Source organism: Paroedura picta, chromosome 10, assembly GCF_049243985.1.
Source record: "Paroedura picta isolate Pp20150507F chromosome 10, Ppicta_v3.0, whole genome shotgun sequence".
Taxonomy (NCBI): Eukaryota; Metazoa; Chordata; class Lepidosauria; order Squamata; family Gekkonidae; genus Paroedura; species Paroedura picta.
In genome coordinates, this window is record NC_135378.1 from 26,375,160 (window position 1) to 26,430,672 (window position 55,513).

Sequence of the window (55,513 nt, forward strand, 5' to 3'; positions counted from 1 at the left end):
ATGCATTTAATGAACTTTGGACCCTGTTGTGTCTATCTATCCACCCCTCCATCCCTCCATCCCTCCGTATAATGGCACAAGGCTGCTGATTGTGTTTGGCTGCTTTTTAAGGGTGCTGGCAATCCGACATCTGAAAAGGCTTCCCTCCCTTAAGCTTTTGAGAGGGCTGTTCTCGAAAAAGAGCTTTGGTTAGTCAGTTCTGCAGCAGAGTTGTATCTGCTCTCCCACAGAGACAAGGGATGGCTGGGGGTGGGGTGGGGGGTGGCAGTGAGAAAAGAACCAGTTTCAAGTAACACCTTCCCTCCCCCCCCCCCACACACACATTCTTTCTACAGGCTCCATATGCTCAGGTTGTCTCAGTCATAATGACACGCATACATCCCCCGAACCCACAGCAAAACCCACAGAGGCTGAGCTGAGCAACTCACAGGAAACTGAAAGAAGCAGAACGCGCTTGCTTATCTCGCTCTCCGCCTGCTGCCGCTTCTCTGCTCTGCCCATCAAGGCATCCCAGGCGGCTATACTCTCCAGTGGGGCTTATTTTGAAAACATTGCTTGGTTTGCTCTGCTCTTTAGGGAATTCAACCATCTTTTCTCCAGCACAGAACTACAGCTGGGAAGAGGATGTGCCGGTTCGCTTTCTGGATCTCCTTCCTGAAAAAATAGTCGCTCCGAACATGTTACTAGTGGTGTTGGTTCTTATTCTTTATTCGGTAAGTAGGGCCTTCTTCTTCTTTTTTTTGCTTTGCTTAAAAAAAGAAACAGTGGACCCCAGAGCATTTCTAAATCTCAGATGGGAAAGTGAAATCCTTGCTTAAACAAAGGCAATGGGGCTTGAAACTGCTAAACTTTGGGCTGTGTGTGCAAAGACTTCAAAAAGTGGCCTAATACGTTCCTTTTATGCGTGCCAAAAACGGCAGGAGAGAGAGAGAGAGAGAGAGGCAGTTCAGACTCGGACTGATTTCAGATCTGAATCCGGGGATCCCTGCACTATCCACAGGGGTGGCCAAACTGTGGCTCTCCAGATGTCTATGGACTACAATTACCATGAGCCCCTGCAAGGGGCTCATGGTAATTGTAGTCCATGGACATTTGGAGAGCCATAGTTTGGCCATCTCTGCACTACTGAAATAAAAGGATACAAAGTCACCTGACATCTCTGTCCACTTGGGATATGTTGCGAGCAAGAATCCACTGAGTACAATGCTTAAATAGAGGGTAGATTGCAGGACGGTCCTATTTCCCCTGCCCACCCAGTGGATCCTTGCTTGGATTCCTCTGTACTCTCCAGGCTGAATATGCATCATGTAAGAAGTGGTCTTGGTGGAATGGTTATAATGACATTAACATGCATGGGACTGTGCAGATTAGCAGGTTAAGAGACAAAATCCCCATGCAAATAAAGTTATAACCCAAACTTGCCATGAAAGACACAAAATATAAATATGAATGAGTGAATGCAATGAATGCAATGAATGAATGAATGAATGAATGAATGAATGAATGAATGAATGAATGAATGAATTTGGATGAGAGAAAAATGAAGGTGAAAGTAGGCTGCAGATTCAGGGAAGCAATATTTGCTACACATATTTTATGTTCCAGCATGAGATGAGAACAGTAAGATTGTGTTAGGGTTGCCAACCTCCAGGTGAATACTGGAGGTCGCCTGGAATTATTGCGAATGTCCATACTACACAGACCTGTTCCCATGGAGAAAATGGCTGGTTTCAGGTCCCTCTCCAAGCCCTATCATTCCCAGGCTCCACTCTCAAATCTCCAGGGATTTCCCAACCCAGAGCTTGGCAGCCCTAGGTTGTGTCCTTGGGTGCAAGAGAAATGTAGATTTTGAGCAGGGACTTGTGGGAAGTGATAGAGGTGGACGTGTCAAAGATATTCTGGAGTGGACTTCTAGAGCTAAAGAGTTGCAAGGCAGAAAGGATGGAATTGTTGAAGGGAACACTTTGGATCATTAGAGATTTTTATATTTATTGTATTTATATATTGCCCTCCCCTGAGGCTCAGGGTGGTTTAGATAAAACGTAGAAACAGTACATGGCAGAGCTGAAAGAGCAAAACTCTTGACCAGAATCAAAGGTAGGATAGTGCGGTGGCCTAAGATTCCATTTGCAAGTCCATACTCTGCCCTGACATTCCCCAGGGGAATGTAGGCCAGTCTCTCTCAGCATAACATGCCCCTCAGGATAAGGATAAAGGGTAAATGTAAGGATAAAATGGAGTGGGAAGGAATGGTGTACACTGCCGTGCTCTGAGCTCTCTGGAGGAGAAGCAGCATAAAACAAATAAAACTTACATAACTATTTTAAAATAAAATTAGAATGGTAGGCACGGATGGCCGTCTTTTGTAAGGCAGGGCCTTTCCCACCCTTTTGAACATTATTTGACTGTAGCGTTTCTTCAGCAGAAATTTGCCACAGAAGAATTGTGCCTGGGTATTCCCATTATTTGTTTATTTAACTGCTTCGATCCTACACTGAGGGCAACTTAACAATCGTCAGCATCAGATGCTCACGAAACTTCAATAAATACCCATCTGAAAAGTTCCATTGCTGTAGGATAAAAGCCATCCCGTGGTAAGGCCTCTAACAAGGTCCTGCAAACAAGGCCCCATTTGGAAAACTGTGGGCGAAGTTGCCCTCCAAGATCCCTCCAGCAGCCCATGGCCCATCTTCACTGCGGTGTGAAGAGGCACCCAAAGTCACTGCTCAGTTGAATAGTTGAAAATATTTAAAGGCACCATCCAGCCAGAAATTATTATCCTGTTGGTTTTAATGGCAGATATTTAAACATGCATTTACCGTATTTGCCAGCGTATAAGATGACGGTGTATAAGACGACCCCCCAACATTTCCGCTCAAAATATAGAGTTTGTTACATTACATTACAGTACTATGGGTCACTATGTCTATCCCAACTGAAGTGCACCCGGCATATAGGACGACCCCCCCACATGGAGGCATGTTTTTCAGGGGGGAAAAGAAGTCTTATACGCCAGCAAATACTGTAAGTCTCACTTTGAAAAGTGTTCCCAATCAGATTCCGCCCCCCCCCAATAACTTGTATTTAATTAGAAAACAAATACAAAACATGACCTTTGTGCACTTATAAAAAAAGAAAATGGAATGATGAAGGGGGAAATCTATCATGTATCCCATGTTCTTCAAGCAAGGCCGAAACCTTGTATGCTGAAATACTTAAGCTGTTCATCTCCTCTTAATGGCAAGACACCTGCCAAATGCCAGAAAATAGCACGGAAAGTATAAAACAAAATAATTTGGAATCAGAGAACCCAAGAGTTGGAAGGGGCCATCCAGGCCATCTAGTCCACCCCCCTGCTCAATGGAGCATCAGCCTAAAGCAGTGGTTCTCAACCTGGGGGGTCAGGACCCCTTTGGGAGTCGAATGACCCTTTCACGGGGGTTGCGGCAGCTTGGCGGGGGGGGGCACCACTGTCGCCGCTCCTCCTGTATGCGTCTGTCTGGAGCAGCAGAAAAAGGATCAGCATGGTGGGACAAGAGGCATAACTGAACTGAGAAACCCCGGAAAAAAACCAATTGATGTGCAATCATGAACAATGGATCTTTGTGCCATTGGTCAGTTTTGGTTTAATTTCTGTGAAAGAACACTTGCATAATTTTATGGTTGGAGGTCACCACAACATGAGGAACTGTATTAAAGGGTTGCAGCATTAGGAAGGTTGAGAACCGCTGGCCTAAAGCCACTGAAGGATCTGTCCAGCCACTGTTTGAAGACTGGCAAGAAAGAAAGAAAAGTCTTGAACTACAAACATTTAAGCACAGAGTTAGGTATTTTCAGTCCATTGATATTGATGTTCTTCAATATGCCTGACTCTATCTTGTAGTGATTCCTACAGAGTTTGCTTCATTTTGAGAAACCAAGTTTATGAATTTTGATTTTCTCCTCACAAATGAATTATTTCCTCTGAGAATCTCAGTGGCTGCCATCTTTTATGCTGAGCATATATATGTCTAAATTCTGGTCCAGTTCCCCTGTTTTCCACAGAAAAGCGTTAACGCTTGCTGCTTCGATTGAAATCAATGGAAATTAAATGAAGGGATTCCACCCTTACTTCACTGCTTTCCCAAATCATAGTACAGCCTGATCTTGAAGGCTAAGCAGGGTCAGAAGGCTCTGCAGAGGAAGGCAATGGCAAGCCACGCTTGCCATGAAAGCCCCTTGCTAGGGTCACCGTAAAGCTTCGGTTTACATGCGCACATTATACATGGCTGCTAGATTTACAACATGTGCCAGTTTAAGACCATGAAACAAAAAAGTCACGACAGGGAGTATAAAGGGGGGACAGGGTCCCCCCCTAGGAGATTTGCTTCCACACTGGTCTAGTGGCATGGTTAGGTGTCGCACTCCTCTCCAACCACCCTGGCTGTTAGTGGGGGCTGTTAGATAAAGTGTTATTATTTCTGCCTTATGATTTTTGTATTTTTCTCTAATTTTTATTTTTTTGAATTTTATTTATTTGGATTTTATACCACGCATTCTTCACAGCTCTGACCAGTTTTTATGGGGGTTTTAATGGGGGGGGGGTTAACTGGGGATTATATTACCGTTTGTATTTTTGTATGTAACCTACCACAAGCCAGCTTGTCTTGGAGTGGTGGGTAATAAATCCAATAATAATAATAAAAATGGCAAAATTTCATAGACAGATCTTCCTGTTGTAAGTGGCTATCGGCACCATTTTGGGTTTTTTCTCCTGTGCCATAATTCAGTCCCTATGCTTCATAAAACAAACACAAACCTGTCTGGGGAAGGACACTTTTTAAAGGACGGTTTACCTATTACTTTACTTTAAGATGAATCCACCAGACAGTTCTCCCTTCAATCCAGCTATAAACTTCAAACACAAAACCAGGTTCCAGACACGTGTCCTTAGCTGACAAATGTGGCTCCGTAGCCCTTTCTAGCAGATGAGGCTGTGCATGCATCTCTTTTTAAAAGCCTAGAATCCTTTTTTACTTTTAAAGCTAGAATTCCACCAATCAGTCGTTCGGGAAGGGGAGGAAGAGCTGGAATGAATTCCTCCATATGGCTTTTTACATGCCAAACAACTGATGGGCAAGATTCCAGCCTCTTTTACTGCAGCAACTATGTTCACACACCATTGGATCAGGACCACTGCATGGATACATCAAAATGTGTGTTTGTAGAAAATGTATGTTTTACATTCAGGAACATGCACTGGGCAGCAGGGATTGGTCACAGACGCCAGTTGTGTTGATCCATGCAGTAGATTTATGACCTCACAATACATCAGTTAAATAACTGAGAAGTTTGGCAGCTGTCCTACATGTGTGGGCTACAAAGTACAATTTTGAGGGTACTTCAAGTGTAGGTATTGATTGAGGCCAAAGATCATCTTCATCATCTGACTGATCCCTACTCTTGCCATCCCACCACTGGTTGATACTAAGATGCCAACTATTTGAACCCCAGGAACGATAGGGAAGATATTGACGGAGGGTATTTCGATTGCTTAAGATTTAGATTTCTGAATGCTTAACACTTACCAGATTATTTATTGTATGGGTTTTTAATTGTTATGTGTTGCTCTGAGGCCATTTGCAGAGGGGTGGCCTATAAGTCTAAAAATAAATAAAAGACATAAATAGGTTCCATAGGTTAAGAAATCACTGAAGCATCTTCAAAACTACTGACCTTTGGAGAAATGACCTGGATATTGAGGCTAGCTTGATCATATAATATCTTGGAAATTAATTGTGATTGGTTCTGGATAGCACTTAGATGGGAGACCTCCAAGGAGAGCCAGTTTGGTGTAGTGGTTAGGAGTGTGGACTTCTAATCTGGCATGCCAGGTTCGATTCTGCACTCCCCCACATGCAGCCATTTGGGTGACCTTGGGCTTGCCAGGGCACAGATAAAGCTGTTCTGACTGAGCAGTGTTATTAGGGCTCTCTCAGCCTTACCCACCCCACAGGGTGTCTGTTGTGGGGAGAGGAAAGGGAAAGGGATTGTAAACCACTTTGAGACTCCTGGTAGAGAAAAGTGGCATATAAGAACCAACTCTTCTTCTTCTTCTTCTTCTCCAACACCAAGAGTGTGACATGGAGGCAGGCAATTGCTTCTGAACAGTTTTTGCCTTGATAACCTTATGGCAGGGGTGGCCAAACGGTGGCTCTCCAGATGTCCATGGACTACAATTCCCATGAGCCCCTGTCAGCATCATGCCTTATGGTTTCACCATAACTTAGCTGAAACTTGACGGCACTTTCCTCCACCGCCACCACCTTCCAAATAGTATTGACTTTTGGGAAATCCATATCTGGTCACTCCACTTTACTTTGCACTGTGTGGCCACCATGTGAACTCTACATCCCCCTGTACAGCTCAAAGGAATGTGGAGTTGGTATTATAGGAGACTTCCTTCCTGACTATGGTGGTCCTGTGGATTCTCCTTCTCCCAGCAGGAGTACGAGAGTCCTGCAGTGTAGGCCTTTCTCCATTGCAGAGATCTATGAATACGACGCAAGAGGCAGCGTATTCTGCCAGTTGTGCATGGACCTCTTTGGAGTCTATCTGCATCATGGGGTTGGCCCTGAGATGCTGTTGGCCCTGGGGTTTTCATGGGGTTGGCCCTGAGATGCTGTATCTAGTTGCTGGAAGTTATCATCTCATGGTAAACTATGTTTTACTACTTCGCATACTGCTCACATTTAGGAGACACGTATTCTGTAGGTACCAATGGACCAGAAAGTGGCTTTGGATGCACATCTTCATCATATAGAAATGATTGATTTGTTTATATTCATTTACTTAATATTTGTATTTATTACCCTCTCCCTCATGGGGTCGCGATGGGTCGGACACGATTTCGCACATAACAACAACAACCCTCTCCCTCTCTGGGCAGGTTATGACAAAATTAAAAGCATATGTAGAATAAAACAGGGGTAGTCAACCTGTGGTCCTCCAGATGTGCATGGACTACAATTCCCATGAGACCCTGCCAGCATTTGCTGGCAGGGGCTCATGGGAATTGTAGTCCATGAACATCTGGAGGACCACAGGTTGACTATCCCTTTTTTATTCTACATATGCTTTTAATTTTGTCGTAACATGCCAGCGTTTGCTGGTAATTTTAATTTAGTCGTAATGTGCCAGCGTTTGCTGGTAATTTTGTCATAATGTGCCAGCGTTTGCTGGCAGGGGCTCATGGGAATTGTAGTCCATGAACATCTGGAGGACCACAGGTTGACTACCCCTGGCAATAAAATACAACACTAAATTTATATAATTAGCAAATTCCAATGCAACAACAACAGCGGCAGCAGCTTTATTGGCATACAAAACAGTATAAATGAATAATACAAGGACCAGACATATGTGCCAGATTAAATCTAGAATGCTCGTGTTCTTATTGGCCCTGGTTGAGGCCACCTTGATCTCCTTGGGGCTAGGAGCCCCTGAACATATTTTGGTCTGGTGATCATTGGGGGACATTCGGGGAGAGGCAGTCTCACAGGCATGATGGCCCCAGATCATTTAAGGCAGTGGTTCTCAACCTGGGGGTCGAACGACCCTGTCACATTGGTCACAGCAGGGCAAGCAGCTTGGCTGGAGGAGGCGCCATTCACACAACAGCCTTGCGGGGTAGATCGAGATAGAGCGTTTGTCTGTCTGGAGCAGCAGAAAAGAGCGAGATCTGCATGGTGGGACAAGAGGGAGAACTGAACTGAGAACCCCCCCCCCCCAATTTATATACGATCATGACCAATGGATCTTTTATGGTTGGGGGTCACAAAAACATGACGAACTGTATTAAAGGATCGCAGCATTAGGAAGGTTAAGAACCACTGATTTAGGGCTTTAAAGGTTATGACCAAAACCTTGAATATGATTTGGTCTTCAATCTGGAGACAGTGCGGGTCGAATAGGAGCCCTCCCAGTAAGGACCCATGCTGCTGCATTCTGGGCTAGTCTCTGGAGCAGTTCCCAAGGGTAGCCCTGCATAGAGCAAGTTGCAGTAATCCAATCTCGAGGTGACCGTTGCATGGATCACAGGGGCTAGGTCAGGTGTTGACAGATAGGATTCTGGTTGCCATGCCTGGCGAAGGTGATAAAAAATATGGTTTGCAACATTTGTGACCTGGGCCTTCATAGATAATGGAGGAACCTGGAATCACACCCAGATCCTTGACGGTTGCCTAAGTTGTTAAATGGACTCCCTCCAGAGTCAGGAGTTGTAGGAGCCCATCTGGGACATGCCAGCCTAGCCAGAGAACCTCCGTCTTGGCTGGATTCAACTTCACCTGACTCCGTTGGAGCCAGTCTGTCACAACCTCCAAGCATCTGGCCAGGGGTGTAGACAGATGGCTGTCCATCAGCAGATATAGCTGGGTGTCCTTGGCATATTGATGGCCCCCCAAGCTGAAACTCTGGATCAGTTGGGCAAGGGATTGCATGTGGTTATTAAACAACATTGGTGAGGGAATAGCTCCCTGTGGGACTCCATAGACTACGGTGTTCACTGGGAGGTTCTCTGTCCCCAACCCTGGAGAAAAGAGTGCAGTCATTTAAGATCTGAGGCTCACACGTGGCACATCTCCTGGGATCTTCTCTGTTGTTCACACGTCTTTGAATTGTAACTGATCAATTCACATATTGCAGTGGTATATCTTTCTGGCTTATTTTTCTGGCCTATTTCCTATTTTCAAAACACACGTAGTAGAGTTGCCACATTTTGATTGGCCCTGCTTCTGCATCTTTAAAACCATCTCCAAAAGCAGAAATTTATCTGATGAGCCTTATTGCACCACTGATCTTTCTAGAAAAAGCTTTTTATCAGTTACATTACTCAGTGTGGGGCAATTCTTAAACGCACAGGAGAAGTGCCAGAGAAAATGTTGGTAGTCTTACGCTGTTTTCAGATGAATGTGTTGCCTTCTCCTTGATTACAAACTGGAGTTCTTTTTTTTTGGGGGGGGGGAAGGAGTATTCACATGATGTCATCCTCTAATAATCCAATTTCCATTCACCCACCCCCCTCTGATCTTTCTCAAATCTGTTCTGCTACAATCTTTTCTTTAAAAAGAATTAATGCACACAAAATTAGGATAACCATATTTTGAAAAGCAAAAAAGAGGACATATTTCCCGACTGACTATTTCAAGCAAGTGCTTATTATGACACTGTGATAATTACTACTAACTAGGAAAATTCCTAACCTTCCAATCCAAAAAGAGGACATTTGCATCCGTTTCTTTAAAAAGGGCCCTAAAGAGGATAGGCATCAATAAAAGGAGAACATGTCCTTTAAAAAGAGAATATCTGGTAACCCTACTCTAAATGCACTTGCACACATCTGGATGGACAGGTGTGTGGTTTTAGAAAGTCCCCATCCGAAATGGAGATTTTCCTTCTGTCAGTTCCTTGCAGCTGCCATTTTACCTCCCGTGTCACTGGAGGGCTTTCTGAGTTTTTTAAATTTGTACTTTCTGTTCTGCCAGAACACGGTAACGTTATAACAATTTATTGCAGTGTTCTGCCAGGTCTTTCATTTTGTAAATATTTTAAATTTAAAATAAGACACTGTTGCTGTTTCATTACAGAGATATAAAGGGAGAGGTGTGGGCAGGTTTTGTCCAGATTGCCTGGAAAGGAACAGGATAGGGAAGGTGGAAGAAATGTGGAGCAGCATGGGGATTCATTGCTGAACTGAGGCCAATGCCAACACTTGATGACACTTTTAAATGGGCATCCCTGCCCATGCCTTACCCTTTCCACCAGAATTTGGGGGTGCAGGGAGCTACTTGACCCCAGGTTCATGGGTAGTTTCCATGATGGAACATTCTGTCTCATGTTTTAAAGTATTTTTTTAGGTAACTTGTAACTGGTTTTATATTATCTAGGAAAATCTGTATTGGATTTTTATAATGTTAGCCACCCTGAGACCATTGTCAGAGAGGGGCAGCCTAAAAGTCCTATAGATGCTTTGTTGACTGTGACAATGAAGGCACGAGATATTTGTCACAGTGTGGATGAAGTCTCGATCAGTAAAGAAGAGGGGGTGACTTCTTATAATCTAGAACAGAGTTTGAGTTTCAGTGGCACCTTTAAGACCAACAAAGTTCAATTCTGGTGGGTCTTAAAGTTTCCACAGGACTCAAACGTTGTCCTGTTACTTCAGACCAACACAGCTACCTACCTAAATCTATTCTCATTATCTACTGACTGCAAGCCAGAAATCCCCACTTTCATAAAGTGCCCCCAATTGAGCAAAGCGTAATAATATTTTTTTTTATAATGATTTTTTTTATTTTCATAAAGATAGAAATATAATAATCATTTGAGAATATACGACCCCACATTGACTCCACAGTGATATAAACTTTTGCCCAAAACTCTAAGAGCCATGAGTCTAAGAGCCGTCCACATTTCCACTACATTAAAAAAAAAAAAAAAAGGCCTGTTTAGATATACAAAAGAAAAGTTATTATTAGTCAACTTACTTGAGAGATCGTAGACCTCACATTAACTGCTTGATACAATCTAAGAGCTATCCTAGCAGATATTTCTAGGTTTGAGTTAGATGCTTAACATTAAACATTTCTTATAGCACAGTATGAGTTTTGGCCCTGTATCAATACCCTGATGAAGGGAGAGGAAAGTAGGGCTTTGCCTTAAAGATGTACAAAGAAAAAAAATTACAAAAGGATTTCATAATTTCTCCTTATCCTTAATACAGATACATCTACAAACCATTTATACTTGACCCATTCTAAGAGCCATCCTGACAGGTATAAGTTGAGAGCTTTGCATTTTCTACAGATCAATATGGGCTTTGGCCCTATAACAATACACCAATAAAAAAAAAATAATAAGGGGGGAAAGCCCCATTTTATATTTCCAACGCTAACGATTATATTACCTATATGCCTACTAAGAAAAAGAAACAAGAGAGAAAAAAGGCACTGCTTCCCCTTTTTCATAAAAATAGCAATGTAGAATACAGTATATGTTGTTAATACAGAGAATAATAAGATTTCCAGGTTTAGATTAAATGCTTAACATTAAACATAAAACAATATAAGCTTTCAGTCTTCTATAGCTTCTCCTTATCCTTGGTTCTGATACATCTACAAAACAATTTATGCTTGACCCATTCTAAGAACCATCCTAACAGATATATTTTCAGATTTAAGTTGAAAGCTTAACATTAAACATTTTCTACAAGTCAGTGTAGGCTTTAGTCCTAGGACAATACACTAATAGAAGAAAGAAAAAATAAGGGGGGAGAACCCCATTTTACATTTTCAGCACTAATGATTATATTACCTATATGCCTACAAAAGAAAAGAGACAAAAAAAAACAAGAGAGAAAGAGACACTGCTTCCCCTTTTTCATAAAAATGGAAATATAGAATACAGTATAACATTAAACATAAAACAATATGAGCTTTCGGTCTTCTTAAGGGGGTCTCATCTCGAGGCTTGCTACATCTTGTCGTTCCCGTAAAATTATATTCTGTCCCATTGGCCTTTGGCGTAGAAAGTGCAGTTGTACTCTTTCCCGCAGAGTATGCATCGATAAATCTTGAGGCCGTTGCACCTCCTGGACTCCAGTATCAATACAATTTTTTCCCCAGAGAGATCCTTTAAATCGGTTACTTTCACTGCAGATCCATATTTCTTTTGATTGATTTTTGTACACTGTTGCTTTGAGATGGCTGTATGTCTTTTTAAAAAGGGTGTCCTTATCTGGGCTGCAGAACTCCGGCATCCCATTTTCCGTCTCCAGAATTTCAGATTTCTCTTCTACTGTTGGTTTTCCACCTTGTTTAGAGCTGTCATCAGCCACTGTTATTGATCCATTATTCCTGTTAAAGACGTCTTCCTTGGCATCTTGGGTCTCCTTGAAGATATGAATTTCAGATTTCTCTTCTGCTGTTGGTTTTCCACCTTGTTTAAAGCTGTCATCAGTCACTGTTATTAATCCATCATTCCTATTGAAGACTTCTTCCTTGCCATCTTGGATCTCCTTGGAGATATTTTTGATCAATCCATCTAAGAATACTTTGTAATCTTGGGTTTGTATCTCTATTAGATGAGCCAATCTTTTTAACATAGACATGATTTTGACTTTAAAAAAAACCGGCCTCAAACAGTTTTACAAGTGGCCAGTAGAGGTCCTCTGTTTTATCCTCTGATGTTCCGGCACAGGCATGTGACGTATTGAAGTGAGTTAAGGCAGAGATTCTCGTACTGGCACAGAGTTCTCGTCGAGATTTTCCCATTCACAGCTCTTATCTTCTTATCTTCGAAAACCAAAACAATTACAATAAGAGCTTTTGTCAATTAATTCGAGTTGATTTGAGTCCTTCTTCTGCTTAGTTAGGAGAATTAGCCTGCCTCTTAACGAGGTGGCTTCAGGCACAGCAGAGTAAGAGGAGGGGGGAAACAAAGGGCTTTGATGCAGGAAGAAAGACGAAGAAAAAAAAAAACGAGAGATACTTGCAGTAAATGATGTTTTGGAACTCAGCCTATGTCCTCCCCTCAGTTCAAAGCGTTCATTTGTGGTAAATCATCATGTAGGGTTGAAGCAGATACTTTTAAGATTGAAGAAAGAAAAGAAAGTCCGAGGTAGAAAATGGCAGTCGTCCTCTGGACCTGGAACACTGACAGCCTATAATCCAGGGAGATATACTCCCTAAAGGATTGGAGACGGCCCCAAGAACTTCCTGGGTAGAAAGGTGAGGTGGGGTTTGCGTACCCCTCCTCTTTTCTGCCAATTGCTTGCACAATTGACCCCTGTCAGGCTTCAGAGATAGCAGAGCAGATGCCCTGCCACCCTCTCAGGACGACATCTTTAGCCACACCCCCGCGTAATAATATTTTTAATTTTCTTCCAGCATGTAGGGGTTCTTATTTCACAAAAGCAGTCTTGAACACGGACGGGCACCCAAAAAGATTGTTCTGGAAGAGAAAGGTAAGAAGAACTTCAGTAAATGATATTTGTCCAAGAAAGGTGATTGATTTTAGCTTTCTTGTATTCAAGAGTGATTATTCATTACCATTTAGTGATCATTTGAAACTAGTTAATTTGTTAAGGCTGTATTTCTGTGCACAATTACCTGCCAGTAAATCTCATTGGGACAAATGCTTCAAATCAAACATGTTATGCAAGCTAAAGCAATACGGAGTGCAAATTGAAGTACAAAAGACATAAAACTAAAAAAAAACATTTATGCTTATGGGGGCTCATGATTTAGCTGCAACTATTTTGCATGTACCCATATATGCTAGCATGTTCATATATCTCAGCACAGAGAAACTTGAGCAGTTTATTGTTTGAGGTGGAAGGACTATCTGGATGAGGGACTACTCATTAAATTTGCAAATGACACCGAATTGGGAGGAGTAGCAAACACCCTACACCACAACAATGATGATGCTAGCCATTCAGTTGAGTCCAACTCTCGGTGATCCTATGACTCAACTGTCACCACCATTTTGGATCTTGCACCACTTCTTCCATACTGCAATTGCCACTCTGATCAAGACATAAAGTTCAACAAGATCATAACATGCTGGAAAACTGGGCAAGTCAGAATAAGATGCAATTCAATAAGAAACAGTGCAGAGTTCTGGCTGGTGCCCATTTTGATCTTTGTCAGCCTGGTTTCCTTTTACCACTGACCAATCCTTGCATAATTGCTTTCTCCATTAAGTTGATATGGCCAAAATAAGTGAGCCAGAGTTTTGAGAGGTGGCTCCCAGTGATAGATCAGGTTTCATGCTCTGTAGTATTTCCTTGTTTGCGACTTTTGGTGACCGTGGAATCCGCAGAAACCTTCTCCAGCACCAGAGTTCAAACAAATTGATTCTCCTCTTGTTTTTCCATTGTCCAGCTTTCACAGCCATAAGTGGCTATTGGAAAGATGATAGATCTAACTAATCTACCAACATGTAGATTAGTTAGATCTATCATCTTTCGAATAGTCAGGCTTATGTTCTTGCATTTCTATGTTTGGTACAAGCTTGTCATTGCTGAGCGACCCAAAGCAATTTGATATTTTATTTCCATACTGCAATCGACACTCTGTTCAAGATACAGAGTTCAACAAGATCATAACATGCTGGGAAAGTGGGCAAGCCAGAATAAGATGCAATTCAATAAGAATGCAGAGTTCGACATATGGGTCACAAAATGAGAAGCATGCCACTAGATGGGAGATACACTTCTGTGAATGAGATCTTGAGGTACTTGTGGATCGTAAGCTAAATATGAGCAGACAGTGTGATGTGGTATTAAAGAAGGCAAGTACAGTCTTGGGCTGTAGTCCCACTGTATACCACGTTGGTCAGAACATACCTGGAGTATTGTGTGCAGTTTTGGAGGTCTCACTTCAAAAAGGACATGGACAAAATTAAGAGGGTGCTGAGGAGAGAAATGAGGATGATCTTATAATGAAAGGTTGAAGGACTTGGGAATGTTCAGCCTGGAGAAGAGGAAGTGGAGAGAGGACGATTGCCGTCTTTAAGTATATGAAAGGTTGTCACTTAGAGGAGAGCAGGGGAAGATTCCTGTTGGCAGCAGAGAGTAGTAGGACCCCCAATAATGGCTTTAAACTACATGCAGAATGGTACTGGCTAGATATCGGGGGGGGGGGATTCACAATCACAGTAGTTCAGCAGTGGAATGGGCTGCCTAAGAGGTGGTGAGTCTTTAAGTAGTCTTTAAGCAACAGCTGGACAGATACTTATCATGGATGCTTTAGGTTGATCCTGCATTGAACAGGGGGATGGACTAGATGGTCTATGTGACCCCTTCCAGCTCTAGGATTCTAAGACCGGATTATGCCTGAACTTCTCAGATAATTGCTTGTGGTAGCAATAGAGTCATCAGTGATGTGGCATAGAATTCAAGAAGTTCCCCCCAAGGTTTGTCCGGTAGTTTTGCAAAAAGTGTGAAGAGAACTGGACGCAAATTTGCTGCCTTCTAGGCCACACATGTGAACTTTTATTGAGACTTATCTTCAGTTTCCATGGAGCAGAGTTCCTGCTAAACTGTATGCATGAGCGGCCACTCATTAACTCCACCAAGTGGGAATCTGGAGCCACACAGGATCTTACAGTGCCCTTTGTCCATGTAGGATCCCATGGAGGTATAGCTCACCTCTAGGCAACAGAGATCAGTTCCCCTGGAGAACATGGCTGCCTAGGAGGTGGACTCCATAGCATTATACTCCACTGAAGCCCCGCCCACCCCCAAATCCCACCCAATCCTGGCTCCACCCCCAAAGTCTCCAGGTATTTCCCAACTCAGAGCTCGCAACCTTTTAATTTTAAGGTTAGAGCAGTTATATTCTGCTCCGGATGTGAACTGCTCTGCTGCGGAAAGGAAAAGAATTAGGGGGAACATTCCTATGTGGGTAGAATAAAACTACAATAATCCTTCAGCATGCTTTCATTTTTGTTGGCATTTTCATAAATGGATGAATACAAAAATATAAATTCAACACCCAGATTGATTGCCCAAGGTGTAAAAATTCAGAAACAGTTCTTGTGGCAAACTACTGTAGCACTAGTTTACAAAGGCAAAGACTTGCTTCAGACGCATGATGTGGGCATTGAAGGTTTCATACATTTTTATAAACGTGTATACGTTTGTAATGACACCACAGAGAGACACATCCTCTGAGTATGATGAATTGTGTCTTTTGCAAGATTAGCACACCCATTAGAGTAACAAAAGAGTCACTAAGTTGAAATGAAGCAAACACATATATGATTTTAGCAACAACCTGAAAATTAGTTTTCTAGACATTTGATCCAATATGCTTTAACCCTTGAGAATCAGCTTGGTGTAATGGTTACGAGCATCGGCCTCTAATCTGGAGAGTGGGTTTTGATTCCCCACTCTTCTTCCACATGCAGCCAGCTAGGTGACCTTGGGCCAATCACAGTTCTCTCAGAGCTCTCTCAGCCTCACTCACCTCACAGGTGTCTGTTGTGGGAAGAGGAAGGGAAGGTGATTGTAAGCTGCTTTGAGACTCCTTTGGTAGTAAAAAGTGGGGTCCAAAAAAACCAGCTCTTCTTCTTCTTCATGGATGTGATCCAGCCCCCCGACAGGCTCAAAGTTAGCCAGGCTCATGGTGATCGTTGTTCGTAAGAAGTTCTGCGTGAGCCAGTGTGAACACCTTGATTCTTGTAAGGGCAGCAGCAGTTTCTTTATAACTATTACAAAATCAGTTCCTCAAACTAGCATGTCCTGTCACACAGTCTTCGAGAGCCACACGGCAGCCCTTATGCCCCCACACTTATAAATCCTCTATAAATCCTTTGCCTTTGTGTAAAACTTTTGTAAATCCAAATTTAATTGGAAGAGAGTTAAAATCTCATTATTAACTCCCCTGTCAACAAGACTTAAGTACGCTCACTTGGCCAGGTTGTACTTTATCCTTTGTGTGGGGAAACGCCACACTTTGAAATGTGAACTCATGGTTTATGGCAGGGGTAGTCAAACTGCGGCCCTCCAGATGTCCATGGACTACAATTCCCAGGAGCCCCCTGCCAGCGAATGCTGGCAGGGGCTCCTGGGAATTGTAGTCCATGGACATCTGGAGGGCCGCAGTTTGACTATCCCTGGTTTATGGGCTCTCTTTATTTCTAGAGTGTTGAGAGGCCACTGGATGAACTACTTTGAGGTATGCTGGTCAGTGCAGATGGTGAGAATCTGCTCCCCGGTTTGGTGTCGCCTGCCTGGCATTGCCAACCACAGTTTGTACATTTTCCATCATAGTGCCTGGGCTACAGAACAGGACCCTCGTGAAGTGAAGGGGCCACAGTCTTTATAGATATTTAGGTGGTACAACAAGGCCACTGGGGGAGGGAAAGGGTTTTTTAATGGCAAGGATTTTAGCAACAGGTTTGCAAAAACATTTTTTTTTTTTGGGGGGGGGGTGTTATTTGGGAATTGTAGTTTATATTTTAAATCTGGATTTGTAGGCTCCCTGGAGCCATTAGGAGATTTAAACACTTTAATAAAAAGGTTTTTAAAGCTGCAGTGTAGTAGCGTTATAAGAGCAACTCTCTGATCTTTTTCATCCGTATCCCTTCTTTTATCTTTGCTGTATAATCTCTCTTTTGCAGACATTTTCTCTAGACTGGCAGACTGATCATGGAGACAGTTAGCCACTAATCATTTTGCACTTTCTCCTGTCCCCCATTTTATTTCTTCTCTGACACTCTCGCCGTTATTATCTCCCATTTCTCTGGGAACCATCTTTGACACACATCCCTCATCTCAATTGTTTTAACTCCCTGCTCTCCGGCTGCTCTGTGTTTTGCATCTCTTATCCTCAGGGAGAAAAAGTGCATTTAAAATTGGTTGCTGGAATCACAACCCTCTGAAATACAGGCTGTGGCAAATATCCTAGTAAGCCAGTGGCCAATCCACTCCATTTCCCCTTCTGTCAGCTTCCCATCTGCCCCACTTAATTTCCAGGGGGAAATTTAAAAACAAGAATATGAACTGGGTTCAAAGGGACAGGATCTTGGTCTGTCTATAACCCACCCAATCCCTGACTGATCACTGAGGTAAAACTGACAAACACAGGATAGTTTCTGTATAAAGGAACAAGAACTACGTTTACTAAGAAAAACATACACACACATAAGGTAGATATTCACCATCAATAAGGAGATGTGCATTATTAGCGTTTACTTTTTACATGCCTGAGAGAAACACACTTCCAGACAGGTTGAAATCATTTCACCTCAGCACTTTGCTGCTGTCCTACCACAACACTTCAGTACACTTAGGTCCATTCCGCACAGCGTAATGTTGCCAAAGTGTTACCATTGTGTAACGCTATTTATTTTTCATTATTCATGACGTCATACACAATCTGCAACGCTCCCACAAAAATCGCTTCGTTGTAGCAAAAAAAAACGCAAGACTCTTGAGAACAACCTGCAACACTTCCGAAAAAGACATGTGCATTCTCAATACGGTGGTAGCAAGCATGCCCCTCCCTAATCTCTCGCACCCGAGCTTCTGGCATTGCGATCGCCATTTTTTCCCTCTTAAACCGGCCAAAGCAATGAATAAGCGATGCTTCTTTAGCTGAAACCCCTCCGCAAGCAATTGTAAAGTTTCCAAGCACAATACAGCCCTCTGTTCAACACTGCCAGTAATTTCAGCCAGAAATAGCACTGGGGGGGGGTTTACTTTCAGAGCGTGTAAACGAGTAAGTGCCAGCTCCTAAGCCAGTGAAAAAGGTCTTTCTGATACATCAAATGAATGAATATGCGTTGCTACTGGTGTTTTCATGTTTTTTAAACAGTTGTTAAAGTTGTTTAAAAACAGTTGTTAAAGGGAAACACGAACACAACAGTTAATTGGCTGCTCTCTTTGATGGACTGCCAGGGGAGGGAGGAAGTATGGAAAAATATCGCCTCTTTTGTTTGAATTTCAGCAAGATCGGAAAGTTGTGTGTTACAAGAGCAGCGCTAGTGGGAGAGCCTTTTTTTTCGATCGAACCGGTTGTGTGCGTTACCTAGACCTGCCGCTTTTGCTTCCAGTGTTTTTCAATAGCACTCAGACTTAGCGAAATTGCCCATTGTGCAGAATTTCCCTTAGTTTATCTGAGGGACCTCCTCTTTTAATATGTCCCATGAAGACTGTTACACTCAGCTGGTTCCAACAGGCTGGTGGTCCCTGGCCCACGAGTGGTATCTTTGGCTTTGACCACAGCCAGGGCCTTTTTGGTCCTGGCCCCTATCTGGTAGAATTAGTTCCTGAAGGAGACATGGGACCTGTTGGAGCACACCCTGTTCCACAGGGCCAGCAAAATGGAGCTCTTCCACCAGGCATTTGGTTGAGGCCAGGCCACCAGTAATATCTAAGAACCCCCACTCCCCCCTTGAAATACTCTCCCTTGTAACATCTGGGTCTGGCAATCAAAATGGGAGACCAATGTGGGGGAGGCCTGGAAGCAAGGTAGCTGATGTTGTTTTAGATATTTTAGTAGATTGATTTTCATCATAGAGTTAGAGAAGGCCATACAGGCCATCTAGTCCAACTTACATTTTTATATTAATCCATTCATTAAAAATAAAGATAAGGAAGGGTGAAAGTACAGTAAATATATTAGTCTCCAAAAGTTCACCTAAACTAATAGATATCATAAGGCCAACTTAATAATATAGTCCACATAGAAATGCCAGTGATCTTGAAACTCATCCAGTGGCCTTCCGTTCACCAAGCTTGTGAGTTTGGCCATTTTGCAAAGTTCTCCAACTTTATTGAGCCAGTCTTTCATCTCAGCTAAGTCTGGTTGCTTCCAACACTGGGCAATCAACATTCTTGCTAGTCCAATTTATGTGATTGTATATTGATGTACTCTGCTCTGGGATGGCTGGGCTGAAAGTGGAGGTCTTATAAATCTATTATAATCCCAAACTGGCCAGGGATTCTGGTGTGTGTGTGAGGGGGGGACAAATCTTAAGGGACGGCTGTTCAGACTTTAATGGCTGCTTTTAACAAATAGCCTAGAGCTGCAGCCTGGTACCAACTGATCCACGAGCCGGTACCGGTCCACGGACCGTGGGTTGGGGATCGCTGGATGACCCTGGAGGTCTCTTCCAACTCTATGATTCTAAAATATAAATAAATACATGTGCATGGCTTTTTTTTTGCACTTAAAAATGTTGCAGGAGGGAAGACAGGAGTCCCTCATCCTCCAGTGCCATGCTTCCCAGAAGGATCATGCCCACGCAATGTTTTGAAAGGTAAAAGTCGAGGCTGCAAAATGCAGCCCGCGAGTGCTCCTTGCGTGGGATGCTTTTGCATGGTCCTTCCAAACCATGTCTTCCTCGTGGCTGGTTCAATTCCAGGTAAAGCAATACTGAGACGGAGGTTTCTTCCAGCATATTTAAATCCGTCAATGAGCTGTAGCTGAAGCACGTTTGGTCATTTCAAACTGGGCCGCTTCTTTCTCCAGGCTTCTTCATGGTATGTTCTTTAGATCTGTTAACGACTGGCTGCTAAAAGAGATTGCAAAGGTTATTTGAAAGGAACCCTGCAAGAGCATTCCTCTGACTTGTGTCTGAGCCTCTGGGACACATTTCTGTACTCTGGCTCCATTCTTTGGCTCCTCTCTTGAGAGGGCTGTTGGAAATAAGAGAAGACTATCTGAGGAGACCGGAGGAGTGCTGTGGCTCAGTGGCAGAGCATCTGTTTATCACACAGAAGGTCCCAGGTTCAAACTCCGGCAGCCGCAGGTAAAAGGTGGTAGGTGATGTGAGAGACCTTCGCCTGAGGCCCTGGAGAGCCACTGGCAGTCTGGCTAGAGCATACGAACCTTGATAAACCAGTATGAAGCAACTTCCTGCGTTCACATGAGGAAAAAATAGTCAGGTTGGGGGTATCGGTGTACCTGGAATAGTCAGACTTCTTCAGAACATTCTGAAACTCAGAATACCCCATGAAGCAAGAAGCACTAGGGAAAATGCCTTATGTTGCAATGATTACCTCATAAATACTGCTGAGCAGAAGTCAGCCAAAAGACAGTGGTGTGCTCTAGTCTAGAAGCTCTTCCAGAAGAGTTTTTGAGCCGCCGAAAAACACACTTTTCTGGTGATGCTTAGTGGCCCTCATGGTAGAGTTCTTCTAGACAGCCACCTACATCATCCGAAGCTTCTTCACTTGGTCTGTCTGTGTAACGGAGCAGGACGGGGGCTGTGTGCTCTGGGCAACAGCATGTAAGTCAGATTCAATCTTTTTGCAATGGGATCCTGCTCAACAGGGACATGTTAGTGTCAAGCCAGCCGAAAAATTAGGAAATTGGTTCGATGCTATAACATTCGAGAGATACAGGTGCCTTATTAATGAAGGACAAAGGCAGGGGGATAGAAATAAGAGGTATAATAAACTGGGCGTGATGATCTTAAAATAATATTGTGTGTGTTCCAAGAGGTATGAAATCCCACAGTGTGAGCTGAATGACAGTCCACTGGGGGACTTTATGTAATATTTGCTTGACTTGTAGATTTTAAATTAGCAGGAGACTTGCGGCACCTTAAGCAAATGCATCCCACATTGCTTTCCTGCTTTCTTCATCTTCACTGCCTTTCAAGCCTAGTTCTGTGGCATGTTTTTTGGCTTTTCATGCAGTCACAGAGTCACCAGCACATGCATGGACTCTCAAAGCAATTTGATCACATATCTAGTCCATAAGGGGCCGTCATCTCCCTGTTTCACTGCCATTACATGTTCTACAACGTTCCTGCAGACTTCTGTCTCTGCTATTCTCCTCCTCATCTTCTCCTCTTCTCAGGAAGAAAGGAGAGAGAACAGCCACTCTCTGAGGGAAACGGCTCTCTTTCTTTCCCCCACACACAAACGCATATTTTCTCTTTCTCTGAGCAAAAAAGAGTACAGGAGGGAGGAGGAACCAGGAAAACAAACTCAGTCTGGGAGAGAAGGGAAGGAGGCCTCTTTGTTAGTATCAAGGATGGACAAGCCTCATCTCCCTATAGATCAGCTGACTGTGGACATGTGCAAATATAAAATTACATTATAAAATAAATAATTTTAAAACAATTTTTAAAATATTTAACCAATTAAAATATTTTACCATTTTTTTCCCTGAGCAGAAATATCTTCTCCCTACTTACTATAAGATATATTACAAGGTTTTTTTTTAACTGTACTTTTATATATTACTTATTATTGTTAAATGCTACAGTGAGTAGGTAAGGGGGCAAAAATATATAATAATACTAAATATGTATTATATATGAAATGAGTATTAAATGTGAAATGCAAAACATATTAGTTTTGGAATTTGAAATTTAGAACACTGAATATAAATGTACTCTAATAGAAGTAAGTATTGTTGTATTTTATGGGTAGTGTTTTGAAAATGATGATGAAGGAAGGGGGTGTTCGGGAGAAATGCTCTGTTTCATACATCCTGTGTTACATAATTATTTTTTATATTCATAATTATGATATGCAACCCCTTTTTCATTTCTGTTATCTGTTTTACAACTTTATTTTGTTTTCCTAAAAGAATCTACAAAAAAAAATGCCATTTTTTTGAGAGAAATATTATTTTACATACTACTCTCGTTTGCCATTTTAAGGGACTTGTTATGCCGGGGACGAGTAACTAAATTTTACTAGACCATACCTCTGAAATCTTGCTAATATTTTGACAGGACTTTCTTTGTTGTGCCACTTATATATGTGGACCTGTACCCTGCTACTCTACTCTGCAAAGTGGAGCCTTTCTCTACCCTTTCTCCACCTTTTCCTGGGGGGAGAGCCACTTACCCTGGAGGAAGTCACCTTAGGATAAAGAAATGCTTTAAGCTTTGCTGAGCTAAGCGGTAGGATATATGCCACAACCAGGTTAACTAAAGCATGTCCAGATTTGAAGTTCATTTGTTACCTGCAAGCGAAGAATTCTTTTAGGAATCTATGTAACACAACAATGCCTGTGTTCTCTTCTTACTGTAGGAAGCTGGTTTGACTCCGTGAAGCATCAAGTACTTTTGGATCCTTGTATGAAACTCCTGAAAGACCTGCTAGAAACTACTCCAGATTCCTACTGTATGGAGTTCAGCATTTTTGAACGGTGTCCCTAGATCCCCTTCTAGAAACAGCAAACTTCAAGGAGGATGCTGGATTCGGTGAAGTGCGTTCTGGTGGGAGATGCTGCCATTGGGAAAACAGCGCTGCTGCTGCGTTTTACTTCTGAGACTTTTCCAGACAGTTACAAGCCGACTGTGTATGAAAACACGGGAGTTGAAGTTTTCCTGGACGGAATCCAGATTAGTTTAGGCCTTTGGGACACAGCGGGCAGTGATAACTTCAGACAGATTCGTCCTCTTTCTTACCAGCAAGCTGACGTGGTTCTGATGTGCTTCTCAGTGGCCAATCACAACTCCTTCCTGAGCCTGAAAAACAAATGGGTTATGGAGATCAGGACTCACTTGCCTCGGATCCCAATTTTAGTGGTGGCTACTCAGACTGACCAGAGAGAAGCTGGACCTTATAGTGAATCCTGCATCAGTGCTGTGCGTGGGAAGCGACTGGCCAAAGACATCCGGGCTAAGGGCTACGTGGAGTGTTCCTCTCTCAACAACAGAGGAGTGCAGCAGGTGTTTGAGTGCGCTGTCCGTACTGCGGTGAATCAAGAAAGAAAACGATCCAGGAGGAAGCTTTTCTCTGTCAATGAATGCAAGATCTTTTAAAAAACAGGGACAAAATTGTTTCCTTCTCGCGTCAATCTCAATGCATGAAAAAACTGGATCGCCTCCAATTTTGCTTTCTTAGTTGGGGGAACTTTGATGTAATAGGCACATCCCTAAAGCTCTTTGACTCCCACCAGCTCTCATTTGGAGAACGGAGCGATATCAGAGACTTACAAACTGTATTGCATCCTTTTATAATTGTTGGGTATTTTACAGTATATTTATTTAATATTGGAAGTCTGGTTGCTTTCACTAAACATCAGAGCTTGTCTTGAATTCTTGGAGATATCATTTAAGAGAAATTCTTATTTTGGCTTTCATGTTAATGGCTTTCCCAGCAAAATGACATAAGATATTCTTATTTGTCGAGGTGCTGAGGGATATAGCAACTGAAATTTAGCTTCTCCTTCCTCTTCTGCTCGCAGAACATAGTTTCCAGAGTTCTTGGGGGGGGGGGGAGAGGAATATTTCTTAAAACCAGTGTGAGATTGTAACAGTGGTCACCAACCTTGCTGAACTTGTGAGCATTTCTAGATTTTTGAGAACAGGTATTAGGCTCTGCCACAAAATTACCACCAGGTATACTGGGACCAGTTATGAAATGGGGAGGGAGGGGGGAAGCTCCACAAAACATTACAAGGTTCCAAACCAAGCATCCTTCTATGGTGGCAGCAGATGATTCCACTTGAATGTTCCTGAAGGCGCATTGGTGCTGATGCCTTCAGGTTTTTCTGAACTACATCCTCATCCAATGTGTTGCAGGAAAACCTGAGGCTCTGAGAACTTACAAAGCTGCTCTCAGTGCACGTGAGCAGAAAACTCTGAGAGGTCCTGCAGGGCTTAATCACAAAACGGAGTTTTGTGTTCTCAGTTCTGATATCAGTGATTATACCGCAAGATTAGCCATATTTAGTGATGCTGAGAATCTCTGATAACGGGTGGCTGCAAAGTGGTAGAAGCCTAACAGGCAGGACCGAAATAGCCTCCCACTTTGAGATAGTCTGTCAAAAGTATGTTTAAAGGGGTAGTCAAACTGCGGCCCTCCAGGTGTCCTTGGACTACAATTCTCATGAGCCCCTGCCAGCGAATGCTGGCAGGGGCTCGTGGGAATTGTAGTCCAAGGACACCTGGAGGGCCGCAGTCTGACTACCCCTGAAGCTTGCCAGTGAAAGAGGTTGATGCTATTCATAATGCAGTTTCCTATGCCGACAGGAAACATTAGTCCCTGTTGCCACATCACTTACGGGCTATCGGTAATCATTTCAGCAGGTCTGCTTCCGTGTAGGTGGCATGCAAATTGAACCTTTCTCTGCACCAATTCCAAGATCATTTAAATTAGCACTAAAACAAATGTCTGTGCTACATTTTAAGACTTTCTGAAGGCTAGTTTCCTAAGAACCAATGGTTTCATAATAAAAGTTGTTTTGTGACACATAAGCTTTGTTTGGGTACTTAAGAAGGCACTGTCAAAAAGACAGCAACCTGCTAAAAAAGACTGGTTTATTACACTCCGAAGCTAACAGCAATTTCCATCAACAGGGGAAGCTTTCCACAGCAAGGGGATCAGCGTGGTCACTGGCAAGGGCAGGATTTCCCAATGTGGGGCCTGCCGAACTTTTCAGAAAGTGGGTGGAGCTTATTACTCTTTTCCCTCATTCAAATGAAAGAGCTTTCTATTGGTGGATGAGGTGGATGAGGAAGACCGGGAAGCAACTGGGCTTTCCTTGGGGCATGGGTCCATCCCCTCCCCCTTGAGGATTTCCTTCCATTCTCCCTGGAGGTATGAGGCATTCTATTTAGCTCCACCACCTGGAGCAGCTATTTGAGTTTTGGCCCTGCCTTCTATGGAAGCAATCTTCATCTCACCCCAACCCTTCTCAAAATTCACACAGCTACAAAAAGCTTCGGAACTCCTGAGCTACAGTTTGCAGATCAAGAAATTATTAGACAGACAAACAAGGGCTAATACAAAAAGTTGGCAACCTAAGAATTACACGTAAAATGCTAGAGCTGGGCTTCCAAGAGTTCTTTCAGTCTTACTAAAGTGCTTGCACTCAAACAGTAGGAGTTTTTTTATTGTCTCTCAACGCCAAAGAATAAGAGTTGGTTTTTATATCCCTCTTGTCACTGCTTGAAGGAGTCTCAAAGCAGTTTATAATCCCCTTCCCTTCCCTCTCCCCACCACAGACACCCTGGGAGGTGGGTGAGGCTGAGAGAGCCCTGATATCACTGCTCTGTGAGAGCAGCACTATCAGGGTTATGATGAGTCCAAGGTCACCCAGCTGGCTGCGTGTGGAGGAGCAGGGAATCAAACTCAGCTCGCCAGATTAGAAGCTGCCCCTTTTAACCATCCACCATATTAATTAGGTTTGTAACCATAATTAGTCAATAGTTACAAACCCAAGGTCACTAAATCATTTTCCACCCATTTCTGTTTTATCTTTATGACCAGCATGTTAGGAAGACATAGGTTGATTTGCCCAAGGTCACCCAGTAAGTTTTCATGATGAGCAGTGACTTGTGTTAAATCCGTGGGTTCAGAGGTGGGCACAGACATTGGTAGAGATTTGAGCTCTTTGAGCTGAATCAACCGGCCCCCCCCCCCGAAAAGCCCCAACTTATATAACAGGCAAACACTAGATCAGGGGTAGTCAAACTGCGGCCCTCCAGATGTCCAGTTGGCAGGGGCTCATGGGAATTGTAGTCCATGGACATCTGGAGGGCCGCAGTTTGTCTATCTCTGCACCAGATCTTCCTGCCTATGCACAGTATTGTTCAATTTCAGTTTAAACTAACTGGATCTGGCCCACAGGTTCTATCTGCACCTTGGTCAATTACATTCTAGCTGTGCCTTGGTCCTTGGCAGGGTTACAGACACAACAATTTGACCTTGGATCTCCTCCCAGGCATAGTTTAGCACTTTAAACGTTGCATCACACTGACTCTACTATCTGTCCCCATGGCAAACTGACTATCCTCACGGTGAATTGCTTTTTAAAATTCAGGCAGGTAGCCCTGTTCGTCTGAAGCAGCAGAACAAAATTTGAGTCCAGTGGCACCTTTAGGACTTATACTTTGACTAAAACCTTGTTGGTCTGAAAGGTGCCACGGTATGCAAACTTTATTCTGCTTTTTTGTTTTGTTTTTCACCAGGAACCACAGGAAATACGCTTTTGATTGAGGTCTATAAAATAGAAGTAGATTTGGTCTTTATATCCCACTTTTCACTGTCCAAAGGAGTCTCAAAGCAGCTTACATTTGCCTGCCCTTTCCTCTCCCCACAACAGACATCCTGTGAGGTAGGTGAGGCTGAGAGAGCCCTGATATTCCTGCTCAGTCAGAACAGCTTTATCAGTGCTCTGACAGACCAAGGTCACCCAGCTGGCTGCATGTGGGGGGAGCATGGAATCAAACCCGGCTCACCATATTAGAAGTCCACACACCTAACCACAACACCAATTCAGTGTCCTATTTCTAATAATTGCAGGCCTTTACCAGTGGGCCATGACACTTGCGGCTAGCACAAAGTGAAAAGAATTTGCAGGTAAGTGCACAAAAGCCACATGCTCAGGGTTTCTTTACTAGTAACACCCACAATGACACAAAACAGTGGGCAAGCTTTTTGAGCTCCCACTTTTAAAGCCTCTAGCCCTAGGGAGAAGCCAGCTCTGAGTTGGGTGATTTGTGAGTTGAGCCTGGGGAGGGATTTCCACTGAGCACAATGACAGGGTCTACCCTCCAAAGCAGCTATCTTCTCCTGGGGACCTGATTGCTGTCATTTGGAGATCAGTTGTAATTCTGGGAGGTTTCCAGGTTCTCCCTACAGGGTGGAAACTCTACAAGGAAGGCATTTATTCTATTTTGATCAAGCCTAATAAAAACTAATGAGCTTCTTGTGACGCAGGGTGGCAGCCGGCATGCTGTCTGAAGCTCTGACCATGAGGCTGAGAGTACCCAGCTTGCTGGGGGGTAAAATGGTAATGACTGGGGAAGGCACTGGCAAACCACCCTGTATTGAGTCTGCCAAGAAAATGCTAGAGGGCATCACCCCAAGGGTCTGAAATGACTCGGTGCTTGCACAGGGGATGCCTTTACCTTTACCTTTAATAAAAACTATTATTAAGCCAACCTCTATGTAGAGTTCTTCTGGAATTACAGATTATCTGTAGAGTAGACTAGAGAGATCAGTACTCCAGAGGAAATGGCCACTTCAGAGGGTAGACTTCTTTGGAGTCACATAGATTTTGAGTTCGCTTCCTAGACTGACATCTCCCTGCAAACCTTCGGGAACGTCCCATGACAGAGCTGGCTGCGTGATTTTGGATGTTACACTGTTCAAACCATTGTGGGGTACTGTTGGGTGAAACAAATCGAGCACTGATAAAACCAGATCAAGGAGGAATCTCCAACTGTGCATGACATTACACATCCATTTCGATGATCAGTAAGAAGCAACATGAACGGAGGAATGTTCTCCAGGTATTTCAGGTGTTGGCAACCTACCTGTCCTTTGAATACTGGCTTATTGGGATATTATTTACCAGGTGATTTTATTTACCTCTACACCCCCCAAAAGGCAGCTTCCCATTTCTACACACAAAGCCTCTATTAAAGCGACAAGTTATTTCCCCCAAGCCTCTTGGCAACCATAGTTGAATCCAAAATCTCTCTTTTAAAAGGTAAATTGTAAAGATGCTGTCCCACATTTAGCTGTAAACCACGTGGGGAGGGGAAATTGTTTCTTTATCCTTCACGAAGCTAATAAGGGGTGTGCGAGAGGGAGGAATTCGGCCCGCATCCAGAGGGGGGCGAATCTGAAATTGAAATCCTAAAGCTATGTTCAGCGGATCCTTTTCTGGCCACATGGTCTTGTCCAGAATGGACTTAGGGTGGATGAGCATTCAGGGGGATTTAAATATTTAAAAATTTATATATATATAAATATATATAAATTATGTATAAATATATATAATCTCCCCTCAATGTGTGGCACTGACCTAGCTAGTTCCTTCCAGTCAGAAGGAGTAGTTCTAAGGTAGTTACTTTGTGCCTGGCCTGGGAAACAGGAAGGAAATGGCAGCCTCGGTTGCCATGGCTCCCAGTGAGGAACCCGCGTACAGAAAAAGAACGAAGACGGTTGGCTCTGCCTTGGTGAGGGAGGGAAGGGCACAGCACCAGCTGATGGATATCACTGGCGTGTTTCAAGCACGTCTTCTGTCAATAAGGAGAGTGCCCTAAATGGTAGCTGGCTTGTTGAGCAGGAAAGGGGATCTAAATAGCTTCCATGGATATCCAAAGGGCTGTGTGTGGGGGGGGGGGAGGACTTCGATACAGGCCAGCTGTCCTGAAAACCGTCATCATAAATCTTTTTCAGAGCTCCCAGCAGTCTTAAAAGTCAAGCATTTCGGATGAAGTGCGAAGTACACTTGGCTGCCTGACCGAATAAAAAGCTGACAGAGGGCTTTAAAAAGTGGAGGGTCATTCGCTTCAAGAGACTTGCTTGCAGAGCTTTTATCTCCTTGCAAGTGAAGGCAGTTGGACTGCCAACTTCCAGGTGGCAGCTGCAGATCTCTTGGGCTGTCAACTGATTTCCAGGAGAGATCAGAGGAAATGGCTGCTTTGGAAGGTCCTATATCCTAATACAGACCCCCACGCCCCTCTCCAAACCCTGTTGTCATCAGAGTGGGCAATACTAAATGCAACAGAGAGAAGATCTGGTTTTTGTACCCCACTTTTCATTGCCTGAAGAAGTCCCAAAGCAGCTTACAACCTGTCCCTTTCCCTTCCTCTCCCCACAACAGACACCCTTTTGTGATTGAGAAAGCCCTAAGGAACTGCTATGAGAGAACAGCCCTAAGAGAACTGTGACTAGCCCAAGGTCACCCAGCTGGCTGCACATGGAGGAGTGGGGAATCAAACCCAGTGCTTGAGATTAGAGTCCACTGCTCTTAATCACTACACTGCAGCTGGCACCAGACCAATGTAGAGGCAGTGCAGTGTAGTGGTTAGCGTATCAGATTAGGACCTGGCAGGTCTAGGCTCTATTCCACACTCTGCCATGCTAGCTTGCTGCATGACTTTGGGCCAGCTGCTCTTTCTCAATCTGGCCTACCTTACAGGGTTGTTGTGAAGCTAAAACATAAAAGGGGAGAATGATTTTGTAAGCTGCTTTGGTCTTCCCTGGGGAGAAGAGCAAGATAGAAATATCTAAATAAATAAAAATAGATCTTCAATCTCCAGAAACATCCCAACATCATGTTCCCCAAACCCCTGTTCTTCTTCCACCCCCATCCCAATCATGTTCTGCTCTTGGCGGTGGTGGCCGCTGCTATGTCAGGCTCCTTTTGGGGTTGAGGTGGCCACTGTAAACCCTGCCTAAATTTAGGTATCTGCTTTCAGTAATGTCTTTCCATGTACAGACATTACTTGTAAGGTTTCTGCAGATGTTAAAACAAATTAATTTTTTATGAATCACTTCCCCTCTCCCTGCAGTTTTTGTGCTCTGCATTTGAGTTGCAATTGGGCCTATTGTGTGGATTTTCTAATCCACATGGGGGCCAGCCATGAATGGTCCAGAGAGGTGGATGGAAGGGCCATTATTCCTTCAAGGCACACACTTCAAGAACATTTTCATAAAACGCCACTCTCCAACACTGGAATCAGTATCAGCAAATAAGTACAGGAAATAGTGGAATGGAAATAGTGGAATCATTTTTTCTAAATGTCAGTTTAGAAAACCTTATTAAAAGGCATCTTTGATGTGTGATATAATAAGCACAAACGATAGCTGAGGGGAGATTATCTACTAAAATCTTCATGGTACATACTTGCCCTTATCTACTAATCTTCCCTTTATCTACTAAACTTCGTGACATACAAATATGTATTTGTTTTCCAGATATGTGGTTCTCAACCTTCCTAATGCCGCAACCCTTTAATACAGTTCCTCATGTTGTGGTGACCCTCAACCATAAAATTAGGCAAGTGTTCTTCCACAGAAATTAAACCGGAACTGACCAATGGTGTGAAGATCCATTGTTCAGGATTGTATTTGGGTTTTTCCCCCGGGGTTTCTCAGTTCAGTTCTGCCTCTTGTCCCACCATGCCGATCTTGCTCTTTTCCGCTGCTCCAGACAGACGAACGCTTTATCTCAATCTACTCCGCAAGGCTGTTGTGTGGATGAAACTGAAGAGGACCGAAGTCAGCCACTTTGGGACCCCCTTGGAGAGAAGGGCTGGTTACGAACTGAGTAACAAAAAAACAATGATTTGGAAGAACAAAAATTGAGTCTAGGAGGAGAAGCGGCAACAGTGGCGGCGCCCCCTTGGCCAAGCTGTTCCCCCTGCCCTGACCCCTGTGAAAGGGTCATTCAACCCCCAAAGGGGTCCCAACCCCCAGGTTGAGAACCACTGTTCTAGGTGAACAGGGACTAGTGTATTTCTCCGTGTACAGCAAAATCTTTTGCAGACTTCTGAGCGGCTGAATTGGGCCTTGAGCAATTACTTAGCTGCTCCTTGGATTCTAGGGTTGGCTTATGATGAAGAGTTTGTGTTTTTGTTGTTGTTGTTTTTGCTTGGCCCAGCTTCTTTCTGCTAGCGAGACACAAATTTAGCAAGCGGTGAATCTTCTCCTACATAGGTTGCTCACAGCCTGGATAAAAATGCCTTGTCCCTTAATCCGAGGCTTAATGGGATGCTATTTACTTTATTTCTTCCCATACAGCTCGGGATGACCAGAGGATGCCGTTTACCTCCATGCCATGAAAACCTCCAGCTGCCTATTTCCATAACCCTCTATTAAAAGGACAGCACATTTTCTCCAGGACTGTTGGCAAGCTGGTTACCATCTATTATTTCTCTGCTAGGAGAGGTTCAACTGGATCATTTCTGAAACCAGAGAAGGTAGTATTTGCATTGGGCTGGTATGATAGAAATATGATGTGTTTTGAAATGATGATACTACGGTGTTGATATGTTCCTAAAGTCCTCACTAAACCAGCAACAGTATGTAGAGTAATAGCAGGGGCTCATGGTAATTGTAGTCCATGGACATCTGGACAGCCACAGCTTGGCCACCCCTGCTCTAAGCTCTGGATTCTTCATACATCATAGTTCTGTCTAGCATAAAAGCTGCTGGTTGGGTGAACATGATGGTGGATACACTAATGGAAACAGCCTAACCACAGAGCTGTTTTTCTTCCTGCACCGGAAACACCTGCCAAAAAATATTGTGTTCAGAATAATCCTCCTTCTTCAAAATTAGTTTTAAAACTAGTACATGGTTGATTTCAAGAAAATTCCCCAACTGATGTCTCATTACACGCCTGGAAAAAACAATCATTTTCTACAGCAAGCATGCAGCTGGTTTTGTGCGCCGCCAGACTTCATGCATATTTATTCAGGAGTAAGTCTCGGTAAGTTTAGTGAACTTTATTCTCAAATAAATGCATGTAAGGTGGAAGCAACCCAATGTGTACTTAGAAACAAGCCCCCATGGACTCCGTGCAACTTTGTGAACGACCTTGAAGCAGATCTACTTGGAAGTACCCTCCATTTTATTCAGTGGGGCTTAATAACAAGAAAGATTTCTTAAGACTGAGCCTTCATTCTGCATACTTATTGTTTAGGCATGCACTTTTAAATTCAGAAGAATATATTGTTCCCCATCTACTTCAAGACGGTTCTGGGCCTACTCTGATCCTAGTCCAAATAAAACATTCTGAAAATATCTGGTTGGAAGGTTCATGCATAGTCTTTAGGCTCCCTACCCAGGTATACCCAGTCAGCATGATCCTATGCACAAATAACTAGGAATTAGCCACACTGACTTCCATCGGATTTATTTCCTACCCGCGCGCACAGGATTGCAGTTCAATAAGATTATGCTATAATCTGCTGTTTCACTCAGTTCTAAGGGTTACAGGAAGCCATTAACAATTCACTTCACACTACAGTATTTCCTCTCATGATAACTTTGACCTGGTGGAATGAGCTCCCGGAAGAGCTGAGGGCCCTGCCGGAGTTACCAGCTTTCCTCAGGGCCTGCAAGACGGAGCTCTTCCGCCAGGCATACGGTTGAGGCCAGGGCAGAGTCCCGGGTTTCCAAGTCAGATCCCAGGGTCCATCGGACCAGCTCCCTCTCTCACTGGAGGGATGGTGTGGCCCCAAACTGAACAAGATGGGATTAGAATTGACTATAGAGGATGCCTACTGCAGCCTGTTGTATTGTTCTATCGTTTTATTGCCTAATTGGGTAAATTGGGGGTTTATTGTATTTTTAATGTTTTATCATGTGAACCGCCGTGAGACCTGTTGGGGAGCGGCAGTATATACATTTTAAAAATAAAAATAAAAAAATAATAAATATAATGAAGTTGGCACAGAGGTAACTGTGTTTATCAGTTGCGACAAAAATAAACAGGACTCTAGTGGCACCCTAAAGGCAAGCAAGATTTTATCGCAGCATAAACGTATGTGGACAAGAGCAGCCACCATCTGACGCAACAGAGCAGTCCCCTGGGAGGCTGAGGCAGTAAACCTCTGAAAATGAGCACAAGGAGGCAACTTCAGGGGGATACACATGGGCTGGGTGCTTTGCCAGCAAGAAGGTGCCACTGGTGAGGCTATGGCAAAAGCTGTGGCTTAGCCCACTGAGGTGATAATGACACGCAGATGCGGTGGCCCTGATGCTGGCACTATCTCCCTCAAAAGGAGCCAGCAGTCGAGGAGGAAGGGCCACCATCTGGGGAAATAGGCAAGGACACCACCATGCTGGGAACAGCCCTGGGGTCCTGTTGGACATTGAGGCTGGGGGTTCCCAAAGGCAGAAGAAGGGGCAGGGAGCTCAGTGCAGGAGAAATGTCATTTGTTTATATGTCTTTCTGCTGCTCTGCCCAAGTGAGCTTGATGGGGCTGCCCAATAATGTCTCACACAAACCTCAGCTTTGGGGAAGCACTCCTGAAAAAAGCCCAGTTCATGTATTATTTGTTTATATTTCTATACCGCCCATTTCTTTGCAGCTCTGGGTGGTTTACATAGACCATTATATGATACAAATTACATGGAATTATATATAGTACCAACAGTATGTAACACAACGTCCTAATATCTTCCTTCCAAAGTCTCATAGAGGTGTCTGGGGTGGGGTGGTGGAGATTCTGTTGCTGTAATCTGTAAAATATATCCATTTAAATGAGGGGTTTTTTTGAGCGATAATTCCTACATAAGTGTTTGCAGAAAGCAAGCCTCCTTGCAATCCAGTACATGGGGTGGGGTGGGGAGTTCATCTTAGGCTCCTGTTCTTGGCTGAGTCATCTCTTGTTTCTGAGTGAAGAGTGATAAAGCAGCTACAGAACCTCCTCTTGTTCTGCTGCACGGGTCTATATTAAATCATGTTGTTTGCAGTACCAGTTCCTTGGTAACAGGGTGAGATGTTAGTGGCCAGATCCTTTTTCACATTGGAGGAAGTTTGCTCACACACCCTTCTCCATCATCCCTTACACATTGGCTGAAATGGACAGATGGAGGTCAGTGGAATAAAAACTGACCCAATTGCCCTCTTCTCTCAAACAGGAAGGAACCTACATATACAAGACTCTTCAGATGAGATCTTTGTGGGCCTGCAAAGGCTCATTAACTACTGACTCACTCTCTCCACCCGAAATAACAATGCAAATCTGCAGGATAATACAACTTTTACAGGTGTTACTAATCCCATTTGTCCTACCTCCCCTTTTACCTGGCCGAGCAGTTAAGAAATCACAAAGTTTGTCCCACCTAGGTAGCTTCCTGTCCCTCATCAAGAAACCACTTACACTTCTAGTCTTCCTCAGGTAATGCAATCATGGCTTTATCTCTTTTCCTTGGAGATTTCATTAAGGATCCACCCATTGGGAAGATTGGGAACACCTATGGAATAAAACTGTAAAGGTAAAGGTAAAGGTATCCCCTGTGCAAGCACCGAGTCATGTCTGACCCTTGGGGTGACGCCCTCCAGCGTTTTCATGGCAGACTCAATACGGGGTGGTTTGCCAGTGCCTTCCCCAGTCATGACCGTTTACCCCCCAGCAAGCTGGGTACTCATTTTACCGACCTCGGAAGGATGGAAGGCTGAGTCCACCTTGAGCCGGCTGCTGGGATCGAACTCCCAGCCTCATGGGCAAAGCTTTCAGACAGCTGCCTTACCACTCTGCGCCACAAGAGGCTCTTCAATAAAACTGTAAAGTTAACTAAATGCCAGGCCCCACGAGAAAATTGGTATAAAATTTAGATGGTATCGAACACCTAATTTTTTGACTAGTTTACAATTCTGCCACCTGAAAAAAGGATCCAACTGTCTCATGAAATTTCCAACATTTTTTGTATGTGGTGGAATTGTAAACTAGTTAAAAATTTTTTGAATATTCATGAATTGCAAATCTTATTTAAATGTAAATTTCCATGTGTGCCAAAGATTATGTTGAGTGTTTTTCCAGCAGTATTCTTCTTCCACGCAACTACAGCAGCAAGACTCACTATATCCTGCAGATGGAAACAGCAATAAATGCCACAGATGGACTCATGTGAGAAACTTGGAGAAATTGCTGTGATGGCTAAATTAACAAATATGGTAACCCAAAGACCAATTGAAGAATTCCAAAGACACTGGGATGAATTTTTAAAATGTCTGTAAATTCTAGCAACTGCTTTTTTCTTTTCTGTACTCTTCATCTTCTAAGAAATGAAAATAATAAAATGGGGGGGGGAATCCAATTATTGTTTCCACTTTGGGAAATCTCTGGAGTTTCACTCAAGCTTTTGTCTAAAATTGGACAAGACCATCGCATCATGATATCCAGATTATTTTATCACAATGTAAAGTTGCTTTCTTGCCTCTTTCCATAAACTGGTGTAACTTGTTCTATTGCATGTATTTCTCACTGTGATTTCTCACTGGCCTTTTGATTCTTAGTCTTTGTAGAAGTCAAGCCAATAGACATTCTAGCCCTTGGAAGCACCGATTAGTGGAGCATTCAGCCCACTCCGGAGGTCTTGGAAAATGTACAGAAGAGTCTGAGTTGGTTTCTTGCTTTAGAGGCTTCTTTTTAGCTTTCGATTCCCAACATCTGTCTTCACCCAAAATACTGAAGTACTTGCCAGGACTTTCATATGCCGCCTGGATGTTTCATTTTTTAGATCCTGACCAGGACTTTGTCATTTCTCACATGGAAATCACCTTGCACAGGCATTCAAAGGAGACTAAACTCCACTCTCCATTGAGATGCTCTGATACCTGGTGGTTTGTAGCAATTAGGAGCCAATGGCTGGCTGGTGCTTCTCTCCATCCAGCATTCTTATGTATGAATTACTTTGAATGATCAGAGGACACCACTGACCTTCAGCAGCATGTATTAGGGATTGGCCCAGAGATTTGAATTTCATTTGACTGGGACAAATGAGCCCTGCTTGTTGTGTCTGGCCCTGCACATTTTATGGCACACCATGGCCCAGCCTGACAAAATAGCATTTATTTCAGATCTAGTCCTCGTAATAAATGAGTTCAAAACCTCTGAGTCATCAACCCATCTACTTAGGAATTTGAAGTTGTGTCCGACCCATCGCGACCCCATGGACAATGATCCTCCAGGCCTTCCTGTCCTCTACCATTCCTCTAAGTCCATTTAAATTTGCGCCGACTGCTTCAGTGACTCCATCCAGCCACCTCATTCTCTGTCGGCCCCTTCTTCTTTTGCCCTCAATTGCTCCCAGCATTAGGCTCTTCTCCAGGGAGTCCTTCCTTCTCATGAGGTGGCCAAAGTATTTGAGTTTCATCTTCAGGATCTAGCCTTTTAAGGAGCAGGCAGGGCTGATCTCCTCTAGGACAGACCGGTTTGTGCGTCTTGCAGTCCAAGTGACTCGCAAAAGTCTTCTCCAGCACCGGAGTTCAAAAGCCTCAATTCTTTGACCCTTGGCCTTCCTTATGGTCCAACTTTCGCAGCCATACATTGCAACTGGGAATACCATAGCCTTGACTAAACACACTTTTGTTGGCAGGGTGGTGTCTCTGCTTTTTAGGATGCTGTCTAGATTTGCCATAGCTTTCCTTCCCAGGAACAAGCGTCTTTTAATTTCTTTGCTGCAGTCCCCATCTGCAGTGATCGTGGAGCCCAGGAAAATAAAATCTGTCACTATCTCCATTTCTTCCCCATCTATTTGCCAGGAATTGAGAGGGCCGGATGCCATGATCTTTGTTTTCAATGTTCAATGTGCTAAAGAGTAATTGCAACTGTGACCATATTCCTTAACTGTCCAGAGGAGCTGATGTAAGGCTGCTATTGCATCTATGCACTCTTTAAAAACATCTTGACAAAAGTTGCCCATCACCAAAGTACTTGAAATGTAATTGGATCATTTGCCCCCTAAATGTCAGTTTATATAGCCCTTGTTTAAAAGGCATCTCTGAGGTGTAATTTAATCAGCACAAACAAAATCTTTCAGTGGGATTGCCTCAACAGCATTCAACTGTTTTTATTCACTGATGCTCCTCTTATCTTTTAACAGCTGTGTAATGTCTCAATAAAGTGGTTTACAACATTGCTCTCCCTTCCTCCAAATGGGGAGATCATGATGTCTCTTAGCTGGCTATTGAGGGCAGACTTACCTGGTATGTTTCTGCATTTAAGGCCTTCCAGAAAAATTACGGCCAATCTAGATAGGATTGCTACCTTTTCCACAAAAGATTGTGTCTTTAACTTCCACACAAAGACCTGGAAATCCATAGGTGAAAGCTACATGAATATGATGTGGGAAATGCTGTTTTGCTGATAGAACCTTTGTGTAGCAAACTGAAATCTTCGAAAATCTTAATAATAAAAATAACTTTTCCTAAAATGCACTTAACTTTGACCCAACTTATTAATAAAACGTGGATTCTGGGAACACAGTGATAAAGAGCCACTATTACCCCTTAACTAAGAGGTATTCTAAGAGTATTCACCAGAAGGCTCCACACTTGCCCTGAAACTTATTGGGTGACCTTGGCCATCCTCCCCCAGACTGGTCTACTTCACAAGATTGTTGTGACAATAAAATCAAGTAAAGGGGAATAATGTTGTAAGGGGGAAAACAGTGTTCTGAGCTTCTTGAGAGGAGGGTAGGGTAAGAATGTCCTATATATTCATTTCCTAAAACAGATTACTACCAAGGACAACAGTTTAGTTTTACAAGTACAGTAAAGATGCCATTATCTTTCAGACTTCTGAATGGCTGAATTGGCTCTTGAGCAATACTTATCTGATGGTTGGATTCTGGGATTGGCTCTCATACATCATGACAAGTAGTTTGTGATTTTATTCAAAAAAGAGCTGTTATTTTTATCGCCTTCTTTTCACTGGCCAAAGGAGTCCCAAAATGGCTTACAAACACCTTTCCATTCATCTTTTTGCAACAAATAACCTGTAAGATATATGGGACTGAGAAAGCTCTGAGAGAACTGTGACTTGCCCGAGGCCACCCAGCAGGCTGCATGTGGAAGAGATGGGAATCAAACCCTGTTCTCCAGATAGATACAAATGGGTAGCCGTGTTGGTCTGAAGTAGCACAATAAAATCACAGTCCAGTAGCACCTTTAATACCAAGAAAGATTTATTCAGGGCGTGAGCTTACAAGTGCAAGCACTCTTCATCATACTATGATCTTCTTACATGACAGGGAATATATAGCAGATGACAGTCTGCTGCTCTTAACCCCTACGCAGGTTCTTAAAGCTGAGTGAAACAGTTCACTGTCCCTGCTCCTGTTCCCCTCTTACAAGGTAGACATAAGTGGTGAACTGTCTCTTATGTAGGTGGCCAACAGCCTGGAGAAATACATTCTGTTCAAGGCTGAATGTAATGTTATTGGGCAGCTAATGCTGCTTACCTTCATGCCATGAAATTTCCAACTGCACAGTTCCACATGTTAAACTTCCATTAGAAGGATAGCACATTTTTCTCCAAGTCTGTTGACATGACTCCTATATTTTGTTTCCATGCCAGTTCAGTTACTATATTTCTGAGACACACTTGTCAGGCCAGGGAAAACAGTATTCATATTGGGCTGGTTCAATAGAAAAGTGATGTGCCTCGAACTGGGGGTGCTGTGGTTAGTGTGTTCTGAAAGTCCTCACTAGCAACAGTAAGTAGAATAATGTTACAGTCATGAACTATTACATTCCAGTGGGTAGCTGTGTTGGTCTGAAGGAGCACAACAGAAATAGAGTCCAATAGCACCTTTAAGACCAACAAAGATGTATTCAGGGTGTGAGCTTTCATGCACTCGAAAGCTCACACCTTGAATACATCTTTGCTGGTCTTAAAAGTGCCATTGGAGTCATGAACCACATAGTCTAATCTCTGGATTCTTCTTCATACATCATAATTCTGTGTACCACAAAAGTAGTGGTGAACGTGACTATGGATACACTGACGGAAATAGGCTAACCACATGGCTGTTTTTCTTTCAGCACTGGAAACACCTGCCAACAACATACAAAAAAAAAATGTGTTCACTAGAACTTCCTATAGCACTCAACTTCGGGAACACAAGTCTACTGGAAGCACGTCCTGTTGTGTTCATTGTGGTTTACTTCCATAAAAGGTTTCTTAAGACTGCAGCCCGAGTTCTGCATCCTTATGTTTAGGCCTCTGCACCTAAATTCAGAAGATGTTCTCTATCTACTTCAAGATGATTTGGGGTCCAGGATAAACTTGTAAGCGCTCTAATCCAGTGGTCCCCAACCTGCGGTCCGCGGCCCGGTGGCAGGCCGCAAAGGCCAGGGCGCTGGGCCGCAGTTCCCTCTCCCCGCCCCCCCCGCAGTAAAAAACTTCCCGGGCCGCAAGCTTGCGGCCTGGGAAGCTTCTTACTGCGGGAGGGGGGGGAGAGGGAATCAGGGCCGCGCATTGAGCATGCGCGGCAATTTTGCACATGCGCGAAAGTGCCACGAATGCACAATTCTGGCCGCGCATGCATGCTGCACGGGCGGGGCAGTTGCCCTGCCGGTCCCCAGCTGAAAAAAGGGTGGGGACCACTGCTCTAATCTGTTTCTGGTCCAAGTTGAAAACTTTCTAAAAACTACCTGGAAAGAATGTTAACACATAGTCTTAAGCCCTCCTCACTCTAGTAAACTCATGCGGCATGATCTTACACACAAATATGTGTGGATGCCATCCACACAACAGCCCTGCAGGGTAGATCATGATAGAGCGTTTGTCTGGAGCAGTGGAAAAGAGCAAGATCGACATAGTGGGACAAGAAGCAGAACTGAAATGAGACACGCTGGCATAAAACCAATTTATATAGAATTATGAACAATGGATCTTCACGCCATTGGTCAGTTTCAATTTAATTTCTGTGAAAGAACACTTGCAGAATTTTATGGTTGGGGGTCAACACAACATGAGGAACTGTATTAAAGGGTCACGGCATTAGGAAGGTTGAGAACCACTGAACTAGGATTTTGGTGACCCAGATGAGTCTGCACTCTGCCGTGGAAGCTTGCTGGCCAGTCAGCCTAGCAGTTCACAGAACTGTTTTGAAGATAAAATGGAGGAGAATAATGTAAGTGCCCTTGGGCCCTCACTGAGAAGAAACATGAGATATAAATAAAGTAGCTTTAAAGTGTGCATAAGATTATAGCCATAGCTTGGTATTTTAGTAAAATGTACCCGTGTGGCCTTTGCTGGCAGACTCCAAACTCTGGGATTAAATCTAGTTCTTTGCCATTAAAATGAAAAAGGCCACATTCTCAGCACTCAGTCCCACTGAATTGGGGGAATTTGGCACAGGGATAGCCATATTGACCTGCTACTGAAGGATTGCCAGATCAAGGTTAGGAAACTGCAGCAAATTAGGGGATGGAGCCTGTGATGGTGAGGGTCGTCAGTGAATAATAATTAATATTATTTATTATTATGTATTATATTTCTAGCCGCCACTGCCAATAAAGCTCGTCGAGTCCACGTTCCTGAGCATCCACTTTCTCCAAGGACCTGATCCGTGTTGCCTGGAGATGAGCTGTAATTCCAGGGAATCCCCGGCCCCACGTGGAGGCCCGCATCTCTACTTCCGGCTCCGCCACCAGAGGGACCCGGACTGGGGCCACGCAAGGGCCGCCTCCGGCCAATCAGGCCCGTCCGAATCCAAGGGCCGCCGGCTCCCATTGGCCACGCCCGGCGCGGGCCCCGCATAAATGCCGCCTGCCCGGCCTGGCCCCCCCAAGCGCTTCCCCCACCGGACTCGCTCTTTCTTTCGGCCTTCGCCTCGCCCGCTCTTCCCACCGAGGATGGACGCCGCCCGCAGCACCCGCCCCCGCACCGCCCCCGCCGCCAGCAATAGCAGCAGCAGCAGCAGCAGCAGCCGCCCAGCCTCGGCGAGGCCCCAGCGCGACTCCGCTTTCTGGCAGCTCCTGGCGCTGCTGGCCGAGGAGCCGGACCTGCGCTGGCTGGGCTGGGTGCTTCGCCAGAGGCAAGAGCGCGCCGCACACGCCGAAAGCACGCCGCCACCGACGCCGCGCAGCCGCACTCGCCCCGACTTTGCCGCCACTTTCCGCGAGGAGGAGGAGCAGGAGGAAGAGGAGGAGGACCTCGCCGACCAGGCGGAAGCGCCACCTGCCGGAGGAGCCGCGGAAGAACAACACCGCCCCGGGAATGGTGAGCTCCGGGGACACGTCGGGCGGGGGGGGATGGATTTCTGCGCACGCGCAGAAGGGCGGGGAGCCTCCGCGTGCGAGAAACGCCGCGCTCGACGGGGCTGCCCGCCGGTCTCCGCGGGACTCCTCCTCCAAGGGGGGCGGCGGCGGCATTGGGCGTCCATGCAAGGTCAGCCCTCGCACGTGGGTTTGCCATGTCGAGCTGGCTTCGCCGCCCTCTCTCCCGCCTGGAGGGAAGCCTCGCTGTCTCCGCCTGCGCAAGCGGCCGCGGGAAGTCCATCAAAGACTCTCCAGGTGGGTCGCCGTATTGGTCTGAAGGAGCACAACGAAATGTTGCGCCCGGTGGCACCTTTAAGACCGTGGACTTATTCAAGGCGGGGGCTTTCCTGCGCAGGCACTGAGCAAGTGTGCCTGCCCACCGAAGCTCACGCCTTGAATTGCTTGTTGGTTTGTTTATTAATTAAATTTCTATACCGCCCTTCCATAAGACTTGGGGCCGTTTACGTAAAAAGGGTATACCTCGAAATCTAGTACATCTTCCCTGGTCTTAAAGGTGCCCCTGGACTCAAAAGTTGTTCCTCTGTCTTTTGGAGAGTCTTCTGAGCCCCCCAGAATTCCGTCTGGTCCTTGTTTAGAATTACTTCCCCCACCATCCTATGCAGGGGTACTCCAGTCTAAGGCCATTGATGTCAATGGGCTGAGACCTGAGTCACTGCCCTGTGTGTGATTCTGCAGCCTGCTGGATTTCACAGTCACCTCAATGAGTTTTGTTGGGTTGATCCTTTAGCCCATTCTCCTGCTTGCAGCCCATTGCTGATCATCCGTTTCTTTCTCTTGTTCCAGATTGCCCTCTTTGTAGAAGACAAGCCAAGCGCCATTTTGGTTCTTGGCCCCTGGAAGCACTGAAAACAGTGGAGCGTTCAGGTCACCCCAGAATTTGGAGAATGCACAAAATGAGCCTGAGCAAATTTCTTGCTTTCCGAGAGGGGTCAGGGTGGCCGTCTGCCTGGCCTCTTCCAAGAGAACAGATCCGGGACTTCTTGACAGCTCTGGATTCCCAGCGGCTGCCTTCACCTAATATAATTGCATACCTCACAGGACTGTCGTACATCTCCCGGATGTTGCATTTTCCTGACCCCCTTCAAGATTTCCTCATTCCTCGCCTGGTGATTGGCTTGCACAGACGGGGCGACATTCAAACAAAAGGGTGGACACCCCTCTCCCTGGACATGCTGCATGGCCTCCTGGAAGCAATCAACAGTGTATGCGCCACTTTGTATGACCGCGTCTTGTTCCAGGCCATGTTTCTTTTAGCGTGGTTTGCAGCGCTGAGGCCGGAGGAGATGGTGACTGAAAATCAGACTTCCTTGGATCCAGCACTGCTGCGCCTCAATGACTTTGCGTTCTTAGAAGACTCCTTTCGCATTCAGTTGCGTATTTTGGGCATTGGCCCAGAAAGATTTGTGTTCCGCTTGGGTCGGGGAAAGCAGTCGTTGCCCTGTGTTGTTGTGGCTGTTTCCAAATACTTGGAGGCAAGACCATGCATTCCACGACCTTTCTTCATTCATGGCAATGGGGAGCCTGTGACGAAGGGACAGTTCTTGGCAGTTTTTCATCCTGCTCTGACTCTTGTTGGTCTTCTTCCACAGCACTTCAGCCTAAACTCTTTTTGGGTCGGGGCTCTGGTAACCGCAGCAAAGAATAGATTGCCCGAGCGACTGCTGGTGCGTCTGGCAAGGTGCCCAGACAGACGTAATCCACAATGATAAATTCCAGAGAGTTCATAATGATGTACTTTTGCTGGCAGAAGGCCATTTTCTAGAGATATTTTGTTTTATTTGTCTTGACTTTCCTGTTTTGATACTTTTGAGTATGGCCTGTGTCTGATGTTGCCATTTTTATAGGAAGTGAATAGATCTGATCTTTCTGCAATGTACAATTTCCTATGTTATAGCAGTTGGTGATTTTAGAGAAAGAGATGTAAACAAAGTGTTCTGTAAAGATTCGCTGGCATTTACATTAAAGGCTAGTCAAATCAGTGCATTGAAAACTGTTTAATATTCTTTACAAGTAGAACAAAGTCCAGTGGCACCTTTGAGGCCCAACACAAGATATATAAGCTTTGGTGTGTAAGCACACTACTTCAGATATCTTCACAGAACCTTTTGTTTTCAATAAAACTTACTTGGTCTCAAAGGGATCACTGGACTCGAACTTTGTTCTGCTACTTCAGACCAACACGGTGATCCACCTGTTTCCTTTTCAAGTGTTAAGGTGTGTCAGGCTTAATTGAAAGCTAATTTAGTTTGGCTTTTTTTTATTGGGGAGGATACTCCTAATAAATCTTAAGGGCTTTTTTGATAATAATGTTTTGTATGATATGTAGTCATATTTTGTTGCACTCACTATCTTTGTCATCTAGGAAACTCCTAATAAAGTTTTTTTACAAAATACAAAGTTTCTCTGAAACTAATGTGTTTGTGAATATAGTACACCTCCTTTTACAGAAATGCTCTCACTGACAGTGCATTCATGTTTATGAGGAGTAAAGACTTTCAAAACAGAACTCTTTCTCACTCTGGCCCGCTTCTATAAAATGACCTGCTAAAGGTGCCTCATTTCTCTAGGTCCTGATATTACTCCATGTAATAATGGAACAGGTACACCATATTAATTAGCTACTGAAACGACGCAAGACCTTTTAAAACTTATTTCTTTAGTCTCCCAGATGAAGGGACAAACACTACATCCTGCACATTTAAAGCTATCACTAACACCATCTTACATAGGAGTACCACTAACATCAGCTTGCTGTGACATTTTTGAAACACAGGCATCAAGACAAAGAAGATGACATTGCCTCTCTAGCATGGCTCCGGTCTCCCATCCAAATAATAACCAGTGCGTAGCTTCTGAGATCTGATGAGATGGAGCTAGCCCGGGCAATCCAAGTCACAGATAATAAACATGCAAATAAGAATAGTGGGTGTATTGGTGGCATCTTGGAAACAGCCTCCGGGGAGGGCTGTATATAAATATAATAAATAATATGCTCACACTAAGGGCCATTTTCTACTCTGATATGTATTTTGATCTTTATTCTTGCTTCCCCAAGCAAGTGACTTCCATCCTTTTCTGCTGAAGCCTCTTTCATCCTGAACACTCCTTAGAAATTTGCCCTGTAACAGTCTGTCCTGCTCTTGTTAGTAAACCAATTACTCTTACTTAAGAACTGCTAAATTTATCTGCTAAATTTGAATATCAGCTGTTCAGAGAGGTAGATGGAAGGGCTGCTGCTGCCGCAAACATAATTAACCATATAAAAATTACCATACTTTCTTAAAGATTTTGATTTTATCTTCCCTTTCGTCTCATCCGTGAGGCCTCAGTTTAAAACAGTAACATTACACGAATGTAAATAAATTAAAAACCTGAACTAAAATACATCCATAAAAACTGAGTCCATTAGGGATGATTTTAGGCTGTTGGAAAGACAGGATTGTATGGAGTGAAACATGTTCAAATTGTATCCTTGTTCACATGGACAGGAATGCAGAGCCCTTTGTAATGTGGATCTCTTTTACTTCCCCTTCAACAACTAGAAGTGAAATCTCATCTCTAAGTCCTGGACCTACCATAGTCACCAGATAGATATATTCAGTTTCTTAGATAGCAACAAACTCCACTGAAGACGTGGACTGTGAGAGCCATGACATGATCACTTACGGCTGCTGCTCAGTCTTATTCAGACATCAAAAAGGTAAAGGTATCCCCTGTGCAAGCACTGAGTCATGTCTGACCCTTGGGGTGACGCCCTCTAGAGTTTTCATGGCAGACTCAATACGCGGTGGTTTGCCAGTGCCTTCCCCAGTCATTACCGTTTACCCCTCAGCAAGCTGGGTACTCATTTTACGGACCTCGGAAGGATGGAAGGCTGAGTCAACCTTGAGCCGGCTGCTGGGATTGAACTCCCAACCTCATAGGCAGTTTCAGACAGCATGTCGCTGCCTTACCACTCTGCAACACAAGAGGCTCTTTATTCAAACATTAGGTACATCCTTATTTTGAAAAGGAAATCATCTTTCTGCATGTTTAACCTCTTTCCATGCATTTTAATTTTTTTTCTGGCCCCTAATCATGGCTGCTGAATGGGAGGGCCTGGGGGGGTGATTAAATTCTGGGGGGCCAAGACAGCATCATGTGGCAGTCACGAAATGCACTTACTTTTTAAAAAACTAGTGGAGTTCTGTAATGTAGCCTGGGTAGTAAATTAGAAGTTGTTTAAGAGTAGTGTAGTAGAAAATCTTTGTTAATATTATGAAAAAGGGGGACCTTTATATTTTCCTATAATCTTTGGGAGTATAAAAAGGATCCTTCCTCACCCACCTTTACATGCACGATAACCAAATGTTAACCTGCTAGGATAACCGTCCTGAGCCTCTGGGGAGGGCGGCATATAAATAAATACACACATACATACATAAATTTCTGATTCCTGGCAATTCTGATTCTGGAACCCCCATAATTATCTCATTTTGAGTCTATCTACCCTTCTTCCCAGTCCTTTTGTCTCTTAGCTGCCCTAACAAAGGCCAAATTTAAAAAGAATGATTTTGGCACTTTTCCTTGTATACATATCTTTATCAGAAAATCTATCAATTTGTGATAAAACCTCAGTTGCCCATCAAACAACAATTTTCACTGTTGTTGTTTGGTGCAAAGCCGTGTCCGAGCCATCGCGACCCCATGGACAATGATCCTCCAGGGTTGCGCCCGCTGCGGACCGCTGCTCCGGAGTCCGGGTAGAAGGCGATCCGGGGGCCCGCGCACGCGTGGCAGCCCCAGCGCAAGCGTGCACTGTCCGCGCATGCGCGTTTGCGCCGCTGCCATGCCGGCGGCCGTGGCTCCCCGTCCCGGCCCCTCTGGACCGCAAGCAAATCAGCCGCTAAAGTGGCTGATTAGCTCGCGGCTCGGCAAGCTTCTCTTCCCTCCCCCCCCCCGAAGCGAGAAGCTTGCTCGCGGCCTGGCGAGCTTCTCGCTTCGGGGGGGAGGGCCGGGCCGCGGCCCGCAGTTTGGGGACCACTGCTCTACCATTTCCCTGAGTCCATTTAAGTTCGCACCGACTGCTTCAGTGACTCCATCCAGCCACCTCATTCTCTAGGACAGACCGGTTTGTTCGCCTTGCAGTCCAAGGGACTCGCAAGAGTCTTCTCCAGCACCAGAGTTCAAAAGCCTCAATTCTTTGACGCTCAGCCTTCCTTATAGTCTAACTTTCACAGCCATATATTGCAACTGGGAAGACCATAGCCTTGACTAGACGCACTTTTGTTGGCAGGGTGATGTCTCTGCTTTTTAGGATGCTGTCTAGATTTGCCATAGCTTTCCTCCCCAGGAGCAAGCGTCTTTTAATTTCTTTGCTGCAGTCCCCATCTGCAGTGATCTTGGAGCCCAGGAAAATAAAATCTGTCACTACCTCCATTTCTTCCCCATATATTTGCCAGAAATTGAGAGGGCTAGATCTTTGTTTTCTTGCTGTTGAGTTTCAAGCCAGCGTTTGCACTCTCCTCCTTCACCCGCATCAACAGGCTCTTTAGTTCCTCTTCGCTTTCTGCCATTAAAGTGGGATCATCTGCATATCTGAGGTTGTTATTTCCCCTTGCAATTTTGATCCCAATTTGTGACTCATTTAACCCCGCCTTTCTCATGATGTGCTCTGCATACAAGTTAAATAGGCAAGGAGACAGTATACAGCCTTGCCGAACTCCTTTCTCAGTTTTGAAATAATCAGTGATTCCATGCCCGGTTCTCACTGTTGCTTCTTGACCTGCATATAGATTTCTCAAGAGACAGATAAGATGCTCTGGTATTCCCATCTCTTTAAGAACTTGCCACAATTTGTTGTGCTCCACGCGATCAAAGGCTTTAGCATAGTCAATGAAGCAGAAGTAGATATTTTTCTGGTACTCCCTAGCTTTCTCCATGATCCAGCGTATGTTGGCAATTTGATCTCTAGTTCCTCTGCCTCTTCCACATCCTGCCTGTATGTCTGGAAGTTCTCGGTCCAAATATTGCTGGAGCCTAGCTTGTAGGATTTTGAGCATAACTTTGCTAGCATGAGAAATTAGTGCAATGGTGAGGTAGTTTGAACATTCTTTCAGATTGCCGTTCTTTGGGATTTTCATAGGATCTCAAAGAAATCACCGATGATCTTCTTATAAATTTCAGTTTTGTCATCATTGGGCACATAAAGAAGAGTTGGTTCTTATATATGCAATTTTTCAGTTACACAGTTCTGTAATGTAGCCTGGGTAGTAAATTAGAAGTTGTTTAAGAGTAGCGTAGTAGAAAATCTTTGTTAATATTATGAAAAAGGGGGAAGTTTATATTTATATTTTTAAACCTCATGGGTCATCTAGTCCAACCCCCTGCACTATGCAGGACACTCACATCCCAATTGCTCATCTACTGTAATCTGCCACACCTTTGCCTTCACAGAATCACCCTCTCCATCAGATGGCTATCTAGCCTCTGTTTAAAAATTTCCATAGATGGAGAACCCACCACCTCTCAAGGAAGCCTGTTCCACTGAGAAACTACTCTGTCAGGAACTTCTTCTGGATGTTTAGATGGAATTTCTTATAAATTAATTTCATCCCATTTGTTCTGGTCTGTCCCTCTGGGTCAAGAGAGAACAATTCTGCTCCATCCTCCATATGGCTAACCCTTTTAAATACTTGAAGATGGTTATCAGATCCCCTCTCAGTCATCTCCTCTCTAGGCTAGACAGACCAAGCTCCCCCAGCCTTTCTTCCTAAGTATTGGTTTCCAAACCCCTGCTCTGGACACGTTCCAGTTTGTCAATATCCCTCTTCAATTGGGGTGCCCAAAACTGAACACAGTACTCCAAGTGAGGCCGAAGCAGAGCAAAGCAGTACCATCACCTCCTGTGATCTGGACACGATAATCCGTTTGATACAGCCCAAAATCCCATTTGCCTTTTTAGCCACACTGCTGACTCATGTTCAATGCATGGTCTACTAAGACTCCTAGATCCTTTTCGCATATGCTACTGCCAAGACAAGTCTCCCCCATGTTATATTGGTGTATTTGGTTTTTCCTACCTAAATGCAGAACTTATTGAACTTCATTTTATTCAGTTTAGCCCACTTCTCGAGCCTATCAAGATCATTCTGTATTCTGTTGCTGTCCTCAGTTGTGTTTGCCACCCCTCCCAGTTTAGTATCATCTGCACATTTAGTAAGTATCCCCTCTAATCCTTCATCCAAATCATTTATAAATATGTTGAACAACACAGGCCCCAGGACAGATCCTTGGGGTACTCCACTTGTCTCTTTTCCAAGAAGATGCTGAACCATTAACAAGTCTTGTCTGCTTACAGCTCCAGTATCTGGAACAGAGTGTCCTCAGATTGTCTAGTTTTTAATATAAAACTTGGATCAGTCAAAATGGCAAGGAAAATACCTTATGACACCCTTATCAATTGTGAACATGGAGCTATGATTTTTTAAATTTTTAGATGGAATTTTGTTGTTGTTATGTGCGAAGTCGTGTCCGACCCATCGCGACCCCATGGACAATGATCCTCCAGGCCTTCCTGTCCTCTACCATTCCCTGGAGTCCTTTTAAGTTTGCACCTACTGCTTCAGTGACTCCATCCATCCACCTCATTCGCTGTCGTCCCCTTCTTCTTTTGCCCTCGATCACTCCCAGCATTAGGCTCTTCTCCAGGGAGTCCTTCCTTCTCATGAGGTGGCCAAAGTATTTGAGTTTCATCTTCAGGATCTGGCCTTCTAAGGAGCAATCAGGGCTGATCTCCTCTAGGACTGACCGGTTTGTTTGCCTTGCAGTCCAAGGGACTCGCAAGAGTCTTCTCCAGCACCAGAGTTCAAAAGCCTCAATTCTTTGACGCTCGGCCTTCCTTATGGTCCAACTTTCGCATACATAGATAAATGAAATGGCCTTTTAAAAATTAAGCTTCAAGATCTATTCAAGTGGGTAGCCATGTTGGTCTAAAGTAGCCCAACAAAAATCAGAGTCCAATAGCACCTTTAGGACCAACAAAGATTTATTCAAGGGTTTGAGCTTTCGAGTGCAATCAACTAGTCTTTTTTAATAATTTCTTTTCACAACTGGGAAAGTGTCCGCCATTAATTACTAACATACTAACATAGAAAGTTTTGTTTCTCCAATGTTTTTGTGAACTACAACTGAACTCAAAAGGACTGATTAACTGCTTTAGCAAAGAATTATGATATGGCTTAATTTGGATATTATGACAGTTTAATAACTTGACACAATTTATTTTTGCCTTATATCAGTATGCTTATGATCCTTGTTCCATTTCATCTTTGGAAGAGTGCATGCACTCGAAAGCTCACACCTTGAATAAATATTTATAGGCCTTAAAGGTGCTATTGGACTCAATTCTTTAAGCTCTATTTATTTGGGGACATTGTTTAACAAAAGATGTTAGAGATAGATAATTTTAATCTTCAGCTATGGTTTGCAAACTTTAAAAGAGTTCATTTAAGAATATTTAAATGCTATTGAGTAAGTAATGGAACTCAAGAGACCTGATAAACGAGATACACACAAACAATGAACTTTTGAGTGGGCAATAACTAGAATAATTTTTTTCAGGTGAAGGATGAACCGTTTTTATGCATAAACTCAATTATTAAATATTGAAAATAGCTTAAATGGTGTATCTCTAGAATTGTTTATTAAATGGGAAAATGTTTCAGTTATTATTTTTGAACCCGTATCTTAAAAGATAAATGTATATATAAATTTAATACTGGACAAAAAAGAATTATATTAAACAATATGATGTATGATGAAAAGCTAAGAGTTTAAACATTTCCCCCCTTTTGGGGGATTTAGATATAGAAAGACAAATGTAATGTCATAATGAAAATGTCATTTATACTTATTTCTTTATTCTTTATTCCTTTTTTTCTTTTAAACATTATTCCCATGATCCTTTGAGTGTCAAGGCCAAAAAAAGTGTGGAATGACCTGTGCTGCTTTGAGGAAGGTGTGGGATTAAAATGCAATCAGCAGTGTAGAAATGAAACCACAGAACCTCCTGTTATTAACAAAAAAGTTTTAATAAGAGTTTACCAGATAAGATGAAATACAGTTTTTCAAAAGAGCTGTACATACAGATCAATAAGGAAGCAGGTTAATAAACTCTCATTGAATTTACTGTTGTGGAGGGCCTCTGTTAGGCTGCCTTGCCAGACGCAGAATCAGTTCATTTGGTAATCGAGACTTCACTGCTGTTATGAGAGATCCCAGCCAAAAGGATTGCAGGCTGAACTGCTGCGGAAGAAGACCAAGAAGCCGCAGGGTAGGTTCCAAGACGGACAAGAACAGCCCCTTGGTCAAGGGCTCCCCGTTGCCACAAAGGAAGAAAGGTCCTTCCCTTCGTGGCCTTGCCTCTAAGTAATTGGAAAGGGCCAGGACAGGACACAGCCATGGCTCCTTTGACCGAACCAAACGAAACGCAAACCTCTCTTGGTTGTCTCCTAGAACCCGCAGCTGAACGTCAATTGTGTCCTCAGCAAACCGAAAGTCACCCAGACGCAAGAGCGCTGGGTGTAGAGAAGCAGAATCTTCTGCCACCAATTCCTCCGGCCTCAGCGCCGCAAACCAGGCCAATATGAAGGTGGCCCGGAACAAGAGGCGGTTGTAGAAAGTGCCGGCCACGCTTTCCACTGCTCCTACCAGGCATCGCAGCAGCTCTAAGGTGACTGGGGTACAGCCGCTCCTTTGAACGTCCCCCCGCCTGTGTATAGCCATCACCATGCGAGACACAACAAAGTCTTGGAGGGGATCTGGGAAGTGGAACATCCGGGATATGTGCGAAAGTCCCGCCAGGTATCCCAGGATCTTGGGTGAAGGCAAGTGCCTGTAGTCCAGAGCCACCAAAAAGCCTCTGACCTGCTCCTTTGGAATAGGCCAGATGGATGAGAGGTCAGCTTCTTCTCTGTAACGGAGAAACCGGACCAGGCCCCGTTGGTATATTTTCCACATCCTGGGGTGGGCTGAGCGCTCCACTAAGCTCAGCGCTTCTAGAGGCCAGGGACCAAAATGTTGGCAGGCTAGGCCGCTACAAAGCGGGCAATCTGGAAAGAGAAAAATTAATGAAAGATTAGCAATAGTTCATAGGTGATTTGAACTGTTGTACAGGGGGAACATACACCTCTGTTAAGTGTTGACAGGGGAGGGATTTTACATTCCACAAAGGTACTACTAGTGTAATAAAACAGGAGCTAAAAAATTGACTGACCAGCAAGTTCGGAATAAACACTCAGTTGGGAAGCTGAGTTTGTCCAGGAGCACTTTTAAAACCAACAACGTTTTCTCCAAGGTATAAGCTTTCCTGTGCAAGCGCACATCCTCAGATACCCTGCAATGGGAATCCCCAGTCCACGTCTCTAGGTAAAGCAATACATTGTCAAACAGCATGCTAAAAGTTTTCAACAGACAAAAGCTTAGTTTGGATAAAACTTATGTTGGTCTTAAAGGTTGCCACTGGTCTTAAAACTCGGTTCTTCAGGCAGGAATAAATTTATAGCATGTTACAGAAGCCTAACAATGGTTAGCACTAGGACAGGGGTTACCAAAGGACAAAAAAAAAGTGGGGGGAAGTTTAAAATCTTGCAGAATCCTAATAAATAAATAATAAACAGCGTTCCTGGCACTTGGGCAGGGCCGGGCGCAAAGGCGGCTTTCTCTGGACGGCCGGCTGCGACTCTGCCAAGGCGGGTCCACCGGGGGGTGGCTCTGAACCAGCCCGTTTGAAAACGGAAAAGGCGAGGGCGCGGCTGGGGACGGAGAACCGAAGCGGCGGAACAGAGCGGGCGGGCCGCCCTCGACGGCAGCCGCCCCAGGGGGGACAGTTCAAGGGGGACGCCGGGTGGATTCAACGCCCGCCGCCCCCCGTTTCGCTGCCACGCGCCCACCCCTCCTCCGGCACTCTCTCCGCAGCAGCCCCGTCGAGCTCGCCCGGGCGCCGAAACCACGCGCCCTCCTCCGCGCATGCCCAGCAGCCTCCGCGGCAAGCCAGCTCCAGCCTCTCCCCCCTCCCTCCCCACAGGAGCTGGCACTTACGGTGGGCGGGGCAGACGTCTCCTCCCGTGGCTCCTCCGGCAGGTGGCGCTTCCGCCTGGTCGGCGAGGTCCTCCTCCTCTTCCTCCTGCTCCTGCTCCTCGTCGCGGAAAGTGGCGGCAAAGTCGGGGCGAGTGCGGCTGCGCGGCGTCGGTGGCGGCGTGCTTTCGGCGTGTGCGGCGCCCTCTTGCCTCTGGCGAAGCACCCAGCCCAGCCAGCGCAGGTCCGGCTCCTCGGCCAGCAGCGCCAGGAGCTGCCAGAAAGCGGAGTCGCGCTGGGGCCTCGCCGAGGCTGGGGGGCTGCTGCTGTTGCTATTGCTGGCGGCGGGGGCGGTGCGGGGGCGGGTGCTGCGGGCGGCGTCCATCCTCGCTGGGAAGAGCAGGCGAGGGCCGAAAGAAAGAGCGAGTCCGGGGGGGGGAAGCGCTTGGGGTGGCCAGGCCGGGCAGGCGGCATTTATGCGGGGCCCGCGCCGGGCGTGGCCAATGGGAGCCGGCGGCCGTTGGGTGCGGCCGTTGCATTCGGACGGGCCGGGCGCCTGATTGGCCGGAGGCGGCCCTTGCGTGGCCCCAGTCCTGGCCCGTCCGAGCTGGGAATTAGGAACCCGCTTGGGGGGGGGGGCAGGGGCAGGGGATGCCTGAAGTGGTTCACGGGCCACCTTCTTTGGCCTACTCCAGAGTCTTCCTGCGGGCCGTTGAGGTCCCAGCCGCTGCCTCTGGGATTAGTTAAACTTCGTGTAAAGGAGGGAGCCCTGGAGATGGAGCTTCTCTCAGAAGTCAAAGGAATGGTCAGTCAGAGCAAGAGGGTCGGGTTCTTCCATCAGAGCAGGGGTAGTCAAACTGCGGCCCTCCAGATGTCCATGGACTACAGTTCCCACGAATGCTGGCAGGGGCTCCTGGGATTGTAGTCCATGGACATCTGGAGGGCCGCAGTTTGACTACCCCTGCATCAGAGGAACACTTTTTATGGCCTCTTGGGCCTACAGAGGCCTACTACCCTCGCTCAAATTACTAACCGTGTGAAATAGCATTCTTATATATTTATTCCCCCGTACAGAAATAAGCACTTAAGAGATGCTTTGGGGTTCTCTTCCATGTGATCCATTGGCATTTTTCCTTCACTACATATACATCTTGATAGATTCAAGTAGGTAGCTGTTGGTCTGAAGCAGCAGGACAAATATTGAGTCCAGTGGCACCTTTAAGACCACCTAAGGTTTGCACACTCGAAAGCTCATACTTTGAATCAAACTTTGTTGGTCTTAAAGGTGCCACTGGACTCACAGTTTGTTCTACATATTCATGATGATCAAGCAAAACATGCCTTGATTACTAGAGTAAGTCTGTTAGAGCAGTGGTCCCCAACCTTTCTGAGGCTGGGGACCGGCAGGGCAACTGCCCCCACCCGCGCATCGTGCATGCGCGAAATTGCCGTGCATGCACGGCGCAGCCCTGATTCCCTCTCCCTGCCCTCCCGCAGTAAGAAGCTTCCTGGGCCGCAAGCTTGCGGCCCGGGAAGTTTTTTACTGCGGGGGGGGGGGGGCGGGGAGAGGGAACCGCGTCCCGGTGCCATGGCCTTCGCGGCCTGGCACCGGGCCACGTCCCGCAGGTTGGGGACCACTGCATTAGAGTCTTAGGGGGAGATTAAAGGGAATAAGGATGGCCACTCAGAACCCATGGAGCTGCCTTACATTGAACCCGAACCTGGATTCAGCAAAGTCCACTCAGACTGGCAGCAGCTCTCCAGGGTCTCAGGCAGAGGTTTTCCCCATCATCTGTTGTTTGCCTCTTTTGACTGGAGATACTGGGGACTGGACCCGAGACCTCCTGCATGCCAAGCAGAGGTTCTGCCACTGAGCCACAACCTTTCCTGGGATTCATAGTTTTAGGGCAGCTGCATCTTTTGTGCAATATTTGTTAAACATTTGGTTAATCACTGTAGAAATTAGAATATTGAACTAGGTAGGTGCCAAGATCTTAGTTTGCCTAGGGCAACAAAACCCTTGAGCCAGCTCAAGATGGGTTACCATACCAAAAATGCTGCAGGGATAAAATCTGGTTTGCCCATATAGTTATGTTAGGCTGAGAGTGTGTGCCTGGCCCAAGGTCACTCAGGAAGATGCCATGGCAGAGCAGAGATTCAAAACTGGGTCTCCAAAATCCTAGTCCAACCCTCTGACCACTAGCTCATACTGGCTTTCAAATATGTCATAGTAACATCAATTGAAGGTGTTGGGATTTGTTTCAAGTCCATAGGATTTGACTTGTTACAATCTGAAGTCTCATCAGAGTGCTGGTTCATAAGTCTTACTTTCTCTAAATTGTTCCTTCTGTTTCACTTAGAGGGTCTTTTGAAATCAACATGTGTTTTGTCATAACAGAGCTTTTGACTGGGAGAATGTTTGAAGCTATAATGATAATGTAAGGTGAAGTGTAAATATTTACCGCTACCTGTAACCATCACTGCAAATTTATAACAGCTTCCACGTAATCATAAACCATCTTGAAGTAGATTGAAAACATCCTCTACTGAAGAGCCCAGTCCTAAAGTGAAGTATGCAGAACTAGGGCTGTAATCTTAAGAAATCTGTTTAGTAAGCAAGCACCATTTGAACAAAATGGGACTTACTTTCAAGTCGACCTGCTTATACCTGAAGTTGTACGGAATTCATGGGACTTCTTTCAAAGTACACATAGGGTTGCGTGCTCACATTTATTTGTGAGGAAGCCTGAGTAAACATACATACAGTTCAGTGGTATATGAGACAAATGTTTGCTGTAGCAAAAGATAGAGAGCCAGTTTGGTGTAGTGGTTAGGAGTGCGGACTTCTAATCTTGGCATGCCGGGTTCGATTCTGCGCTCCCCCACATGCAACCAGCTGGGTGACCTTGGGCTCGCCACGGCACTGATAAAACTGTTCTGACCGGGCAGTGATATCAGGGCTCTCTCAGCCTCACCCACCCCACAGGGTGTCTGTTGTGGGGAGAGGAAAGGGAAGGCGACTGTAAGCCGCTTTGAGCCTCCTTCGGGTAGGGAAAAGCGGCATATAAGAACCAACTCTTCTTCTTCTTCTTCTTCTTCTTTCTTCCAGGCCTGTAATGAGTCATCAGTGAGGGGAATTTGCTTGAAATCAACTGTGTAGTAGTTTTACATATCATTTTGCAGAAGGAGGATTGTTGTGAACAGACATTTTTGGCAGGTATTTTTGGTTCAGAAAGAAAAACAGCTCTGTAGGTGGGCAGTTTTCCATTAGTGTATCCACAGTCTTGTTCACCAACCAGTTGCTTTTGTGCTAGAGAACCTATAATGTCTGAAGAATTTAAAGTTTAAATTGTGACATTCATGACTGTAACATTATTCTGGATACTGTGTCTGGTTTAATGAGGACTTTTCAGTGCATATAAACAATAGCATAATAATGTCCAGGCACA

General features: G+C 44.7%; 3 protein-coding genes across 6 annotated transcripts; 2 read left to right on the forward strand and 1 right to left on the reverse strand.

Annotated features, from left to right (window-relative positions):
- The first annotated feature begins 369 nt into the window (after nt 1–369).
- Nucleotides 370–24,308, forward strand: RHOH (ras homolog family member H). Of its 4 annotated transcripts, none has more exons than XM_077301740.1 (3): nt 370–713; nt 12,927–13,003; nt 22,547–24,308. In XM_077301740.1, the coding sequence occupies exon 3, from the start codon at nt 22,708–22,710 to the stop codon at nt 23,281–23,283; it is 576 nt and encodes a 191-aa protein (XP_077157855.1). In that variant the 5' UTR covers nt 370–713; nt 12,927–13,003; nt 22,547–22,707; the 3' UTR covers nt 23,284–24,308. The 4 variants fall into 4 exon arrangements, with proteins under 4 accessions (XP_077157855.1, XP_077157856.1, XP_077157853.1 ...); XM_077301741.1 differs by lacking the exon at nt 370–713 and adding an exon at nt 5,318–5,388; XM_077301738.1 differs by lacking the exon at nt 370–713 and adding an exon at nt 5,325–5,520.
- Nucleotides 24,309–41,118: 16,810 nt separating this feature from the next.
- LOC143819411 (uncharacterized) lies at nt 41,119–43,364 on the forward strand. The gene is made up of 2 exons (XM_077301046.1): nt 41,119–41,243; nt 41,793–43,364. The coding sequence occupies exons 1-2, from the start codon at nt 41,144–41,146 to the stop codon at nt 42,713–42,715; spliced, it is 1,023 nt and encodes a 340-aa protein (XP_077157161.1). The 5' UTR covers nt 41,119–41,143; the 3' UTR covers nt 42,716–43,364.
- Nucleotides 43,365–50,098: 6,734 nt separating this feature from the next.
- LOC143819777 (uncharacterized) lies at nt 50,099–52,515 on the reverse strand. The gene is made up of 2 exons (XM_077301746.1): nt 52,089–52,515; nt 50,099–51,100 (listed from the first exon to the last, which is right to left on the reverse strand). Exons 1-2 carry the CDS (start codon nt 52,447–52,449, stop codon nt 50,175–50,177), a joined length of 1,287 nt encoding a protein of 428 aa, XP_077157861.1. The 5' UTR covers nt 52,450–52,515; the 3' UTR covers nt 50,099–50,174.
- Nucleotides 52,516–55,513: the final 2,998 nt, after the last annotated feature.

Bases quoted from the DNA above. Each gene is read 5' to 3' on its own strand.
- RHOH (XM_077301740.1), top strand. From the start codon at position 22,708: ATGCTGGATTCGGTGAAGTGCGTTCTGGTGGGAGATGCTGCCATTGGG.
- LOC143819411 (XM_077301046.1), top strand. From the start codon at position 41,144: ATGTCGAGCTGGCTTCGCCGCCCTCTCTCCCGCCTGGAGGGAAGCCTC. The intron at 41,244-41,792 runs GTGGGTCGCCGT...CTCTTGTTCCAG, and splicing joins GTCCATCAAAGACTCTCCAG to ATTGCCCTCTTTGTAGAAGA.
- LOC143819777 (XM_077301746.1), bottom strand. From the start codon at position 52,449: ATGGACGCCGCCCGCAGCACCCGCCCCCGCACCGCCCCCGCCGCCAGC. The intron at 51,101-52,088 runs GTAAGTGCCAGC...TTCTCTTTCCAG, and splicing joins AGACGTCTGCCCCGCCCACC to ATTGCCCGCTTTGTAGCGGC.